Below are 72,089 nucleotides of genomic sequence, written 5' to 3' on the forward strand. Positions count from 1 at the left end.
CCCTGACCAGGACTAGAACCCGGTGTGCCGGCACCGCAAGGCGGAGGATTAGCCTGTTGAGCCACGGCGCTGGCATGATTGATAGTACTTCTATACATTTTTTATTTGATAGGTAAAGAGAGAGAAAAGAGTAATCCTATCCACTATTTCACTGCCCAAATGCCCCAATAGGTAAGACTGAATCAGGCCCAAGCCAGAAGCCAGGAACTCAACCCATGTGTCCCAAGTGGGTGGCAGACACCCACACATTGAAGTTATCAACCGCTGCTTCACAAGGTGAGCACTAGTGGAAATATGGTATCAGAAAGTAGTACCGAAATTGAATCCAAACTCCAATATGGGATCTGTGCCTCCAGGCGCCCCAATTGCTAGACCAAATACCTACATCTTTTTTTTTATTGTTTTAATTATATTCCATCATTCAAGCATTAAATAATTTTTATTTATATTTCAAGTTTCTGGTTATTGGGAGAGGTATTTAAATGAGAGTTAAAGATGTCCATATCAAACATTAGAATACTTGGGTTTGACTCCTGGTAACCATGGAAGGCAGCGATGATGGTTCAATTGGGTTTCTATCACCCTTGTGGGAGACCAGAATAAAGTTCCCAGCTCCAGTTCAGCTTGGCCCAGTATTGGCTAGTACTGGCATTTGTGGAGTAAATAAGTGGATGGTATTATGATATCTTAGTTTTCTGGGATGACAATCAAATGTTCTTTGATTTATGATGATGTTTCATCATAATGAACCCATTTTTTAAATGCAAACACAACTTAGCCATATTTTATTTGACTACATGTTATTTAAACAGCTTGCACATTTCAAATCATTTTAAATTGATCCCTTTAAATTAATCCCATTAAATTTCTCTCTCCAAAGATACGGGACAAATTAGGCAGCAATATCCAGTCATCAAACAGCAGTCCAATATTTTGAGATACACGTGATGTTTTATACTCAGCTCATACCTGACATCAATATAACTTATGGTGATGTTTTTACAAACCTGGAGGCCCTGCAACATCATAGCACTCATTTCAGTGGTGTCATGGAGCACTGAAAGCAACTCTGTTGCACTATTCATACAGTCTAATCTGTGATCCTGGGAAAGTGATGAACTCATGATTTTGAGACACCACAATAAATATACATGCCCAGTCTTATACATGCCAGCCAATATCATAACACAGGGCAAGGTAAGTTAAAATGTGACAAACCTCTTTACACAGATTTGTTGAGTAAGTGTGGAATGTAATTTGAATAAGAAATAGAAATTATTAAAACCAATTTTTATCAGTCACTTTTTCTTTTTTACTGCTTCAAATTCAAAAGCTACAGTCTGGTTTCTGATCTGTGAACTTCTCTAAAGTAGTTTCATCCCAATGAAAGGGAATTATAATCAGCCCACACATCAAAAATGGTAGTATTCTCATTAGCCTCTTCAATACTAGCATATACAGCTTCATGGTAGCATGTATTAAACTGTCCAGCAGTACCAATGCGAAACCAGTGTCAGTGGATAGTACAGTCAGCCTTAAAAAGAGACAGCACACCATTAAAAGAAAGTTGCAACAATTTTGCTCAGTTCTTTCTAAGTGAACACCCTCTATCCAATTATAATTGAATTGTATTTAAACTTATATAAGACAAATGAATTCCTTATATCAAAAATAATGTTTGATGCTGCCTCAAATTGGAGACTTAATTTTGGTGCTGAGTTATCATGCTAAAGCTGAAAATTTTAGTCTACTTAGCAATTTTTACATACCCATTAGAGATGTAAGGTATACATTAATGTATTCTATATAAACCAGTGGAACAATATGATAATCATTTGACTTTTTAGCACACTTAAAGTCATGTTAACCAATGCCAAAATATTTCAGTTTTTTTTCAGAAACTCTGGAGGGAAAAGATCAGTAGTGAAACACCTGATAAAAGGGCTGGTGCCATGGCTCAACAGGCTAATCCTCCACCTTGCAGCACCAGCACACCGGATTCTAGTCCCAGTTGGGGCTCCGGATTCTGTCCCGCTTGCCCCTCTTCCAGGCCAGCTCTCTGCTATGGCCCTGGAGTGCAGTGGAGGATGGCCCAAGTGCTTGGGCCCTGCACCACATGGGAGACCAGGAGAAGCACCTGGTTTCTGCCTTCAGATTGGTGCAGTGCACTGGCCACAGTGCACCAGCCGCGGTGGCCATTGGAGGGTGAACCAACGCCAAAGAAGACCTTTCTCTCTCTCTCTCTCACTGTCCACTCTGCCTGTCAATTAAAAAAAAAACCTGAGAAAAGACTGAAATGGTTGAACAGATAATATGCACGTATCTGCTTGACAACTGCCCCCACTAGTGAGTCAAGCCAATGTATGTTCATTAACAATCATTACCTATGAACCAGCAAGTCAAATACAGAGGGCTGGAATACAATTGGAAGACTAAGTATATTGCTTTAGTTTCCTTCATTTCAAAAATAACAACAAAAATATCCTAGGATTTGTATTCTTCTAAACACTGGAGACCAAATGAAGTTTGACCAAAAGCAAACCCAAAATGGCCAGCTGAAAAGCTGAGCACTGGGTGGTCACCATATTTCTCATAACCAATATGCTGCCCATTAAACTTTCAAGAACAACATAAAATGGAAAGAAAAAAGTTTTCTTTAAGGAACTTTAAATGATCCTGCCAGCAGGAAGTTTTTATTTTCAAATAGAAACTGTGTATCTTTATTTGTAAAATTATTTGACCGTGTTCACCTTTTCAAAATACTATACTAGCAAAGAGAAGCTTTCCTTAAAAAAAAAAAAAAGCAATAAATTTTCCTGAAAAGGGGCTTTTATCAACTGTTAATGGAGGTAGGGTTTTTTAAAAAATACAGTAATTGTAGCCATAAAATGAAATTCAAACCAAGTCCTAAAGCAGAAGTAAAGCATATTCAAATGAAAACAATAACATAAATTCCTACAAAACATTTTTCACAGAGAATCTTTTTTCTTATGGGTACCTAGGTTTTCGAGTAAAATAAGTTATCCAATCACAGGTTTACTGACCCAACTGAAGACAACTGATTTTTTTTTGATAGGCAGAGTGGATAGTGAGAGAGACAGAGAGACAGAGAGAAAGGTCTTCCTTTTTCCATTGGTTCACCCTCCAATGGCAGCTGCGGCCGGCACATCATGCTGATCCGAAGCCAGGAGCCAGGTGCTTTGCCTGGTCTCCCATGCAGGTGCAGGGCCCAAGGACTTGGGCCATCCTCCACTGCACTCCAGGGCCATAGCAGAGAGCTGGCCTGGAAGAGGGGCAACCAGGATAGAATCTGGTGCCCTGACCGGGACTAGAACTCTGTGTGCCTGTTTTGCAGGTGGAGTATTAGCCTGTTAAGCCACAGCGCCAGCCGACAACTGATCTTAAAACTTGCTACACTGAACTGATTAGCCAACACATGTAATTAAACATGGTGGCTGTTAAGAAAACTGATACAACTCATTCCAAAAAAAAAAATTTTCATTTTCGCCTTTTGTTTTTCTGGAGCAATAAAGCAAAGCTCCTAGAAGAATCTGCTCATTTAAGTGAAAAGAAAATAAAAGCAGCTTAAAGTTAATACAATGCATCCTGAAATTTATTCCCAAGATCAAGAACCAAAGTGAAGCATTTTAAGAAATAGAAGCACCGTGAATCCAAATCAAGTGGGAAAAAAAGTCCAGCTACATCATAAAAGCTGTTCTTCACAGATTAGCAATGATTTTGATTAAATAAAATCAAGCCAATTTACATTAATTTTCTATTGTGTTCCAAAAATTCCCTCACTCTCAAAAAAAAAAAATGCATCCAAAACCCAGTAATTCCCAACTCCATCAACTTTTGTCATCCCCTTGGGGCATTCCTCAAAGGTTTTCCAAGTAGTTCAACTTCTTAGTGTAATGAAAGAAGGGGCATCTAAGGTAAACCACTCTGTCACTCAACTGGAAAAAGTATCCAAATTATAAAAATTTAGAATGTAAATAAAAACAAAAATTTTCTTGTAAAGGCCTGAAGGAAAAGGACAGGATGCATTCAAAAGCTAAGGTGAGGCCAGCACTGTGGCTCAATAGGCTAACCCTCCACCTTGCAGCACCGGCACACAGGGTTCTAGTCCTGGTTGCAGCACCAGATTCTGTCCTGGTTGCCCCTCTTCCAGGCCAGCTCTCTGCTGTGGCGAGGGAGTGCAGTGGAGGATGGCCCAAGTGCTTGGGCCCTGTACCCCATGGGAGACCAGGAGAAGCACCTGGCTCCTGCCTTCGGATCGGCGCAGTGCACTGGCCACAGTGCACCAGCCGCAGCGGCCATTGGAGGGTGAACCATCGGCAAAGGAAGACCTTTCTCTCTGTCTCTCTCTCACTGTCCACTCTGCCTGTTAAAAAAGAAAAAGAAAAAAAAAGCTAAAATGAAGACAAACATTTTTTATCTACACCGGCACTGGCAGACACAACTTAATTTTTAACTTCACTCATAAGACATACCCCATTCTACATTTTCTCATTCACTAATCAATGAGGTACCAATATTCAAGACTGGGAAATTTAATATTGAAAAATAATTATAAAACCTAAAATTGAAGCTGTTCTCTCACCCCCTTCAGAAATCTATGGTAGGTTTTGTGTGAAATGTTAATATACTTAGAGACTTTTACAATCTATAGTGGCTTTTTCAAGAACAAAAACCATGTTCCATTTACTGGTTCTGTAATATAGTGATCACTATGTAAATAACAGTTGTCAGCAGACTTTGCAAATGAACAAACAAATCTTGGCTATCAACTGACACATCTTCGTGGTACCAAAAGACTCCTGAAGTTTAAAACAAGCTCTTTTGATACAGAACAAATGCTCCAGGCCAAAGTGCAACAAATATTGTGCAACACTCAACGAGACACTGACAGAGAAGAGCTCCATGGAAATTATGAAATCCACATGCAAAGCAGTTCTGTACAAAGGGCATTGCATGCAAAGGTCTACTCTGCATGGTTAGCCCTTCCTCCTTGATGTCAGTTTCTCAATGCAACCACAGTTTAAGTCGCAGTGCATCAACTCCATTTAATAGTATCCGAACAGCCTCTTATCTGGAACAAAACCGATTTTCATAAAGTTTCAAAGCAGACTTATTTGTTATTTCTGTTTCCAAAACAACCTCATCAGTCTCCTTCAACCATGGCATAAATAGCTTTCTTAACCAAGTTAGTACCCATGCCATTCCTCCTGTATTTAGAATCCACAGATAACATGGCTATATAACCTCTGTGGAACATCTTTTTGTGCAGATCCAACTTGCAAACGATGACACTTACACACTCCTCGCCTACCATGGCCAAAAAGCACAGCGGTGGCCAGTTGTGGATAAAATATCTGTAAGTATAAATGGAGTAGGGTTCGACAGATCTTTGGTGCTCAGTCGCATCACATCGGGCATCTGGAGCTTGGATTCCTATCGGACCTATCCTATTCTATCGTCGGATCCTCCCCTGACTCAACCTCCCTGCCCGAGGGACTTTGTAAACTGCAGCCCGAGGTCAGGGATGAAGATTGCCGCACCTGCTCCTTCTGTTCCTCCTCCTCCTCCTCGCCCTTGGCCAGTCCATTGCCGGCTGCTGCGGGATCGCTCGCTGCCGCTGCTGCCTCCTTGGCCCGGCTGGGGGGCACAGTTCTTGCATTCCCGGAGTGGGAGCGAGGGGGTCTCTCGCTTGAGGGTACCCAGCTCCTTTTGTTGCAGTCTCTCTGGAGGTCCTGCCTGGGTGTCCTGTGCACCCTGGACCTTGCTCTTGAGCGAGGTGGCCACCCTGAGGGGTCACAGTTGGGGCTGATCAATCCATGGAGCTGCTACTGCACAGGCTGCTGAGGGGTGGAGGCACAGATGCCCCTTTGCCACCTGCCGGGCTACTGCCACTGCTTTTGTGCTCCTTCTTGGCTTCTACCTCCTAGCTACAGCAGGCAAACTTGGCCCCCGACAGGAAGTGGCAGTAAGGCTGGGCTGGAGGTGGGAGGAGGCTGCTAAACCCAGACGGGACCTCCGCCCTCCCCGCACTGGTCCCGCTGCTGCCACCTCCCTCACCACCAAGGCTCTCACTCATGAACCCATTTTCAATTGAAAATGCTGTTAGTCCGGGCCTGCGCCATGGCTCACTTGGTTAATCCTCCACCTGCAGTGCTGGCATCCCATATGGGTGCTGGGTTCTAGTACCGGTTGCCCCTCTTCCAGTCCAGCTCTCTGCTGTGGCCCAGGAGCACAGTGGAGGAGGGCCCAAGTCCTTGGGTCCTGCACCCGCATGGGAGACCAGGAGAAGCACCTGGCTCCTGGATTCAGATTGGCACAGCGCTGGCCATGACCGCCATTTGGGGGATGAACCAACGGAAGAAAGACCTTTCTCTCTGTCTCTCTCACTGTCTAACTCTGTAAAATAAATAGAAAAAAAGAAAGAAAATGCTGTTAGTCAAAAATTCTTTGAATAGAGGCCTAAGAGCACAAGAGAAGTCAGTCACAAGAATGGTGTCTGTGTTCAGAGGCCTGACAGAGAACAGGAACTGATGGGAGCTGATCTGATACACTGCCATGTATCAGTGAAGGAAGGGTGCATGTGTGTGTGTGTGTGTGTGTTACACTGTCATCTATGAGTGAAGGAAGGGTATGTGTGTGTGTGTTACACTGCCATCTAGCAGTGAAGAAGGGTGTGTATGTGTGTGTGTGTGTATGAGAGAGAGAGAGAGAGAGAGAGAGAGAGAGGGAGAGATACCAATGAAGGAACAGAGAGGCCAGGTGTTTCCTGACTCAGCCTACAACCTCCTGGACATGAATATGCACGGGAAACCAACCTCAGGGTCTGGCTGGAAGCGGAAGGCAGAGGAAGATGTTCCACTACAAGGCAATACTCATGTGTCAGACACCATTAGCAGTTCTGAGAGTTTGGAAGAAGAGAAAACAGAAGCCCAAATCCACAAAGCCTTCCCAGGATCAGGGTCTACTAACTCTAGGAGTGGATTTACCATCAAGAAGTAGAGAACAGGCTGACAAAGACCAAGAACGCTGGCCAGGCTCTGAATTCTGTGCCATGCCCTGTCTCTGAGAAGTGAATATTCCACTCCTCTCTGGGATATAAGCCAAGAAGTCAGAAGTCTCAGATACTGAGAAAGAGAACAGTGTCCTAGCCCAGGTTCCATGTCACACCTGGGCTGGTGCCAGTGGGCCAGGCTAGCAGTTCTAGCTAAAGCTCCTCCAGCTCAAGAAGAGATGGAAATGGGGGCAGAGCCCTCATTCAAGCCTTTCCAGGCCAAAGCCTCACTAGCCCCTAGCCAGGAGTCTCAGTGAAAAGGGAAGATTAAGTCCCTGAGAAGGTGGGGAACAACCCAGGCCTTAGGAGGTACTCTGATACCACCCAGAAGTGCCAAGAAACTAGAAGAAGAATCAGAGAGCAGTGAGGAGTCTGACAGTATGAAAAAGAGCCTCGCAGAATAGCAGGCAAGGTAAAGACCTCAAGAACATTTTTCTAGTTTAGAACTCCTCCATCCCCTGCCAGGGGGAAATGTTCCCTCCAAGCACCCCTGGAAATACAGGGCCTCCTGCTCCCCTGATAAAGGCAGGAAGGCCAGAGGAGCACTCCGAGAGTAGCACAGATTGTCATCTGAGAGTAACCCTGCTGCAAGCAAAGCCCCAGAGAACATTTCCCAGGAACTGGGATTGGTGAAGTTGAAGGGTGAAGGTCAAATCAAAGCAACCCACAAGAAACTGCAATTTAACAAGAAATAAAAGAACTAGAAAAGAAGCAAAAAAAAAAAAAAAACACCATCTCATCCTCATCCTAAGACACAAATCACCACTCCAGAACAAGGAAGCAACAGGCAGGTAATGTGAGGGTCTGGATCACGGGGTACAGGAGCTTCTTAATCAAGTGGTGACTATCCCCATGCCTCTGACCTTCACCCACCATGTCAACTCCCCCTCATAGCAGAGGCTGGACAGACCCAAGGGTTCCATGCTGTTAAAGTGAGTGAGCCTGCAGGGAGGCTGGTCCAATAAAGAAGTGGGCCTAACCTCCATGTTGTCAACCCATTTTATTTCAATACAAGATATTTCATATTTTACACACACACACACACACACTGAAATAACCTCTTTCTATTCAAGCCAACATACTCAGAAGTCTCAACCTTAAACTAACAGCTCTGAAGACATGTAGGGGCCCAATATTTAGCTCATCCCATGGCACTTGGTCTCTATGTGGCTTTATCTTTTCTTGTTTATTTTTCTAGATGGGTTCTTTAAAAACAGTAAAAAAACAACTAAAGGAAAAGTCAGTGAGTGCATTGTCTTACTGAACATTATAGCTTCACACAGCACACTGTAAAGAATCAGTTGTTTCCCTCTGTGTGTGTGTGGCTCATGGGGAGCTGTGACTTGCTGCTATTGTCAGAATTGCACATATTAATATCCTAATAAAAGATCAAATGAAAAACTGCAATAACTTCTACTGAATATATATCACGTTTGCCTTATCATAAAGTAGAAAAATCTATAATTGAACCCTCATAAGGTGAGAACCATCTACAGTTTTTCACCTCTCCCCAATTTTTTCACTCCTCCAAATCAAATACATGGAAGCAACTTTCCATTTACCTTGAAAATATTCTCCCTCTTCTTGTAAAGTCTTTGGTTCTTTTCATAGCCCTCATTTGCACCAATGTTGCCAACTTCCTGTTCTACTAGATAATTCCTAATCACTTTATCTAACTTTACTCTTCTTTATGTTTTCCCTTATTAAGGCAAATCAAAACCACCTTTCAGCTCATTATAAAATCCTAGAAGTCATATTTAAGTATGAATATTCTGTAACATAAAATCACTCACTAACCTTATGATTGAGGTTTTTGTTAATATATTGTGAATACAGTGAGGATCTCAGTTTCTCCATTGTTCCTCCCTGGTTCAAGATACCATTAGGTCTCTCTGGAAGAACTTCCACTATCTCTTAACTGGTATTACCATTTACACTTACCCTCTGCTGTCTGTCTCAACAATGTATGTGATCTTTTAAAAATCAGACATAAAAAATGCTTAAAACCTACCAACAGCCCTAATTTCACTTCTCAAATTTTTTTTATTTAATTGAAAAAAATTAAGTTTAATTAAAATATAATCTGTATATACACACTTTCATTATGTGTATCATGTATATATACACTTTTATTAAATTTTGTGGAGAATGGAATTAAAAGGTATATTTCTTTTTAGAGCTACTATTTGGGAACAAATAATACGTGGATTGGCAGAAAGTATGATTTATTAACTTTGTATTTCAAGTATGAATCTTACATAATGATTAAAGAAATGTGCAAATTAATAAATTTTATTCCCCACACTACTTCTCTTTACTTCCTACTGAAAAGTCCTTCATTAATCAAAAGCAAGAAGACAGGGCTTAATAACAATATAGCTGGAAAAAAATCCCAGTGGGTAAGTGTCACAGTGATGCTGAGAGTTTGTATGAAAGCACTTTTGAGAGCATCTATAACAGCTTCTGAATAACCGTATTATGATGTCATCAGCTTTAATAATATCAACAGGGATAATGAAAGTTTAGATAATATAAAGAAACATGTATTGAACAGCTATTACATACTGCAGTTTACACACTTCAATTTTTTTTAATGACAAGCATTTTGTGATTTATGTGAAAAACAAACAGGCTCAGAGAAGATAAACACTTGACTCTTAGTAAAAAAGCAAGAAATAGGCAAGGCTGAAGTTTGAATCTAGGGTTATTGATACCTAAACCATGATTTTCCCTAGAATGTCTCATTTTTTGGACATCATCTAAGAAGGTAATCATTCAACAAAGAATTGTTACAAAATTGTTTTAAATGCTTTCCTGATCACTGAGATACATGTACCCTTTGTTATGGATTAGGAAGAAATATTATCTAAGGGCTTAGAATGATGTGTAGGAAGGTGGTAATGACCTTAACATATGTAATTTAGTGAAGCATAGATACTCAGACTATATAATAGGTTATAGTCTAATATCTATTAATAAGGTGGTGAATTTATAGAGTCTAACATACATTGAGAACATTCAAGATTCCTTTGATTAAAGAAGATTATTTATTTCAAAGGCAGAATTACAGAGAAAGAGGTACATTGGTCTTCACATCTAAGTTTGTGCCAGTACTATGCTGTTTTAATAATGACTACCCTGTAGTGTGTCTTTGAAATCTGATATTTTGGTGCCTCTGGCTTTGTTTTTGTTGTATAAGTTTGTTTAGATATTTGGGATCATTTTTGTTTCCACATGAATTTTGGAATCATTAGTATAGATCTGAGAAGAATGTTCTTGGTATTTTTTTTTTGACAGGCAGAGTGGATAGTAAGAGACAGAGAGCAAGGTCTTCCTTTTTGCCGTTGGTTCACCCTCCAATGGCCACTGTGGCTGGCGCATCTCCCTGATCCAAAGCCAGGAGCCAGGTACTTCTCCTGATCTCCCATGTGGGTGCAGGGCCCAAGGACTTGGGCCATCCACAACTGCCTTCCCGGGCCATAGCAGAGAGCTGGCCTGGAAGAAGGGCAACCTGGATAGAATCTGGCACCCCGATTGGGACTAGAACCCGATGTGCCGGTGCCTCAAGGTGGAGGATTAGCCTGTTAAGCCACGGTGCCAACCTGTTCTTGGTATTTTGATTGGGATCATGTTGAATCTGTAAATTGATTTTGGTATTATGGACATTTTGATAATATTGATTCTTCCAATGCATGAAAATGGAAGATTTTTCAATTTTTTAATATCTTCTTCTTTAAGATCTTTCCCTAATGCTTTATTATTTTTGTCATGGAGAATTTGACATTCTTGGTTAAATTGATTTGAAAGTATTAATTTTTGTAACTATTGTGAATGGATTTATCTTAAACTTTCTTCATGAGTCATGTCATTTTCTGTGTATACAAAGGGTATTGATTTTCATGTGCTAACTTTCTATCTTGCCACTTTATCAAACACTTTTATGAACTCCATTAGTCTTTCAGTGGAGTTTTTTTTTTTGGGGGGGGATCTCCTATGTATAGAATTATGTTATCTGCATATAGGGATAGTTTAACTTCTTCCTTTCCAATTTGTACCTCTTTGATTTCTTTTTCTTGCCTAATAGTTCTGACAGTAACTTCCAGGACTATATTAAGTAACAATGGTGAGAGTGGCCATCTTTATATGGTTCTGGATCTTAGGGGGAATGCTTATAGCATTTCGCCATTCAGTAGGATGCTGTTTGTCGGTTTTTCATAAATTGCCTTGATTTTGTTGAAGAATGTTCCTTATATATACAATTTTTTAAAGTTTTAATCAGGAATGGATTTTGTATTTATCAAATGCTTTCTCTTCATCCATTGAGATAACCATATGGTTTTTGTTTTATAGTTTGTTAATGTGATGTATCACATGTATTTATTTGGGAATGTTGAAACAGTCCTATATATGAGGTAAACCCCAATAGGTCTGGGTGAATGAGCTTTATGGTTTGTTGTTCAGTTAGCTAATATTTTATTGGGGATTTTTGCATCTAAGTTCAGTGGGGGTATTGGTCTATAGGTTTATTTCTCTGTCGTTTCTTTTGCTGGTTTAAGAATTAAGATTATGCTGGCTTCATAGGAGTTTGGGAGGTTTGCCTCTCTTTCAGTTGCTCTGAATAGCTTGAAAAGAATGGAATCTTCTTAATTAATTCTTCTTTAAATGTCTTGTAGAATTGAGTAGTGAAACCATCCAGTCCTGGGATTTTCTTTATTGGAATAATTTAATTACATATTCAGTTTCTGTCTTGGTTATTGATCTCTTAGATTTTCTGTCTTTATCCTCAATTTTCTTAGATTGTATGTGTACAGATATCTATACATTTCTTCATGGTTTCCCAATTTATTGGCATATAGCTCTTTGTAGTATTTCCTGATAATTCTTTTTATTTCTATGGTATCTATTGTTACATTTTCTTTTTCATTTCTGATTTTATTGATGTGGATATTTTCCTTCATTATTCTTAGTTGGGCCAATGGTATATCAATTCTATGTATTTTTTTCAAAAAATCAGCTCCTCATTTCACTGATATTTTGTATTTTTGTTTCAATTTTGTGTATTTCTTCTCTAATACTAAGTATTTTTCCTTTCTACTAATTTGGGGTTTGGTTCATTTTTTTTCCAACGTCTTTGAGATGCATTGACAGCTCATTTATTTGGTGTCTTTCAATTTCTTATATAGGTACCCATTGCTATAAATGTCCCTCTCAGCACTTCCTTTATGGTATCTTGTAAGTTTTTATATGATGTATTGTACTGTTTGTTTCTTTCTAGAAATATTTTGATTCCTTCTATGACCTATTGTTCATTCAGAAGCATGTTGTTCAGTCTCCATTTGTCTGCATATGTCCTAGAGATTCTTGAATTGTTGATTTCCAGGTTTATTCCACTGTGGCCAGGGAAGATGCATGGTAGGATTTCAATGTTTTTTTTTTTAATTTGGTGAGACTTGCAGCACTGTGTAGCCTATGGTCTATGCTAGAGAAAGTTCCATGCACTGGTGAGAAGAATGTGTGTTCTGCTACTGTGATATGAAAAGCTCTGTAGATATCTTTTAGGTCCATTTGGTCTACAATATTGATAAATTTTGTTGTATCCTTGCTGACTTTTTGTCTGGTGATTTGTCCATTTCTAAAAGTGGAGCGTTGATGCCCCTCATTACTATTGAATTGGAATCTAAATCCCTATTTAGATCCCTTAACATTTCATTTAAATATCCTGATGCCCTGTAATTGGGTGCATATTCACTTACTATTATGACATCTCCCTGTTTAATTGATCTATTAATTATTACACATGCCCTTCTCTGTCTCTTTTTACAGGTTTTGTGTTAAACTCTATTTTGTCCGATATTAGGAGAGCTACACCAGCTCTTTTTTGGTTTCCATTAGTATAGAATAACTTTTTCCATCCTTTCTGTTTCAGTCCACAAGTATCTTTGTTGGTAAGATGTGTTTCTTGTATGCAGCAAATAGATGGGTCTTGTTTTTTAATCCATCCAGCCAGTCCGTATCTTTTAACTGGAGAGTTGATGCCATTTACATTCAAGATGACTATTGATAAGTAACAACTGAGCCCTGCCATTTTTCCATAAATATTCCTATTGATTATTTTGGATTTCCTTTGTACTTTTACTAGATTTTATGTCTTCACTTTCTTATCATATTGATGACCCTGTTTCTGTATTTCTGTGTGCAGCACATTCTTAAGCATCCTTTATAAAGCTGGACAAGTGATGTCATTTTTTTTTCAATTTCTGTTTAATAGACAAGGTCTTTATTTCACCTTCATTCATAAATGAGATCTTTTCAAGGTACAGTATTCCAGGTTTCAGGTTTTTTTTTTCCTTAAAGCTTAGAATCTCTTATTGTGTAGGGTTTCTGATAAAAAGTCAGTTATAAGTATAATTGGAGATCCCCTGAAAGTAATCTGTCATTTATCTCATACACATTTTAGAATCTTTTCTTTGTTTTACTGTGGAGAGTTTAACCACAATATGTCATGGTGAAGATATTTTCTAGTCGTGTCGGAAGTTTTATGTGCTTCCTCTATTTGGACATCCAATTCTTTTTCCAAATTGTGGAAATTTTCTGTAAACATTACACTAAATATGCCTTATAGTAATTCTCTGTTTCCACACATTCAGGAACTCCTAAGAACTATATGTTGGGTTGTTTAATAGTATCACATAAATCTCCAACACTGTTCTTAAGTTTTCTAATTTCTTCTTCTTTTGGCATGACATTTTCTATTTGTCCTTCTCCTTCTTCTTCTTTTAAGATTTGTGTTCTAGCTTGATATTCTTTCTTCTGCCTTACAAGTCTGTTATTAAGTGTTTCCACTGGATTTTTATTTGATCTATTGAATTTTTCATTTCTAACATTTCATTTTGATTATTATTTTAAAATCCCAAATTCATGGGAAAATTTTTCTTTCATTTAATGTATGGCTTTCTTTAATTCATGGATTTGCTTCTCATTGCTTTTGAGTAATCCTATGATTAATTTTTGAATCCCTTTTCCAGTATCTCATAAAGATCTTCACTTTTACATTTTAGTATATATGTTGCAGATATTCTATAAATTTAATGTAAACATTAAAGTTTCAAAAATTATTTTCATTGAGGAAGAAAATAAAAACAGTGTGACCTCAAAAAATATTGATGTGTTGTTTTGTTCTTTTTGTTGGGAGTGTCATGCTGTGTTCCTTATTCTTGTTTCTTGAATTGAATTTTTGCATATATTTTTAGGCATTTGTGGCTATACTTGGTTTTTTCCTCTGATGGGTTTTATCTTTGAAGAATGCTTTGTGGCTTAGTGGAATGCTTGCACTTTCAGTGAATGCCCAGAGGTCTGTGCTGAGTGTGACCAGAGAGCTGTAGTCAATGCCCTAGCATGGTGCGAATATCCAGGGTAAGTTCCATCTTCGGTGAGGTAGATTTCCTCTTGTTAATAGAAGGGAGTGAATGGTCACCTGTTTTGGTGTGATCACAGCCTCATCTGCTCTCCTCCAAGTTAATCAATGCTCAGGTGTTAGCCCCCAGTGGGCACAACACTCATCTGCACCCATGTATGAACCACAGAAATGATCTGCACAGCCCTCACTCCAAGCACAGGTTCCTCTGCAGTGACCTGCCCCAGGTCACCACATAGATCTGAATGTGTGGAGCCACACACAGTGATTTCTCAGAGGCCCAGATACATGCTGTACCCTCTCATGGAGCCAGAGTGTCTTCACAGCCTCAGCACACAAGGATCCTGTAGTTGCGGGGTGCAGCAAGTCCGCTCCACCCCCCGACCTGTCCAGTCCACAGAGAGGCAAACTTTTCCCTGAGTCCACTGTCTGCTGGAGCTCAGCCTAAGTAGCTTGAGCCCCAGAGCCTGTGGTATGTTAGGAGGCTGGGAGTGCCTCACTCACAGTCTCAAGTGGGTGCCCAGCTCCTTATCAATTCTTGCAGGCAGACTCAAAGAAGGTGAGGACCTTGGATTTTTTCTTCTGCTAGAATCTCTGGATCTCATGTGTACAGAAGAGCCACTGGCCAACTGTTGCCATCTCCCTGTCACAGCCATGAGTCAGGGCACTGAATTTCTTTTTGAGATAGTAAAAATGTTCTAAACATGGCATTCATTATGGTTGCACTTTTTTAAAATCCCCAGAACTTTACAATTTCAATGGATGAAAAATATGGCAAGTTAATTATACTAATTTATAATACACATTTTAGGAAATTTATGATTCTTAATAATTTTGCAATGTGTATATTTAATTATTTCATTTCTTGTGTGTGACGCTAACACACTAATATTTCAAATTCCAGGCTACATAAAATGTGACTTCCTTTCTGTATAACATTATATAGATAGATATGGATAGATGGATATGGCTGTAAATGCATGGAAATATCTGCATCATGTAAACAATTAATAATAATGATGGTTAATGCAGGGGGCAGGTCTTCAGTAGATTGTTGGTGAAGGTGATGTTAATCTCATCTGTGTTTCTAAAGAATATATTTAAGGAATAGAGAGCTCAACAAGTCAGACACCTGAGGTGCATAACGATGTATCTTCAATAGTAATTAGTAATCCCTTAATCCTAAGGGGATCCTTAATTAGTGAATTCTATCTCTTGTCATTGTGCTCTTTATTTTTTGCTATAGGGCTATGTCATCCATTCTTCTGCATTCAGTACAAATTAATTGTTAGAACTCCTCTTACTGATGAGGTACCCAAAATTAAGAACTCCAGTCATTACATGGAAGGTGTGATTATAATACAGGAGAGGAAGTGAGTTGCAAAATGATCAGTCAACAACTGAGTGTGGCCTTTCCACTTTCTCTGTTCAATGCAGATCGCTATGGAATCCACGTCTCAAATTGTAGAATGTCCTGCTGACAAGTGATCACTATTACAGGAACAATAATTCTTTTTTTTTTTTTTTGACAGGCAGAGTGGACAGTGAGAGAGAGAGACAGAGAGAAAGGTCTTCCTTTTGCCGTTGGTTCACCCTCCAATGGCCGCCGCGGTAGCACGCTGCGGCCGGCGCACCGCGCTGTTCCGATGGCAGGAGCCAGGTGCTTCTCCTGGTCTCCCATGGGGTGCAGAGCCCAAACACTTGGGCTATCCTCCACTGCACTCCCTGGCCACAGCAGAGAGCTGGCCTGGAAGAGGGGCAACCAGGACAGGATCGGTGCCCCGACCGGGACTAGAACCCGGTGTGCCGGCGCCGCAAGGCGGAGGATTAGCCTGTTGAGCCACGGCACCGGCAGGAACAATAATTCTTGTGAGCAGATATTAGGACCTACTACTTCATGATGGCATTCTCTGTTTTTGATCTCTGCAATCCATTTTCTATTTAAATTGGTGTGACCCTAACACCTAAGCATTTAGGGCACACAAAATTTGCTTCTTTGGTCTGTGGTTGAGGTACTTAAGGTGGAAATCTCAAAGCTTATGTCTCTTAATTTACAGAATAAAGTAACTGATAGGCAGTTGCAGCATCTAAGATGATACTGTTGGACCTCTCAGTTGCAGAGATGCCCACTTGCTCGGGAGGACGCCCAAAGACCCAGACTCCAGACCAGTTGATGCAAAAAGCATGAGGTTTTTATTGAACGTTTGCGCAAACGGGCCCCCACTTCAGGCAGTGAGGAGCCCTAAGTGGCAGTTTCACACAGGTTATATAGTCAACGAATTAGCATATTCCTAATGCGCATGCATAGGATTGGTCAGTTCAGAGGGACCATTAGCATATGGGAGAATGCTGGTGAAGAATGCTGGTGGAGAGTGCTGGTGGAAAATGCAGAGGTGGCACGGGATTGGCTGGTTCGGAGGGACAATTAGCATACCGGAGAATGCTGAGGGAGAGTCCTGAGGTGTTACAGGATTGGGCAGTCACAGTGACATCATAAGTGCGTGCCTAGAGACTCTCCTAAGGGGAGGGGCAGCTCTGCTCTGGGCGCACCCAGAGGTTTCCCAGAGGGGAGGGGCAGTTCTGCTCTGGGCGTGCCTAGAGATTCTCTGAAGGGGATTGACTTTTCCTTCCCAGAGAACGTCCTGCCTGCTAGACTCTGGGGAACATCTAACCTCTTAAGAAGCCCCTGATATTTGCCCAGGCCTAGTTTCTTGTCCCTCCCCCCATAAGGGTCCTTCAATACAAGAATTTGAATAGTACATTTCATACCCTATCCATCCAGAAAATGAGTAATGACTGTGAACCAAGAATCATCATCCCCATTACATTCCCACTGAAGTTCTCTTCAACTGTATCACAGCATCCATGCCCATTCTCAATAGGTCAGGAGAAGAAGTAGCAGCAGGAGCTCCATGAAATTCTAATATTCACCTCTTTGCCTTGTTTGTGGCAAAATCCAGCAGGTAGATAACAAGCTTCTGATCAAGTTCTTAAAAAATATTAAAGTTTCTCTCTCTCACTGTCTAACTCTGCCTGTAAAAAAAAAAAGAACAAACAGAGCATTAACCTACTGTGCCATGGTGCCAACTGGCCCCTACTTTTTTATCCTTAGTATATTGTATTAGAGTGTTCCTTTGGTTCCCCATTCATCCCACTCCAATTCTGAGCACATTTTGCCCTTTGTGTTCTGACACTCCTGTTTCTTCCCAGCCTTTAGATCACAAATATAACTATATGTTGAATGTTTCTTTGTGGTTATACAAAAGCTCAATACATCTAAAATGCAGTCATAGTCTGCATTCTGCTCTTATATTCATATAGGTAATACGAATCTCTCAACTAGCCTTGACTCCTATCACAAAAGTGGGATTTTTTTGTCCTGGCATCTTTGATCAGTCTGAGGTCTATTCAGATTAGACAGCTACTTCTGTCTTTTTGTTTTCACATTATTATTCTAATGCATGCATGCAGTGTATATAAAGGAAGAGCTGTTGTTCAGTTACTAATACTGTAGGGTTTTCCATATGAGAAATATCTTTCTTGGCAAAAAACAGAAAAGGCATTTTAGTACCTTAATAAGATTTTAGTCCCCTCCTCCTACCAGCTGTGCTAAAAGCCAGTAGATGTGGTAACAGTGGAAGAAAGCATTCAGGAGTTAGAGGGTACATAGGACCAGAGTCAACAAAAATATGCAAAAAGAAAGAGACAGGGGACTCAGATTTTAATACTTTTTATCTAGGGTGGGCATTTTGCATAGTTAAGATGGTTTTGGGGTTACCTGCTTCCCAGATTGGGGAGTGTAGGTTTGAATCCTATATTAATTTATGATTCCATCTTTATATTAATACAGACCATGGAAGGCAACAGATGATGACTGAAGTGCTTGACATTCTTCTATCTACATGGAAGTCCCAGTTGACTTCCAGGCATCAGACTTTAGCCCAGCCGTGGCTATTGTGGGCATTTGTGGAGTGAATAGACAGATAGCAGGTCTCTGTATATCTGTGTGTCCCTCTCTCCCTGCCTTAGAAGCAAAAGTACATTAATTAGCCAAAGATTTTTGCTGAAATTTGAGATGTTAACTTTGTTCTTTCATAATTTTGATAAATATATTGCATCAAATGTTAATATTTGCCTTTTTATGAAATTGCTTCAAAATAATTAAAACTCCTCAGATGGAAGACTTTTAAATAGGTTTAAAAATTCTGTTTCTCAGTTGTTATGTCAGTGTATGTAGAGTTTTACTAAGTGAGACACATTCCTGTTTAGGTTCCCAGAAAGCAGATGTTGCTGAATTGGGGGGCAAAATTATTTTAGAGACCAGGTCCTATAACTAGATGGGAGAGGAAGTAGCATAGGGCAAAGGAAGAAGTTGGAAAGGTTATAGAGGCCCTACAAAGCTTTACCCCATCAGTAATTAAATCTGAAACAGTGTGCTTTTTTTCTCCAATTTTGAACCTGTATACAACTTAGCACCACTCCATCACCCATCCCATCTCCTACTCCCTTTCCCATCCCATTCTTCATTGAGATTCATTTTTAATTAACTTTATATACATAAGGTCACCTCTATATTAAGTAAAGATTTATTTATTTTAAAGTCGGAGTTACACAAAGAGAGAAGGAAAGGCAGAGAGACAGAAAGGTCTTCCATCTGCTGTTGCTGTGGATTCATTTCTGAAAGGAGGAGCGTGGTGGGGGCAAGAGGTGTGGGGTCACCACACAGACCTTGGGAGTTGGGTTAAAGTGGGCCTGAGGCAAGCAGTCTGCAGACTCATTTATTTCAGTTGTTACAGCTGCTTATATAGCCAAGGCAGCCAATCTGGTCATGAGGCAGTCTATGCCCTAACCAATCACAGCCTGTTGCCAGGCAGTTTCCAAAACCATCCAATCACAGCCTGTTGCCAGTCAGGCTCTGTTGCCAGGCAGTTTCTGCCATCATCTAATCATGGCCTGTTGCCAGTCAGGCTCTTGCCAGGCAGTTTCTGCAATCATCCAACCACAGCCTGTTGCCAGGCTGTTTCTGTTGTCAGTGGCCATCTTGGCATGACCCTCTCACCTCAGTGGCCATCTTGGCATGACCTTTTCACCTTCTCATTCCACCACATTTCCCCCTTTTTGTTTATTTTTGAGCAATGGGAGATATGATTCTTGGCCATACCATTATTGACCCTGTTTCCATGTGGTTTCCATACATGGCTGTGGCTGTCTTAGGTTGTCCCCCAGGGGATCTTACCCATCATTGACTAACCAGTGCTCAAAATGAGAGACCACAGGAGTGTTTGCTCAGATAGGGGCAGGAATGAGGAACAATGGTTATCAGGAATGGCATGACCACATGCAGGCTGTGGGCCGTTCGAGTGGCTAACCAGAGCTAGTGGGGTAAAAAACAGTAACAGATGTGGCTATGGGCAATTTCTCAGGGTAGGATGATAGGGCAGGTGAGTCTGCTAACAAGGCAGACTCTCAGTCTTGTTCAGCTGGTTCTGGTTGGCTGTCAGTTGCAGGTTTGATGTTTCTGGCTGGTACTCAAATAGGCTGTCCCACATTCTCTGGAAAGATACAAGCATATCCTCAACCCTTGGTTAGCAGGGGGTGTGGTCCTTTCCATTCTCCTGTCAGGGGGTCTTTCCACCTAACCATAGTGGCTGCAGTCTGGGATGGAAAGGATCCCCAGTGTTTATAAGCTGGGCTTATCACTTGGGAATCAAAAGTGAGAAAATTGATAGTGAAAAGGACCTCAGTCAAAGCAAGCTGTGGGTCTGGGGGCATATTATTGTTTTTCTGTCTTTGTAAGAAATCTTTAATTGTCCTATGATTTCTTTCAATGATTGCCTATCCCTATGGGTTGTATAGTATACCTGTGGCAGACTGTATGTTCCAGGATTTCAGGAAGGAATTAAATTCCTGTGATGTATGCACTGGCTTGTTGTCAGTCTTTATGGTCCAGGGGACACCAAGGACCAGCATGGCTGATTTAACCACCTTTATCACATTATTAGCCTTTTCTCCAGATTAGGCTGTTGCAAATACAGCCTTTGAATAAGTTTCTACCACAACATGGGCAAAATTAAGTTTAACAAATGAGTTAATGTGCATGATGCCCACTTGCCAGAGCTTATTAGGAGCAAGGCCTCATATGTTCACCCCTGCTTGTTGCAGTCGGCCTAACAGAGCGAGGGGTGCACAATTCTTGCGAGAGTGCCTAGATGTTTGCATTGGTTCATTGTTAGCTCTAGGAAAAGCAGTTTTATGTTTCTTGCTGACATATAAAATTTTTGGTGTAGAATGTGGGCTTGTTCCAGGTGTCCAATGGAAGTGTTTTTTACATCTGGGACACAGTGTTTTGGGCTTGCCCCATGTGTCAGCATTTGGGCAGTTTCACTGTAGGTGTCCTATTTCCTGACATCCCCAACAAACTGAAGGGTCATTAGACTTCTTTGTGTGAAGTTTGTTAATGGCCATAGTTAGGGCCTGTATGGGTGTATCAACAGGGTTTACCTCCACTCCCCAATTGGCCACAATGGACAGAGCTGTGTCATTCCAAAGCCAGGAGCCAGAAGCTTCTTCCAGAGCCCTCCCACATGGATACAGGGGTCCAAGGACTTGGGGCATTTTCTACTGGTTTCCCAGGCAATAGAAGATAGCTGGATTGGAAGTGGAGCATCCAGGACTCAAACTGGTGCCCATATGGGATGCCAGCACTGCAAGCAGTAGCCTTACCCACTATGCCACAGCATCAGCACCCACACTGGCTCTTTTGTTTGTGTCACTGGTCCAACCACACCACAGCACAGCCACTTGGGTTCCTTAGAGATGGCCTCTGTTTCCACTTTACCCCCACAAATTTGCTTCTTGCCCAACTGAGAGCATCTATAGACACCAGGATGGAGGCCCCTGAGCTCTCACCTTGCCCATCTGTGTAGACAGATGACACTAAAGTGAGAGTGTGACCCAAGGCTGACATTGCAATATCTGCCTCTTGTTTTTCCAGCCTTAATCTTTTCTTATATTCTAGTACTAGCAGATTGTGCATAAAGTAGATACCATAGTTAGTACTGTGAGGAGACAAAATAATGAGGATAGTTTTTACAAAAGGTAATGAAATACCACATAATGTCTGTGTTTTAACTATTGAGATGAGGGCATCCTTTGGAAACTGAATGTAACAAAACAGCTTTGGAAATTGTATGCTTTGGTAACTTGCTGTGAATTTTTATACAATCACTATTTTGTGAGTTATATAAAATGTAAAAATAGAGAAATAAGTAATAGAAATATTTGTATTATATTATTCTGTGATAAGCAACTATTTAGGAAAAAAACTAATAAAAGTGATAGCTTGCTCTCTCTTACTTTGGCTTCCACATAACTGAATCTTAACTTTATAAGAAGGTCTGGCATTGTGCCACAGCAGGTTAAGCATCTGTTTGTGGTAGCAGTATTCTTCACTGGAATGCCTCTCCAAGTTCTGAATGTTCTGCTTCCAATATAGTGCCTTAATAATGTGTCTGAGAAAGCAGTGGGAGGTAACCCAATTACTTGGCCTCTGCCAACCATGTAGGAGACCAAGATGTAATGTCTGGCTCCTGGCTTCAGCCTGGCCCAGACATGGATGTTGTAGCTATTTGGGCAGTGAGCAAGTAGAAGTAAAATCTCTCCACCTCTCCCTATCTCTATTGTTCTGCCTTTCAAATCAATCTGAAAATGTGATAGACTTCCAAAATTTGAAATTATATCAAAATGAGTTACTAAAATGCATTTTTGTCATATGAAATATCAGGATATATTCTCAGTGGGCCAAAAACATGAATGTAGAAATACAATTAGGTAATTTTACTTTCAATACCTAGTTAAAATCTCTTGGCACTAAAAAACACAGCAAAAGCATTGAGGAGTGTTTGAAAGCTTGTGAGAAGATGTCAGGCAATAAAACATTGAGATCACCAAGAAAAGAAAATTTGACAAGCAGTCACTATAGTTGTATGTGTTCTTGCTGAGAAAAATTACCTTTCAACAATACAATGAGCTGGATTACAGTCAATACCTGCTGCTATTGAGATGCAGTAGTCACCATATCTGAGGACAGCAAGAACTTTCCAAAGAAGAAACTGGAATAAATGTAACTGAACAGATGAAGACTTGAGAGCTGGATATGTAAAGTCCCCACAAGCCCTTGAGGGTGAGATAGACTGAGCATCGATGGAGTGAAACTACATGAGGTTCACCAGAGAGTAGCTGATCCTGGGGTGGGAGTGTAAAAATATATTTTCAGATTATTTGGTTTGGAGGTTATCTAAGTTCTAACCCAAGTAAGACCTTGTTAATATATTATTAACATCATAGTCATGTAAGTGAAATAATCAAAGGCTGTACTTTATAATTATGAATCACACACTGAGGTAATCCTTATTTTATTTTATTTTTAAAGGATTTTAAAAATCAATTAATTTACTTGAAAGCCAGAGTTACATACAAAAGAAGAAGAGGCGTAGAGAGAGAAGTCTCCCATCTGCTGGTTTACTCCCAGCTGGCTGAAATGGCTGGAGCTATGCCAATCTGAAGGCAGGAGCCAGGAGCTTCTTCTGGGTCTCCCATGCGGGTGCAGTGGCCCAAGGACTTTGGCCATCTTCTAATGCTTTGCCAGGCCATAGCAGGGAGCTGGATTGGAAGTGGAGAAACTGGAACTCAAAGCAGTACCCATATGGGATGCTGGCACTGCAGGCTGCAGTTACTGGCTATGCCACAGTGATGACCCCCCTAATGCTAATTTTAGACCATCATATCAAAAAGTATGTTAAATAGCCCTGGTTTGATGTTAAGGGGAATAAAATATTGGAGTTCCATACCTTCAAATTTAATAATGCTTAATGGAAAACCTTACATTTATTCAGCCTACTTTAGAAAAGCTGAAAACCAAGACTAAACAAGTTCAAGGTGACAAGCCAATAACTAGGCTATTAGAACAAATACAAATACAGGAGTCAAATAAAGCTGTTTCCCTGTGTAATAATACAAGAGCACTTACCAATCTTCACACTGGAAGCATATAAAATGCTGGGTTAGTGACTTTTAACTTGCAATTACAGGCTGGTGCCAGGGCTCACTAGGCTAATTCTTTGCCTACAGCACCGGTACTCTGAGTTCTAGTTCCAGTTGGGGCGCTGGTTGTCCTGGTTGCTCCTCTTTCAGTCCAGCTCTCTGCTGTGGCCTGGAAAGACAGTGGAGGATGGCCCAGGTGCTTGGGCCCCTGTACCCGCATGGGAGACCAGGAGGAAGGACCTGGCTCCTGGCTTCGGATCATCACAGTGTGCTGGCTACAGCAGCCATTTGAGGAGTGAACCAACAGAGGGAAGACCTTTCTCTCTGTCTCTCTCTCTCTCACTGTCTTAAATCTGCCAGTCAAATTAAAAACAAAAACACAAAACAGAAATGCCAGATTATCTTTAAAGGAGCTCCAGATTGATAGCAGGTTTCTCATCAAAAATCCTACAGAAAAGGATAGAAAGGAGAGACATAGTCCAAATCCTTAAAGAAAAACAAAACCATAGGGCTAGAATTCTGTACTTAGCTCAGCTCTTATTTATAAATGAAGGTTAATAAAGACATTCCAAAACAAACAAAATTTTAAAAACATCTTATTCCATGATAATGGAAATAAAAAATAGGCAGGAGCACCTATCCTAATAACAGACAAAATATACTTTTTTTCAGAATTAAATTTTATTTCACATAAATAGAAACTGTGGAAAACATTTACATTTCCCACATCACAGCACATTTCAACAGAATATTTCTTGCCATAAATAAGATCTTGCTGATTTATATAACTGAAACAGAAGATTTTGTTCTTTAAGGCAAAGCAAAATGACTCAGTAAAAGGTTTTCAAACCAGACCTAAACATATGGCTTCATTATTAATATCCTCTATAGTCTATTACTAAATTATTTTCATTACCAATTAGCACTCATTTATAAAGATACATTCTTTTTTTTTTGCCAGGCAGAGTGGATAGTGAGAGAGAGAGACAGAGAGAAAGGTCTTCCTTTTTGCCGTTGGTTCACCCTCCAATGGCTGCTGTGGTGGGCGCATCTCGCTGATCCGAAGCCAGGAGCCAGGTGCTTCTTCTGGTCTCCCATGTGGGTACAGGGCCCAAGCACCTGGGTCATCCTCCACTGCCTTCCCGGGCCATAGCAGAGAGCTGGCCTGGAAGAGGGGCAACTGGGATAGATCCAGCACCCCAACCAGGATTAGAACCCAATGTGCTGGTGCCAAAAGGCAGAGGATTAGCCTGTTAAGCCACAGCACCAGCCTAAAGATACATTCTTAACATCATTTGCTCAGTTGGAATACAGCAGAAAAATTAACATGCCTCAGAAATGTTAAGCATCCGTTTTTGCTACATATTAAACTGTGGTAACTATACCACAGAACATGGTTCTAGTTAATGTTTATTATCCATAAACTTGTTTTCAAACATTTTTGTCAATAATCTGGAGTTTTGACTATATAAAATTGAGTGATTGCTGTTTCTATGTCTGCACAGAAAACTAATCATTAAAATCATTTAACAAAATGAAAACCTAAGTTTACTAGTACATAAAAACATTTTTTGAATGGACTGATCATTTCCTACAGTAGCTGGTTTGAAACAAATGTACAGAAAACAAACTATGCTACCAGGAGGTGAAATCATCTCAGAAATTATTTTTTGGAATTGGTATCAACTACTTCAGAATATACTAGAATAGGACCTAATTATTCTTTGAATTATATATAGAAAAATAAAAGCACAGAATGACTTATTACCTGGATTGAAGAATCTAATCACTTAACAGGTCTAAGTTTAGACTAATGTAAGGTTATTTGAAATATTATACAGAAAGCTTTAAGTAATGGTTATTTTCTCTTAAAGTGCAAATAGATTTTCAATACCATATGTCTATGATTCATAATGTCAAATTACAGCATTGTTGACAGTAGATTCTATGGCAGGAAAGCAGTATTTGGTCTGCTATGAAGGATGATTAGGAAAAAATATTGTTTATTTTCTTGACATCAGGGAAAAGTCTGGCCCCCAAAATAAAAAGGTCATTACTTCAAGAGAGCAATATTACTCCTTACTGACACATAAAAGCATATCTCTATTATTAGGAATAATGTAATACCTTCTCCCTTTTAGGTATTACAATCATTACACATGAGTGCATATATAAAGATACCAGAGAGTGCATGATGACTAAGCAACTTTTGAACAAATTTATAGACTAAGTCACACTATGCTAAAATTTCTTATATCTTAACTGCTCATTCACACCTACATAAATTTTCCTTAAGCATACGGTTAAATTTCAAATAATGTAATAAAAAATCTGACTGAAATACATTATTTTGCTAAATTCCAGTTAAGAAAAAGAAGCTAGCTGCTTCACCTATATTAATAAAAGTATATTTTGGATCATACTTTACAAATACATGTGTAGAAACTGAAATATGAATTTCCTATGAGGAGACATTATTTAGTCATTGTCATAGGTGTGTAATTGTGAAACATTTTAACAGTGCAAATAGAATTTTCAAGGCTGAGCACAGGAAAAGCATTACACTGTACAACAATGATACTGGTGTACTTCTACACAAGGCTTCTTAATGACTCAAATCAATTAGAGGTAGGATTTTATCAATGAATTGCCTGACATTCATCATTTCCTGCTGACAGGAACTGTGCCTCATGCCTTCATAGGTCTTAAAGGTTACACTGGCCAGATTTAGCAATGTGTTTAGTTTTTCCATAGTAAGAAAACAAAACATTAGTGGACCTAAGGGTTGCAATCTCCATGGCACTGGAGAATAGAAATATCCCTGTTAGCACACCTTGTAAATGAAGTCCGAAGTGGAAGCCAGCAACTGAGTGTAGTGACACCCTCCAGTTTCTGCTATGTGGTAACAACAGTATATAAAAATGAAGTTGTTCCCTGAGAAAATCCTTCCAAAATAATTCTGTTAGAGAGGATGCCACTTGTCACTGCTTGATCTATCAAAGCCTTTACATTTTCTGCTGCCTGTTTAATTCCAGATTTATCCTCCTGTGAGTCTGATCGAAGTCCAATATTATCAAACCAAGAAGGCATATCCATGTTTATATGTTATGTAACATGCATAACAGCTGTATGCAAGCTGATACATTTGGTATGTGAACTTGTGACACCTGCAAAGGCTTCTGCCCATCCATTCCCAGTATCTCCCAATCCATGAAGGAAAATTACCACAGTGGCACCATTCTGGGAAAAAGGCACAATGGCTAACAGTGGAGCAGACATGGTGTTACCGCACAAACACACACTAAGCTAGCAGCATGTTGGAAGTGGAAGGGAGGAAGAGTGTCTGCCCTCAGCCCAAGGGTCTGCCAGCAGTGAGTCTCTGGAGCCCTACATGGCATGTGTTCAGTTGTGTGGGCACTAAGCCAAAGATAATAGACTTTAAAACAGAAACTGTTGGGGCCAGTGCTGTGGCATAGCTGGTAAGGCCATTGCCTGCAGTGCCAGCATCCCATGAAGGTGCTGGTTCATGTCCTGACTGTTCCACTTCTGATCCAGCTCTCTGCTATGGCCTGGGAAAGTAGTAGAAGATGGCCCATGTCCTTGAGCTCCTGCACCCATATGGGAGACCCAGAAGATGTTCTTGCTCCTGGTTTCAGATTGGCACAGCTCCAGCCATTGCTGCCAATCAGGAGTGAACCAGCAGATGGAAGACCTCTTTCTCTGCCTCTCCTTCTCTCTTGGTGTAACTCTGACTTTCAAATAAATAAATAAATCTTTAAAAAGGATAAAGAAACTCAAAAGAGACAAATTTGGTCATTATGTAATAATGCAAAAAGTCGATGAAATGAAGAAATAGTGTTTTGAAAAATAAATAAAATTGATACATCTCTGGTTTACCTAAACAAACAAGGGAGAAGACCAAAATTAACAAAATCAGAGATGAAAAAAGTGATGTTGGGACCAGTCTGTGGCACAGCAGATAAAGACACTGCCTGAAGTGCCGGCATCCCATAGGGGTACTGGTTTAAGACCCAGATGCTCCACTTATGATCCAGATTTTCACTGTGTCCTGGGAAAGCAGTAGAAGGTGGCCCAAGTCCTTGGGCCCCTCCACCTGCATGAGAGACTCATAACACTTTCCTGGCTCCTGGATTCAGATCAACAAAACTCCAGCCATTACAGCCAACTGGAGAGTGAACCAGCAATGGAAGGCTTCTCTTTATCTCTGCTTCTCCTTCTTTCTCTGTGTAATTCTTACTTTCAAGTAAATTAAAAAATCTTTAAAAAAAGAAAAAAAAAACAAATGTTACAACAGGGACCACAGAAATAAAAAGAATCATCAGGAATTACTGCAAACAGCTATATGCCAACAGATTGGAAAAATCTACAAGAAATGCATAGATTTCTAGAAGCATAAAATCTATCAAAATTGAGTTATGAAGACACAGAAACTTAAACAGGCCAATAAGCAAGATGGAGACTGAATCAGTAATAAAGAGCCTCCCAACAAAGAAAAGCCCAGGACCAGATGGCTTCACTGTAGAATTCCACAAGACTTTTAAAGGAGATCTAATTCTAATTCTAATTCTAAATCTACTTCTAATTCTAATTCTAATTCTGAAACTTCTACAACAATTGAAAGGGAAGGAATCCTCCCAAATTTCTACTATGAAGCCAACATCACCTTAAGTCAAAAACAAGAAAAAGATAAGCCAATATTCCTGATAAACACAGATACAAAAATCTTCTATAAAAGGTAAGCTAATCAAATCCAAAAACACATCAGAATCATCACTCACCTGGACCAAGTGGGATTTATCTCTGGTATGCAGGAATGTTTAAACATATGCAAATAAATAAATGCAGTACATCACATTAAGCTGAAGAATAAACCCATGATTATTTCAATACATGCAAAGAAAACATTTGATAAAATATAACATCATTATAAAATTCTTAAGCAAATTGGATATAGAGGAATATTCATTCCTCAACACAATCAAGGAATTATAGACAAACCTATAGCCAGCATTGTACTGAATGAGAAAAAGGCAGAAGCATTTCCACTGGGGTACAGAACCAGAGAAGGATGCCCACTTTCACAAGTGCTATTCAATATAGTCCTGAATCTTTAACCAGAGCCACTAGGCAAAAAGAAGAAAGAAATCAATGATATATGATGTGTAAAGGAGAAAATCAAATTATCCTTGTTTGTAGATGTCATGATCTTATATATAAAGGAACCAAAAGACTTCACTGAAGAATATTGGAACTCATAAGAGAGTTAAGTTGGTAAAGTTGCAGGTTATAAGAACAACACAAAAAAATCAGTAGCCTTCTTATACCTAGACAATGCCATGGCTAAGAACAACTTGTAACTTCAGTACAACTTTCAATAATTAAAAAACTTTAAATACCTTGGAGTAAATTTAATCAAAGGTTTGAAAGATCTCTACAGCCAAAATTACAAAACATTAAAGAAATGAAGAAGGCACAATAATACATTAAAAATCATCTATGTTTGTGATTTGGAAGAATTAAGATACTCAAAGTGTCCATATTACTCAAAACAATTTACAGATTTCAATGCAGTCCTAATCAAAATACCAATAATATTCTCAGATCTGGAAAAAAATATGCTAAAATTCACATGGAATCACAAGGCACCTGGAGCAGCTAATGCAATCTTAAACAAAAAAACAAAGCCAGAGGCATCCCAATACCAGATTTTGAGACATAAAACAGGGCAGTTACAATCAAATAGCTCGGTGTTGACAAAATAAATTGACATGCAGTCCAATGGAACAGAATAGAAACCCTAGAAATTAATCCATGCATTTACACCAAACTTTGACAAAGGAGCTAAAATCAATCCCTGGAGAAAGGACAGTCTCTTCAACAAATGGTGCTGGAAAAATTGGATCTCCACATGCAGTAGTATAATACACTTACCTTACATCTTACACAAAAAGTCAATTCAAAGTGGATCAAAGATCTACATCTATGACCTGATACCATAAAATTACTAGAGGAAAATAATGTGGAAATTATGCACAACATTAACATATGCAAAGGACTCTTGGAAAAGACCCCATAAGCACAGGCAATCAAAGCCCATGTAGAAAAATGGGATTACATCAAGCTACGAAGCCTTTGCACTATAAAATAAAAGCTTAACACAGTGAAGAAGCAACTGACAGAATGAGATGAAATATTTGTGAACTATGAAATTGATAAACAGTTAATATTCAGAATCTATATAGAGCTCAAAATCTCAACAACAACAAAACAATACAGTTAAGAAATGGGTAAAGGACATGAACAGGCATTTTTCAAAGTATGAAATATAACAAATGAAAAAATGCTCAGAAATAGTAGCCATCAGGGAAATTTAAATAAAAACCATATTAGGTATTTCCTCACCCAGTTACAATGGTAACCATCCAAAAATCAGTAAAATAATAAATGCTGGTTAGGATGCATCGAAAACACTACCTTAATACACTGTTGATGGTAATGTAAATGAGCATAATCATTATGGAAGATAATAGAGAGATTATTCAGAAATCTGAAAATAGATCTACCATATGGTCCAGTCATGCATCCTTTGGGAATTTACCCAAATGAAATTAAATCACCCTATGAAAGAACCCTCATGTTCATTGCAGATTAGTTCTCAGATAGCTGACACATGGAATCACACAGATATCCATCAATTGATGACTCAATGAAGAAAATGTTGGGGCTAGAGCTATGCTGTAGCAGGTTCAACTTGCATCTGCAGGGCTGGTATCCATATTGGCACCTGTTCTAGTCCTTGATGTTCCACTTCTGATGCAGCTCCTTGTTAATGCACATGGAAAAATAATGGAAAATGTCCTGTGTTCTTGGGGTCCAGCACCCATGTGGGAGACTTGGAAGAAGCCCCTGGCTCCAGTCTGGCCCAGCCATGTCTGCTGTGGCCATTTGAGGAGTGAACCAGCAGAAAGAATCTCTCTCTCTCTCTCTCTCTCTCTCTCTCTCTCTCTCTCTCTCTCTCTCTCTCTCTCTCTCTCCATTCCCCTATAAAATTCAGACTTTCAAATAAATAAATAAATCTTCAAAAAAGATTTTTAGTGTATATACATGATTGAATACTATTCAGCCATAAAAATTAATGAAATTCTGTGTTTTGGAAATAATTGGATTCAGCTGGATACAATTATGCTAATGAAATCATCCAGTATCCCAAAGACAAATATTATGTTTTCTCTGATATATGGTAGAATTATAAAGCACAAAAGATGTGTGGGAATGAAATGGGCATCTTGTGATTTGGTGTTTTTAGCCCTTGTTTATACTTCTGTGAAACTGTGATCTTACACTATTTGACTATGACCTTGTCTAAGTATGATTGGAGTTGGCAAAGTCAAAAGGCTTCCATAGCCTTGGCAACTCATAACAAGAGCCTCGGGTTATTATTGATACCATAAACAAGGATGTCAATTTGTTAAGTCCGCAACAGGAGTCACTGTGCACCTACTCCTCATGTAGGATCTCTGTCCTTAATATGTTGTACACTGTGAATTGATGCTATAACTAGTACTCAAACAATACTTTACACTTTGTGTTTCTGTGTGGTTGCAAACTGTTGAAATCTTTACTTAGTATATACTAAATTGATCTGTATATAAAGATAATTGAAAATGAATCTTGATGTGAATGGAATGGGAGAGGGAGTGGGAGATGGGAGGGTTGCAGGTGGGAGGGAAGTTATAGGGCAAAAAACCACTGTAATCCTTAAGCTATACATTGGAAATTTATATTTATTAAATAAAAGTTAAAAAAATTAAAGTCTTCGCCTATGCTAAAGTCTTGCAAAGTTTATCTGAAATTTTCCTAGAATAATTTGATGGTATTGGGTCATAGATTAAGGTATTTGAATCATTTTGACTGGATTTTTGTTTAAGATGAGGGTGGAGAGACTGTCCTTGATCCAGGGATTGATTTCAGCTCTTTTGTGAAAAATATGTTGGTTGTAGATACATGGATTAATATGGAGTTTCTATGTGGTTTCATTGGTCTACTCATTTTTTTTTTTTTGCCAATACCAGGTTGTTTCGATTATAACTCCCAGTAGTGTGTCTCAAAATCTGATTTCATGGTGTCTCCAGATTTGGTTTTATGTATAAGATTGCTGTGGCTATTCAGGGTCTGTAGTGTTTCCATATAACTTTAACATTGTTTTTTCTAGGTCAGATGAGAATGTCCTTGTTATTTTGATTGGGATCTCACTGATTCTGTAAATTGCTTTTGGTAGAATGTACACTTTGATGATACTGATTTTTCCAATCCATGAACATGGAAGATGCTTCAGTTTTTTGTGTCTTCTTCTATTTTTTCATTATTTAAAAAAAATTATCAGTCATAGAATTCTCTCTGTGAATGGGACTGATCTTAAGACTTCTTTCTCAGCCATGGCATTGTTTTGTATACAAAAGCTATTGATTTTTTGTGTGCTAATTGTATATACTGCCACTTTCCCAAACTTTTTAATGAGTTCCAATAATCTCTTAGTGGAGTCTTTTGGTTCTATTATGTTTAGAATCATATGATCTGCAAATAGGGATAATTTGACTTCCTCCCTTCCAATTTGTAATCCCTTTGATTTATTTTTCTTCCTAATGGCATTGGCTAAAACTTCCAGGACTATTTTGAATAGCAATCATGAGAGTGAGCATCCTTGTCTGGTTCTGTATCTTAGGGGGAATACTTCCAGCTTTTCCCCATTCAGTAGGATGCTGGCTGTGGTTTGTCATAAATTGCCTTAATTGTCTTGAGGAATGTTCCTTCTATCTACAATTCGTTGAAGGTTTTCATCATGAAGTGATGTTGTATTTTATCAAGTGCTTTCTCTGCCACTGTTGAGATAATCTTTTTTTTTTTGGTTCAGTTTGTTAATGTGATCAATCACATTTTTTGATTTATGAATGTTGAACCATCCTTGCATGTTAGCCTTTAGTTCCACTTGGTCCAGGTCCATTTTTCTGATATGTTATTGGATTTGATTGGTTAGTATTTTTTGAGGATTTTTGTGTCTATGTTCATCAGGAATATAGGTCTGTAGTTCTCTGTTATGTCTTTTTCTGGTTTAGGAAATAAGGTGATTCTGGCTTCATAGAAGGAGTTTGGGAGGATTCCCTCCCTTTTGAATGTTTTGAATAGCTTAAGAATTGGAAGTAGTTCTTTAAATGTCTAGCAGAATTCAGCAGTGAAGCCAACTGGCCCTGGAATTTCTTTATTGTGAGGGTCTATAGTATGGACTCAATCTCAATCTGGGTTATTAGTCTGTTCTATTTTCTATTTTTTAACTTTTATTTAATGAATATAAATTTCCAAAGTACATCTTAAGGATTACAATGGCTTCCCCTGCGGCATAGCTTCCCTCCCACCCACAACCCTCCCTTTTCCCACTCCCTCTCCCCTTCCATTCACATCAAGATTCATTTTCAATTCTCTTTATATACAGAAGATCAGTTTAGCATATATTAAGTAAAGACTTCAACAGTTTGCACCCACATAGATACACAAAGTGAAAAATACTGTTTGAGTACTAGTTTTAGCATTAAACCACAATGTACAGCACATTAAGGACAGAGATCCTACATGAGGAATAAGTGCAGAGTGACTCCTGTTGTTGACTTAAGAAATTGACAAGAGCCTGGAGTGATTACTGATGCCATAAACAAGAGTGTCAATTTGTTCAGTCAATTTGTCAATTTGTTAAGTCTGTTAGATTTTCTATTTCCTCATGACTCAATTTTGGTAGATTGTATGTGTACAGAAATCTATCCAATTCTGCTAGATTTTCCAATTTGCTGGCATACCACTTGCCACAATAATTCCTGATTATTCTTTTTGTTTCTATGGTGTTTGTTGTTACAGCTCCTTTTTCATTTCTGATTTCATTGATTTGTTTCTTCTCCCTCTTTGTTTTGGTTATTTGGGCCAATGGTGTATCAATTTTGTTTATTTTTTCAAAAAACCTATTCTTCATTTCCCATCCACAGAGAGAGTAGAGATGTTCCCAGAGCCTGTGGGTGATCCTCCTTGGCATTTTTAGCATTAGAACCTGTACTATATTGAGAGACTAGGGGAATCTCACAATCCTATGTGGGTGTTCAGCCCCCAGCCAGAATCAAAGTCTGTGAGGAATATGGATTTTTCCCTCTGGTAACCTCCTGGGCTCACAGGTACATACAAGTACTGCTGCATCCACTTCTGTTGTCAAAATGGCACCTTCCCCCCCACGGGTGCCCTTGTTGGGGGATAGGGATAAAGAAATGCCCTTTGTCTTCACTATGTTAGAAGGGTACCCTGCTCCTATTAGAATCCCAGGATGGACTCAAAGACAGTGTGGTCTGCCAGGCTCTCCCTCTGGCAATATCATGAGAGGCACAAGCTGCTGCATGCAGCCTGCTCTCACCTCACTCTCCAAAGCTGGCAATGTCCTGTTGCTCATGGCTGTGGGATCCTATATTGTGTCTGTGCTCATTGTGTAACTTCTGCACTATGACATAGTGTCACTCTTGCATTGGCAGAATTTCCACTGCAGTTTTGTCTCCAACTTCCACTGGGGACACAATCCCTCAACTTTTTTCTGCTATTTTCTCCTAGTGTAAAGCAGCACATCTTTTCTTAATTCAGTCAGCTTAGAATCCACCAAATTATGAGAACTGTACTTTTGCAATATCCCACGATATTGTGCCTACAACTTCCAGCATTCTGTGGGCATTTTAAATGGTAATATATAAAAGCATTTTCAATAAGATTAATTTTTCATTGATTATATAAGGATAAACAAAGAGAATAAATGTTTCCATACTTTATAGTTTTAGCCTCTATTTAAGTCCCTCCATCTCCAAAATGGACATGGCTTTTCTCTGATAAGTTGTAAGAGATACCACACAACTAGGAATTAAATATATAATATATAGCAAGGAGCTACTTAAGTGAAGAACACTACTCTCTGCTACCGGCAATGGGAGGAATATGGCAGGTTAAATCCTGAAACAGAAACCTAATCATGAAATTATGTGAGGTATTTCTTAAATGATAAATCAGAAAATTTCAGAAGCTTGAATAATAAACAACATTTATATGAATTCCTATATCTGAAATTAGTTGCCATTGTGTCTTTAGTAATCAAATACATGAACTCCGTGGCTAACAGCAACTGCTGTTAGATTTTTGCAGTGTTTTGAGATGTATGGTGATCTACATTTAAGATTTAGGAAAGTTTGTTGGTGCCGTGGCTCAATAGGCTAATCCTCTGCCTGTGGCACTGGCACCCTGGAGTTCTAGTCCTGGTCAGGGTGCCAAATTCTATCCTGGTCACTCCTCTTCATGTCCAGCTCTCTGCTGTGGCCCAGAAAGGCAGTGGAGGATGGCCCAAGTGCTTGGGTCCTGCACCCGCATGGGAGACCAGGAGAAGCACCTGGCTCCTGGCTTCGGATCAGTGTGGTGCACTGGCCGCAGCATTCGGGCTGCAGTAGCCATTGGAGGGTGAACCAATGGCAAAGGAAGACCTTTCTCTCTGTCTCTCTCTCTCTCACTGTCCACTCTGCCTGTGCAAAAAAATGTTTTTCTAATATAATTCCTGTTACATAAAAATATCTGACTATGCATAGGAAACATCTGCAAAGTATGCTGTCAGCTTAACAATAGATTCTGGTCATGATGTAGTAACATACTGTGTTCCCATAATTGTATCATATTTTTCCAAGACTCATTATTTATGTATATTTAAATAATATTATTTTTAAAGTACAAGCTAGTAATTTCAACATTTTCTTTGTTTTCTAACTGAGGTTGATCCTTCTCTGACCTATACCTACATTTCAGACATTTATATACTGCATTAATAATTTATAAAAGCATTTCTGGTAATAAAGTTATCACATTTCTACTTTAATAATAAATGCAAATATTTTATTTATTTTGTCACTCTTATTGACAAATGCAAACTGTGAAACAGTACCCTGTGTGGTTAGAATGTTTTCCAATGTCAGCTGTGCATTGGGAGAGCACTAACACTTGGCTGCCATGAGATATTTCACTGATTCAGCTGGGCAGATGGAAGTCATTCAGGGCACAACATACTTACATATTGTTTATGTTGAGGTTTTAAAGGTTAAAGAGCTAGAGGCAGAGGTGGCTGAGGGGCTCCCAGAACTGTAACCACACTGCTTGTCCCTTCTCTTCCTCTCTCCCATCACCTCTTGTCTTGAAAATATTTTTTTTTTACTCCAAAGAAGTGGCGAGGGCAGTAGCCATCAGAGCTTCACTCCCTCTCAGCTCTCTCACCTGGGAGGGAGCCCAGGCAAGTCCTGGCTGCCATGGTGCAACCCCAGGCATCCCTTTTACACCTGGGCCACCCCCATGATATGCAAAATAGCCACCACTGAGTCCATCATATCCATGTTCTGCCACACCAAGAGGCTCATGATCAAGTGATAGCTGCAGACCTTCAGTCAGAGCCTCCGGGAGACATGGGCAGAGCATTACACACTCCACTGGCTCCCAGAGAAGCTGTGCAAGGGATCAGGTTATCATCATATTCCTGTGGACATCAACCAGAAACTGGACCCTCTGATTGCACTGAGCAGTCAGGAGCTAGTCAGGCTTCTCTCTGAACACTAACTTGCACTCTGGGTTGACCCCTATGAAGTGTCCCACAGAGTCAGACAGGATGGCTCCACCAGAGTGCTGTAGGATGTCCCACCAGCAGGAGGCAGCACTCAGAACAGCACCAAGGTGCAAATGTAGACAGCAGCTCAAAGGAGGATTCTCTTAAGTAGGAACAAAACCCTTCCAAAAATTACAATATAATGATTATCAGGCCAAGATATAGGTTATGGAAAGAAATCTTATGGACAAATTTGGATGGTCAAATTTGATTTTTGCTTTGGGTGAGCTCTTCTTGATGATACATTATGGAACTTAAACCATGTCACAGCTGTGAAGATCTTGCGCAAGATAGAATGGTAAAATAGTTTTTAAGTATCAAAAGCCATGGTTTGTACAGCCCCTTTCAATGACTTAGTAGCCCTTGAGACCAAGTAAATGATCATTTTATTTCCTAGGGAGTGAAGTCCTATGTTTCAGTTTCTCCCAGGCATTATACCTAAAGTTTTATATCAGTTCCTTTCTTGAAAATCAGTATTTCAATGAATCTTTCTCTGCAGTATATCTTGCAGATAAGTTTTCACTATTAATGCTTGAAAATCATCATCAATTTTTGGTAGCTCAATAGGAAAGATAAATGTCTTTAAAATGGTAGTACTGGAAATTTTATGACAAGACTTTTATCTAGCACTTAAATATCTATAAATGTACATATAGTAAGCATGACCTGGGAAAATGGTCAGCTCTTGTATGCTGCTTTTTTTTTGGCCTTGAAAGTAGCAAGTGACCAGAATCTTCCATGGCAGCAGGCTTTAAAAAAAAAAAAAAGTAGACTCGAGAAAATATCATGCACCAGCCAGCTATCTGTATATTTGTTAGTTCATAGTTTTCTAAGTCTGAGTAAACAACTTAATTTTAGAAAGTGGAGGTCTGGCTTGTAACTCTCCTTGGACTTAATTATGTAAAAGTCTTTTCCACAAATAACCATCTATTTCCTTAACTTTGTTAGTCATGTTTTATTGGGTAAATTAGGAACTAGTGTAAATTTGTACAGATTGTGGCAAAGTTGTACAGATTTCTAGATTTTGGATTTTGGTTCAGGAATTTTTCTTCTCTCTATAGTAAATAGTTTCTTATGGTGGCACTGAAAATAAATGCTTTAGAAAATATCAGGAAATATATGACTCTGTGTGTTTTGAATGTCATTTTCTAAAATGCATTGGTAGATGATAAATATGCTGTAATTTATTAAAGTCAGATATTCTAAGATTCAATTCTGCTAGGATTTTATTTAAATAATTTTATTTAACAAGTTTACTTAAATATTCTTAGAGGCCAACATTATCATATAATGAATTAAGTCACTGCTTGTGATGCCAGTATCCCACATCAGAACATTGGTTCAAGTCCCAGTGGCTTTACTTCTGATCCACTTTGGCTAATATTTCTGGGAAGTGTTATGGGTCCTGGAGGGGAGGGTGGTTACCTGAGCAAGCTCCATGTGTGCTTTTCCTCAGCTTAATATAGAGATAAAAACCTGGGAAACAATTTGCAAATAAGATGCAAAAGCTTTATTTTGTTTGCAAAGCAACAGTAAAGCATCTAGTCCAACAGGAGACCAGATGGAATGCCAGATCAGGACAATGGCTTTCAGGAAGCACCCAGGGTTTTTATGGCATTACTGCATTTTAATTGGGTCAATCTAGGGGGACGCCCATTGGGCAGGGGCTTCACATACTCTATGTTGATTGAACTGGGGCCACCCATGGAGATAGTAGGGGTCTCCTGAAGTCAGCCAGATTCTCTTTAGGGGCTCAGGTCCCTCCTGTACTAGCTCTGGGTAGAGGATTGAAGTTGTGGTTAGAAGTACAGGCTCACACATACTGAACAGGAGGTTATTATAGGGGAGTTGCCATCAGGTGAAAACAAGCTTTCCAGCTTGCAGCCTGCTTGCACAACATTTGCAACCTGATTGTGCCAGAAATTCTTCCTTTGTCTGAGAGGCCCACAGGCACTTGCCCCCCTCCCCATGTATCCTCAGGAAGGCAGCAAATTATGGCCCAAGTACTTGGCCCCTAGCCACCCTCATTGAAGACTCAGATAGAGTTTCTGGATACTAGGTTCAGCCTGGTTCAGTCTCAGATGTTGGGAGCATTTGGGAAATAAACTAGATGGAAAATCTGTCTCTCTACCTTTCAGAAAAATATATATGCTTAAAAAATGAATATTTGACTTTTAATATATTTCAGTGGGAATTTTATATAGAATATTCTTTTTTAAGATTTTTTTTAAAGATTTTAATAATTTATTTGAGAGGTAGAGTTACAGACAGTGACAGGGAGAGACAGAGAAAGGTTTTCCTTCCATTGGTTCACTCTCCATACAGCTGCAACAGCTGGAGCTGCACTGATCCAAAACCAAGAACCAGGTGTTTCTTCCTGTTCTCCCATGTGGGTGCAGGGGCCCAAGCACCTGGGCCATCTTCTACTGCTTTCCCAGGCCACAGAAGAGAACTGGATTGAAAGAGGAGCAGCTGGGACTAGAACTGGTACCCATATGGAATGCCAGCAAAACAGGCAGAGGATTAACCTATTGAGCCATGGCATCAGCCACCTAGAATATTCTGAGCCCTTATTTCATTTGCTATACTCTCAACATTCTTTGAGTTAGCCATTGAATGTGAAATGAGCTATTGTATAATGGTAGTACTGGAGACTGGACAGCAGAATACTCTGGAACTTATAATTGTCTGTGATAAATAGACAACAAGGACTAACACCTTGTTAGTGACTACTGCTGTCCCTTTCCCTGTCCTGGATGACATCAAGGGTGACCACAGGTTTCTGTGATGGGTTGACATACTGTGATCCCAGTCATCAGAATAGCTGGTGTGTTAACATTACTTCTCATGAGCAACTAAGAGCAGGTGATAAAATTAACAAGAACTTTTTGGGGATGTGAGAAAAATAGGAGCACACACACATATGCACAACCTCAGATAGGCACATCTGTACATACAACAGAAAAGCAGCCCAAAGCTGCTGCATAGGCCTGCATCAAGTTAGGGATACTTGTGTGGCTTCCATCATACTAGAACTAAAAACACTCCAGGTCTTAGAAACCCAAATAAATTGATGATAGACCTCTTAGAGTTGGAAGGGTTTTACTGTCAGCACATTTATAAGGCCTTCTCTGATTACTATTTTCTGTTTCTCACAATTTTTTTCCCAAGACATTTGCCTGTAGAGATAATTCCATTTAGGAAATGTCCTCTTCCTTTAACTGTGTTTTGTCCATGGCCCTGCAAAGGCACTCATAATATAGATGAAAATTGATTCATTTCCTAAACTCTGTTTTAATTAAAGCTACCACTGAATAGTATCTTCAAGATTTGGACATGTTATATGATGTGTAAAAACTGAAAATTAAAATTACAATTAAAAACACACATGTTTCTCATGAAAATCAGAAAACTGTTAAAAGCATAAAAGCTATAATGCATTCCTCAGTCATGTAATCCTTCTATATCCACTTTGGAACACTGAATTATCTATTTTCATTCTATATCATCACCAATAATAAATAACATGCTAGTATTTACTAGAGAGGTACACTTTGACATATTTTTAAGTCTTGATAACACAATGAACATAAATATTTAATGTAAAACTGTATGATTTTCTAAAAAGCTTAGTAGTATTTTTAAATAATTTCTATTAATGACTTTTTCAAGATACTTAGAATAGCGTGCATATATGTGCATGTAGGTTCTCATGTATATGTATCTTCCTTAAAGTTAAGCAAATTATATTTCAGAGTAAAATGGATTTATACCACTGCAATTCATGTTTTGTGGTATGTTGACAAAATAAGATATCAATGTTTATTTCACATTAAATTATTAAAATATATGGTAAGAACACTGAGAATTTATTTCTAGGAGAATATAATATAATATAATATAATATAATATAATATAATATAATATAATATAATACAATATAATATAATTTTCTAGAGTTCTCATGCTGTTCACCAGCTTTCTAAACTGATTAACCTTACAGAATTCAAACTTTATACCCAGACCAGGCATTTGGTGGAGCAGGTAAAATGCCACATGAGATGTCACAGCCCTAATTGGAGGGTCTGGGTTTGAGCCCTGGCTCTGCACTAAATTCTGGAGTCATGCTAATACATGTTTGAAGGCAGCAGGTGATGGTTGAAGTTGTAGGTCTGTCACCCACAGGGGAAATCTGGATTGAGTCCCTGGCTCCTGTTTTGACTTTGCCTAGCCCTGGGTATTTTGGGAATTTGGATAATAAACTAAAAGAAAGGAGAATTTTCTGTCACTGCCTTTCAAATCAATAATGATTAAAAACAATTTCTACCCTTTGACCTACATCATTCCATCCTACCCCAGTAACCAATGTTATGCAATGTTTCTATGTACAGCATTTGGATCCTAAAGATTCTACATATAATCGAGACCATGAAGCAATTTAAATATTTTTTCTATATCTGGTTTATATTCCAGATTCATCTGTGCTGTAGCAAATGGCTAAATTTCCTTTTGTAAAGGCTAAATAATTTTCTCTCAATAGCATTCCATTATATAATATTTGATTCTCCATTTCTTTATTTATAATATTTATTCATCCATCAAAGGTTACTTAGTTTGTTTTCATTTCTTGGTTACTGTAAAAATGCTGTAATAAACATGGGAGCACAGATATCTCTACCAGGTGATGACTGACTGATTTCTTTGCATATACACCCAGAAGAGTAATTGATGAGTCCTATGGTTATTCTATTTTCACTTTTTGAGGAACTTTCATATTGTTTTCATACTGGCTGTACCCATGTACATTTCCACCAATTGTATAGATGGGTTCCTGTTTATCCACATCCCTGACTAGACTTGTCATCTCCTATCCTTTTGACAAAAGACATTGTAAAAGAAGGTGAAATATTATTGCATATTTGATTTGCATTTACCTGGTATGTTAGTGATATTGAGCATCTTTCTATATATCTGCTGTATTGCAAGAAAATGGTTCTCAGGCTGGTGCCATGGCTCAATAGGCTAATCCTCCACCTGCGGTGCCAGCACACCAGTTTCCAGTCCAGGTTGGGGTGCCGGATTCTGTCCCAGTTGCTCCTCTTCCAGTCCAGCTCTCTGCTGTGGCCCAGGAAGGCAGTGGAGGATGACCCAGGTGCTTGGGCCCTGCACCCGCATGGGAGACCAGGAGAAGCACCTGGCTCCTTTCTTTGGATCAGTGCTGTGTGCTAGCCACAGCAGCCTTTTGAGGGTGAACCAACAGAAAATGAAGACCTTTTTCTCCATCTCTCTCTCTCACTGACTAACTCTGCCTGTCAAAAAAAAAAAAAGAAAAAAAAAGAAAATGGTTCTCTACTTATATATGTACTTTGTTATAACTTTATTTTCTATAACAAAAGATGTCAGAAGGTAATTATAATAGCATTATATCTTAAAATCCTTGCATAATTTCTTTTCCAGAAACTGTGGTTTGTAGCTCAGAAAAGAATAAAATATTTTTAAATGAAGATTTTAATTTGCTTCCTACATATTTACAGATATTCCAAGGTTTGTTCTGTTATTTGTCTCTAGTTTCACTTGTAATCACCAGGTGATATACTTTATATTATTTAATCCTTTCAAATATTGAATACTTTTCTTCTAAAAAATTATGACTTAAGTCATTTCCAGACAACATTCCATGTACACTTGATAAAAAATATTTAATTCTCCAAGGAAATAATGGCTATGCCATACATTCTGAGTATTTCTCCCATGTAAGGCCTTGATGTGATTAACAAGTGACTTGTTAGTCTTGCAGACAATTAAGTCGTGCATTAATGATTTGAGGTTTAGACCATGGTAGGTGAGTTCTTATGCTATAAGGTTATATCATATGTAACTTTAAAATATATGACATTTCCTGTGTACTTCTCAGTCATTTTTATTTTGATTTCATCATACTAGACCTATTATTTTCTTATAAAAGTTATTTATTGTATAAATTAATGTAAAGTAGCCAAATCCAGCTATATAGAAGCTTCAGAAACAGACCTGATAGTAACCAGGCATGATCCAATTGTAGTGGTTATTTGTATCCTGTGATTATCAGAACTTCATTCAGGAGCTGGTTATGAAAACATTCAAGTTGGTCTGACAGTAGTTTGTTAGGGATATTTGTTTGTGTGTTTATTCAGCATATTTACATAAAAATGATTTTGCCTTCAGCCAAAACTGAGTCATCCTGACAGCTACCTTTTGTAGAGTGTATTTCTTAAGAAAATGGGAACACATTTTAGATTTGTTCAGCTTTTTACTAATGATGCCTAAAACCATAGTTGTTTTTGCCTAACCCAAGTTGTTAGCTTAGGCTATGACACAGGAAGCAGAATGAAATAGCTGCATATGGCTGTCCTATTTACATGTCAGTCTGAAATTGCCTTATAGTGTTACAGTGTTCTGGGCTTAAAAGAGAAGGCACAGGTTCATATGAATTAGACAGTTGGGGATACAGTTGGGAGAACTCTTTGTGTTGTGGTCTACTGAAAGTTCTCTGTAGGAAGGGCATCCTCTGGGACTTGCCCATTTTCTGTTCTTCTTGAATGTCAGTGCAGCGCACTGCTGCTGTCTAATTCTCTTGACTGTGGACTCCTTTTCTAACAGCTGCATTTTCTCTCTGTATACTCTTTGCATTCGCAGCATCCTGTCTCTGACCTGGCACACTAGCTTTTCAGTGCTCTGTCTCTGATTCCTAGGCTAGTTACTCAAGGTATGAATTTTCCATAGAATATGCACTGACATGACATTGCCATTCTTGTATGGAAAGGAAATTTTTGATGAAATAAAGAATTTAAATATCAAAAAGATCCACACAAGAATGAAGATTTTCCCATGACATTAAGATTTTAAAGAGAAATCAAAATGAAATATTAAAAATGAGGAATTCAATAGATCAAATAAAAATTCAGTGGAAAGCCAAAACAACGGACTTTGTGAGACAGAAGAAAGAATATCTGAGCTAGAAGACAAACATTTGGAAATTTTTCAGTCAGATCTAAAAAAAGGAGAAGAAATTTAAAATCTTAAAAAAAGTATTGGATACTTTTGGAAACTATAAAACAACCCAACATATGGGTCTTATGAGTTCCTGAAGGTGTGGAAACAGAGAATGGATTAGAAGGCCTATATAGTGAAATAATTACATAAAACTCCAATTTGGAAAAAGAAAAAAACATCCAGTACAAAAAGCACATAGTTATTCTAATAGACATGACCAGAAAAGATCTTTTCACCATGACATATTGTAGTCAAATTTCCACTGTAAAACATAAAGAAAAGACTCTAAAATGTGCACAAGAAAAATACCAGATTACTTTTAGAGGATCTCCAATCAGACTCACATCTGACTTCTCATCATAAATGCTACAGAACAGAAGAGAATGGAGTGACATAGTCCAAGTCTTAAGAGAAAAAGCAACTGTCAACCCAGAATACCATGCCCTGCAAAGCTCTCATTTATGAATGAAGGTGAAATAAACACTTCCATAACAAATAGAAATTGAAAGAATTTATTACCACTTGTCCAGCTTTACAAAAGATGCTTAAGGATGTCTACACACAGAATCATGGAGATAGTCACTGTTATGAAAGAATGTGTAGGCAGAAAATCTCCCAGTAAAAGAACAATAGAGGGACCAGCACTGATCCTATATGGGTACCAGTACAAATCTTGGATAATCCACTTCCTATTCATCTCTCTGCTATGGCCTTGGAAAGCAGAAGATGGCCCAAGTCCTTTGGCCTCTGCAACTGTATGGAGAGCTGCTAAAAGCTCCTGGCTCCTGGCTTCAGATTGGTGCAGCCACAATTGTGGCCATCTGAGGAGTCAGTGGATGGAAGACCTCTCTCTCTCTGCCTCTGCCTCTCAGTAACTGTGCTTTTCAAATAAATCTTTAAAAAGTGCAATAGAAATCCAAAATAAACAATAGTAATATTTATGGAAAAATTGCAGGGCCAAGTTGTTACATGTCAATAGCAACCTTTAATGTAAATGTCTTCAATTCCCCAGTTAAAAGATACAGACTGGCTGAATTGATTAAAAAGCAAGAGCTTTCTATTTTCTGCTTACAATGAACACACCTCACCAATAATATACACACAGAGACTGAAAAGTTATTCCATGCTAATAGAAAACAAAAAAGAGCGGGTCAAGCCATCCTAATATCAGACAAAATAGACTTTAACATAAAAATTGTTAAAAGAGACAAAGAAGGGCATTATGTAATGATTAACAGAACAATTCAACAGGAAGATGTCACTATATTAAATGTATGAACCCAATTACATCACACCTGGCAATTTAAAACAAATATTAATTGATCAAAAGTGAAGCACAGACTCCAATACAATAGTAATGAGAGACATCAACACCCCATTTTAATCAATGGGCAGATCAACTAGACAAAATCAAGAAATAACTGAGCTAATCAACACTGTGGACCAAATAGACATAACAGATGTCTACAGAACTTTTCATCCTTCTGTAGCAGAACACACATTCTTCTCATCAGTGCATGGGGCATTCTCTAGCATTGACCATATGCTAGGCCATGAAGCAAGTCTCAGCAATTTAAAAAAATTTCAAATTATACCATGCATCTTCTCTGACCACAATGGATTGAAGCTGCAAATTAACAACTCAAGAATCTCTACAACATATGCAAACACATGGAGACTGAACAACATGTTCCTGAATGAACAGTGGGTCATACTGAACAACATGTTCCTGAATGAACAGTGGGTAATACAAAAAATCAATGGGAAATAAAAAAAAAAAATTCTGGAAAAAATGAGCAGAAAACATCATATCAAGATATATGGGATACAGAGGGTGGAGCCAAGATGGCGGATAGTGAGGATGTGCACCGATAGTCCGGAAAATAAAGTTTCGTAGAAGTGGAATTGCTGTACACTCAGGAAAAGATTCAGGAAAAAAACTGCAGCGGAAACGCTTCCGGATCTAGTGGATGTGACACAGAGGACTTACAAGGAGACCACCACGTGGAAACCCAACCACTGGAGCCGAGCTGCAGAATCTCCCCAGCATGGGAATGAATGGGAGGTAAGACAAAAGCCTCAGAAAAGCAAGACATTAGTGGGGAAAGGCAGAGGCCCCTCCCTCCACTTGAGCAAAACAAAGAGCAGGCACCATTTTACATATGTAAAGCGGCAATGAATACACAAACTCAGTAACTTTGGGGAAGGTGAAACTTGAGAATACATTGAGGGCTGCATAAACTCTTTGTGTGGTCCCAGGGGTAGATCAAATGAATACTCACAGAGGCCAGATTTCAACTACCCTCAATTCCACTCAGCCATTCGGAATTACTTCCCCACTGAGTCAAAAAAAAAAAAAAAGAGAGAGAGAGAGAGGGAGATCTAGCAAGGAGCAAGGTGAGTCACTTTTTGCACAGCTTTAAACCTGAAGAATCAAGCAGAGCTCTCTGGCCACACCCATCACAGTCTCTAAGGATCCATCAAAGCAGACTGCCCACGTAGAGGCATAGTATAACGAGAAAAAATCACCACAGCAAAAAAAACAAAAACAAAAACAAAAACAAAAACAAAAACCAAAAATTATCTCCAACATGCCAAACAACAAACGTAGAAGCCAAGGTAACAAGAGCAAGGAAGACACTATGATGCCCGCAAAGGAACAAGACACCCCAATCCAAGATTATCAAGATGAAGAGATAGAGAAAATGCAAGAAGCGGATCTCAAAAACTGATAAGAACATTAAGAAGTTCTCAAAAACAAATACTTGAATTACAGAAATCCTTAATGGGCAAGATAGAAAATCTCTCTCGTGAAGATGAAATATTCAGGAGAAATCAAAATGAAATGAAACAACTAGTAGAACATGAAACTGTGATAGTGACAAGAAACCATAATGAAATGAAGAACTCAATAGATCAAATGGCAAACACATTAGAGAGCCTTAAAAACAGAATGGGTGAAGCAGAAGAGAGAATAGCAGAATTAGAAGACGAAGAACAGGAAAGGAAACAGGCAAACCAAAGAAAAGAAGAAGAAATCAGAAATCTAAAAAATACTGTCAGGAATCTACAGGATACTATTAAAAAAAAACAACATTCGGGTTCTGGGAGTTCCTGAAGGCATGGAGAGGGAGAAAGGATTAGAAGGCCTTTTTAGTGAGATACTAGCAGAAAATTTCCCAGGTTTGGAGAAGGACAGAGACATCCTAGTACAGGATGCTCATAGAACCCCTAATAAACATGACCAAAAGAGATCCACACCACAACACATCGTAATCAAACTCACCACAGTGAAACATAAAGAAAAATCCTAAAATGTGCAAGAGAGAAACGCCAGATTACTCTCAGAGGATCTCCAATTAGACTCACAGCTGACTTCTCTTCAGAAACCCTACAAGCTAGGAGAGAATGGCAAGATATAGCCCAGGTACTAAGAGAGAAAAACTGCCAGCCCAGAATATTATATCCTGCAAAGCTCTCATTTGTGAATGAAGGTGAAATAAAGACCTTTCACAGCAAACAGAAACTGAAAGAATTTGTTGCCACTCATCCTGCCCTGCAAAAGATGCTTAAAGATGTCTTACATACAGAAACACAAAAACACAGTCACCAATATGAAAGAAGGTAAAGGAAGGAAACCTCACAGCAAAAGATCACAGGAATCTCAAACCAGATATTAGAAAATATCTTTTGCAAATGAGAGGGCAAAGTTACTGCTTCTCAATAGTCACATTGAATGTTAATGGCTTGAATTGTCCAGTGAAAAGACACCGATTGGCTGATTGGGTTAAGGAACAAAAACCATCTTTTTGCTGCTTACAAGAAACTCATCTTTCCAACAATGATGCATACAGACTGAAAGTGAAAGGCTTGAAAAAGATATACCATGCCATTAGAAATGAAAAAGAGAGCAGGCATAGCCATCTTAATATCGGACAAAAGAAACTGTTAGGAGAGACAAAGAGGGGCACTATTTAATGATTAAGGGATCCATTCAACAGGAAGATATAATGATTATCAATGTATATGCACCTAATTACAGGGCACCAGCTTATTTAAAAGACTTGTTAAGGGACTTAAAGGGAGACTTAGACCCCAATACAATAGTACTGGGGGACTTCAATACTCCACTCTCAGAGATAGACAGATCATCAGGACAGAAGATCAACAAGGAGACGGTAAATTTAAATGACACTATAGCCCAAATGGATCTAACAGATATCTACAGAACATTTCACCCTAGATCTAAGGACTTACATTCTTCTCAGCAGTACATGGAACCTTCTCTAGGATTGACTACATACTAGGCCATAATGCAAGTCTCAGCAAATTCAAGAGAATTAGAATCATACCATGCAGCTTCTCAGACCACAAAGGAATTAAATTGGAAAGTAGCAACTCAGGAATCCCTAGAGCACGTGCAAACACATGGAGACTGAACAAAATGCTCCTGAATGAACAATGGGTCATAGAAGAAATTAAAAGAGAAATCAAAAATTTTCTGGAAGTAAATGAGGATAAAAGCAGAACATACCAAAACCTCTGGGATACAACAAAAGCAGTGTTAAGAGCAAAGTTTATATCACTAGGTGCCTACATCAAGAAATTGGAAAGGCACCAAATAGATGAGCTTCCAAGTCATCTCAAGGATCTAGAAAATCTGCAGCAAACCAAAGCCAAACCCAGTAGGAGAAGAGAAATAATTAAAATCAAAGAAGAAATCAACAGGATTGAATAAAAAAAAAACATTACAAAAAATCAGCCAAATTAGGAGCTGGCTTTTTGAAACAATAAACAAAATGGACACCGCATTAGCCCAACTAACTAAAAAAAGAAGAGAAAAGACACAAATCAATAGGACCAGAGATGAAAAGGGAAGCGTAACAACAAACACCAGAGAAATAAAAAGAATCTTCCGAAATTACTACAAGGACTTGCATGCCAGCAAACAGGGAAATCTATCAGAAATGGACAGATTCCTGGACACATGCAACCTACCTAAATTGAGCCAGGAAGACATAGAAAACCTAAACAGACCCATAACTGACACAGAAATTGAAACAGTAATAAAGGTCCTCCCAACAAAGAAAAGCCCAGGGCCAGATGGATTCACTGCTGAGTTCTACCAGACATTTAGAAGAAGAACTAACTCCAATTCTTCTCAAACTATTCAAAAAAATCAAAAATGAGGGAATCCTCCCAAATTCTTTCTATGAAGCCACCATCACCTTAATTCCTAAGCCAGAAAAAGATGCAACATTGAAAGAGAATTACAGACCAATATCCCTGATGAACATAGATGCAAAAATACTCAATAAAATTCTGGCCAATAGAATGCAACAACACATCAGAAAGATCATCCACCCAGACCAAGTGGGATTTATCCCTGGTATGCAGGGATGGTTCAACATTTGCAAAACAATCAACGTAATACACTACATTAACAAACTGCAGAAGAAAAACCATATGATTCTCTCAATAGACGCAGAGAAAGCATTTGATAAAATACAACACCCTTTCATGATGAAAACTCTAAGCAAACTGTGTATGGAGGGAACATTCCTCAATACAATCAAAGCAATATATGAAAAACCCACGGCCAACATCCTATTGAATGGGGAAAAGTTGGAAGCATTTCCACTGAGATCTGGTACCAGACAGGGATGACCAATCTCACCACTGCTATTCAATATAGTTCTGGAAGTTTTAGCCAGAGCTATTAGGCAAGAAAAAGAAATTAAAGGGATACAAATCGGGAAGGAAGAACTCAAAGTATCCCTCTTGGCAGATGATATGATTCTTTATTTAGGGCGCCCAAAGAACTCTACTAAGAGACTACTGGAACTCATCGAAGAGTTTGACAAAGTAGCAGGATATAAAATCAATGCACAAAAATCAACAGCCTTTGTATACACAGGCAATGCCACAGATGAGGAAGAACTTCTAAGATCAATCCCATTCACAATAGCTACAAAAACAATCAAATACCTTGGAATAAACTTAACCAAGGATGTCAAAGATGTCTACGATGAAAATTGCAAAACCTTAAGAAAGAAATAGAAGAGGATACCAAAAAATGGAGGAATATTCCATGCTCATGGATTGGAAGAATCAATATCATCAAAATGTCTATTCTCCCAAAAGCAATTTATACATTCAATGCAATACCAATCAAGATACCAAAGACCTTCTTCTCAGATCTGGAAAAAATGATGCTGAAATTCATTTGGAGACACAGAAGACCTCGAATAGCCAAAGCAATCTTGTACAACAAAAACAAAGCCGGAGGCATCACAATACCAGATTTCAGGATATACTACAGGGCAGTAGTTATCAAAACAGCATGGTACTGGTACAGAAACAGATGGATAGACCAATGGAACAGAATAGAAACACCAGAAATCAATCCAATATCTACAGCCAACTTATATTTGATCAAAGATCCAAAACTAATCCCTGGAGTAAGGACAGTCTATTCAATAAACGGTGCTGGGAAAATTGGATTTCCACGTGCAGAAGCTTGAAGCCAGACCCCTACCTTTCACCTTACACAAAAATTCACTCCACATGGATTAAAGACTTAAATCTATGACCCGAAACCATCAAATTATTAGAGAGCATTGGAGAAACCCTGCAAGATATAGGTACAGGCAAAGACTTCTTGGAAAAGACCCCAGGAGCACAGGCAGTCAAAGCCAAAATTACCATTTGGGATTGCATCAAATTGAGAAGTTTCTGTACTTCGAAAGAAACAGTCAGGAAAGTGAAAAGGCAACCAACAGAGTAGAAAAAAATATTTGCAAACTATACTACAGATAAAGGGTTGATAACCAGAATCTACAAAGAAATCAAGAAAATCCACAACAACATAACAAACCACCCACTTAAGAGATGGGCCAAGGACCTCAAGAGACATTTTTCAAAAGAGGAAATCCAAATGGCCAACAGACACATGAAAAAATGTTCAAGATCACTGGCAATCAGAGAAATGCAAATCAAAACCACAATGAGGTTCCATCTCACCCCAGTGAGAATGGCTCACATTCAGAAATCTACCAACAACAGATGCTGGAGAGAATGTGGGGAAAAAGGGAGACTAACCCACTGTTGGTGGGAATGCAAACTGGTTAAGCCTTTATGGAAGTCAGTCTGGAGATTCCTCAGAAACCTGAACATAACCCTACCATACAACCCAGCCATCCCACTCCTTGGAATTTACCCAAAGGAAATTAATTTGGCTAATAAAAAAGCCATCTGCACCTTAATGTTTATTGCAGCTCAATTCACAGTAGCTAAGACCTGGAACCAACCCAAATGTCCATTAACAGTAGACTGGATAAAGAAATTATGGGACATATACTCCACAGAATACTATACAGCAGTAAGAAACAACAAAGCCCAGTCATTTGCAACAAGATGGAGCAATCTGGAAAACATCATGCTGAGTGAATTAAGCCAGTCCCAAAGAGACAAATATCATTTGTGTTCCCTGATCAGCAACAACTGAGCACCAAAGGGGAAACCTGTTAATTGAAATGGACACTATAAGAAACAATGTCCTGACTCTAGATGAACAATGTAATACTTTATCCTTTTTAGTATTTGTTGTTGTTGTTGTTGTTGTTGTTCTCGTACTAGTGGTTGAACTCTGTAATTAACACACGATTTTACTTAGGTATTTAAATTTTAACTGAAAAGTGATTCCTGTTAAATTTAAGAGTGGAAAAAGAGAGGGAGGAGATGTACAATTTGGGACATGCTCAATCAGACTTGCTGCAAATGGTGGAGTTAGAAACGTGCCAGGGGATTCCAACACAATCCCATCAAGGTGGCATGTACCAAAGCCATCTCACTAGTCCAAGTGATCAATTTCAGCTCAAAATTGATGGCTCTGATAGGGCTAAGAGTCAGAGGGATCACACAAACAAGACAAGTGTCTGCTAATACTAACTGATAGAATAAAAAAGGGAGAGAAGGATCCAACATGGGAAGTGGGATACACAGCAGACTCATAGAATGGCAGACGTCCTAAACAACACTCTGGCCTCAGAATCAGCCCTTAAGGCATTCAGATCTGGCTGAAGAGCCCATGAGAGTATTGTAGGCATGGAAAGCCAAGACACCATGGAAAAAAAAAAAGACCTAAATGAAAGATCTCTGTGAGTGAGATCCCAGTGGAAAGAACGGGGCCATCAAAGAATGAGGTACCTTTCTCTGAAGGGAGGAGAGAACTTCCACTTTGACTATGACCCTATCAGAATAAGATCAAAGTCAGTGAACTCTAAAGGCTTCCATAGCCCTGGCAACTCATGACTAGAGCCTAGGGAGATTACTGATGCCATGAACAGGAGTGTCAAATTGTTAAGTCAGCAACAGGAGTCACTGTGTACTTACACCCTATGTGGGATCTGTCCTTAATGTGTTGTCTAATGTGCAGTGATGCTATAACTAGTACTGAAACAGTATTTTTACACTTTGTGTTTCTGCGTGGGTACAAACTGATGAGGTCTTTACTAATTATATACTGAATCAATCTTCTCTATATAAAGATAATTGGAAATGAAAAAAAAACCTGGTGGTAAATTGGAAATGGCATAGAAAATTAATTTAAAAAAATTATGTAGGATCTCTGTCTTTAATGTGCTGTACACTCTTATTTAATGCTATAACTAGTACTCCAATGGTAGTTTTTTTACTTTGTATTGCTATGTGGGGCAAACTGTTGAAATCTTTACCTAATATATACTAAACTGATCTTCTGTATATAAAGAGAATTGAAAATGAATCTTGATGTGAATGGAAGGGGAGAGGGAGCAGGAAAGGGGAGGGTTGTGGATGGGAGGGAAGTTTTGGGAGGGGGAAGCCATTGTAACCCATAAGCTGTACTTTGGAAATTTATATTCATTAAATAAAAGTTTAATAAATGAAAAAAAGACATATGGGATACAGTAAAAGCAGTGTTCAGAGGGAATTTTATAATAATTGGTGTCTATCTTAAAAAATTGGAAAGGCACTAAATAAATTTGCTAACAATACATCTCTAGGACCTAGAAAAATGGTAGCAAACCAATACAAAATTAGGAGAGGAAATAAATAATTACAAATACAGAATAAACAATATGGAAGCTAAAAAATGCAAAAGATCAGTGAAATGTTGAGCTGGATTTTTGAATAAATAAAAAAAATTGATATATCATTGGCCCAATTAACAATAAAAAGAGAAAAGTCTAAAATCACTAAAATCAGACATGAAATAGGAAAATAAACTGCCTACAAGAAAATCACTTCACCTTGAAGCACATGCACAAACTGAAAGTGAAAGGGATGGAAAAGTCCATGTGAATTCAAATGAAAGTTGGTTAGTCATATTACATCAGATGAAAAAAATTCATAATTAAAGGTAATAAAAATATAAAGAAAGTTATTTCATAATAATGTAAACATCAATCCAGCAAGAAGAGATAATACTTGAAACTATATAGCTTCCTTGAGGCAGACATTGTGTTACAGTTGGTTAAGCTTCCAATTGGGAGGCCTGCATCCCATGATAGAGTGCTGGTTCTGGTCTCCACTACTGAGATTTTGACTTGCACATCAAAGGAAACAATAATTCAATAAAGAGATAATCAAAATAGTAGAGAAAATATTTGCAGGCTATTTGTAAGCTCTTCATCTGACAAAGGAATAAAATCCAGAATACTGAAGGAACTCATGGAATTTAAAAAAAATTAAGAAATGAGAAAAGGCTATGAATAGTCATGTCTCAAAATAATGAATATATGACAATGTATAAAATTCTGTATCATTATCCATCAGCAAAATTCAAATCAAAGGTAAAATGAGATATCTTACATCAGCTAAAATGAACAATACCAAGACAAAACAAAAAGTCTTTTGAAGATGTGAACAAAAATGAATCCTTATACATTGTTGGATTGAATGCAAGTTTGTACAGACATTAGGAGAATGGTATGAAGGTTCCTCAAGGAAACTAAAAACAAATCTACTATGTGACCCAGTTATCCTACTTGTGTGTGCATATAATCCAGAGGTAATGAATGCAGGATTTGGAGAAAATACCTGCACTCCCATATTCACTGTAGCACTATTAGAATCACTAATAGTGATTCTATTAGTAGCACTATTTAGAATCAATCTAGGGGTCCATCAATGGATAAATAGATAATGTGCTATACACACACAATTGAGGGGTATTCAGCCATAAATAAGAATGAAATCCTAATATGTATAGGAAATGCATAGAACTGGAGGTCATGTGAAATAAGTCGGACACAGAAGGCAAATACCAGGCCGGCGCCGTGGCTCACTAGGCTAATCCTCCACCTTGCGGCGCCGGCACTCCAGGTTCTAGTCCCGGTCGGGGCACTGATCCTGTCCCGGTTGCCCCTCTTCCCGGCCAGCTCTCTGCTGTGGCCAGGGAGTGCAGTGGAGGATGGCCCAAGTCCCTGGGCCCTGCAGCCCATGGGAGACCAGGAGAAGCACCTGGCTCCTGCCATCGGATCAGCATGGTGCGCCGGCCGCAGCGCGCTACCGCGGTGGCCATTGGAGGGTGAACCAACGGCAAAAGGAAGACCTTTCTCTCTGTCTCTCTCTCACTGTCCACTCTGCATGTCCAAAAAAAAAAAAAAAGAAGGCAAATACCACACATTCTCCCACATATACGGATGCTTAAAAATGATGATCTGAACTTTTTATAGTGATTACTATAAGTTGCGGAAAGTACGGTGAAATGGTGAAGAGGAAGGTTGAATAACGGGAACTTACTACATAGAAGTAGGAAACGTCAGTGTTCCACAGCACAGCAGAGCAAATATAGCTTCAAATAATGTGTTATATGCTCTCTGAGAAGTATAACAGAAGAGCTCGTAGGCTTTAAACATAAAGAGCAATAAATAAATGAAAATGCCAATTATTTGTATACATGTGTTGAGATAATGCATTGCATATCTTAAACATGTACATGTATTGCATGCTAACAAAAATGCCCCATGGAAAAGTACATTACAAAAACTGCAAAGATTTTAAAAAAAATTGTACTAAATAAACTATAAATGTATCCTTTTTATTTGAAAGACAGAGGTAGAAGGAGTAGGGAAGGAAGAAGGAAAGGAAGGGAGAGAGAAAGAGAGCTTCTATTTGCTGGTTCATGCTCCAAATGCCTGCAACAGCTGAGACTGGATTTGGTAGTAACCAAAATCTAGTAACTGTATCTGGGTCTCCCATGTTAGTGGCAGGGCACCAAGTACTTGAATTGTCACCTGTTGCCTCCCAGGATATGCAATAACAGGAAGGGGATTGGAAGCAAAGGCAGGACTCAACCCTAGGCACTCCAATATGAGATCTGGGAGTCATAGCAATGTCCTAATTGCTGTGGCACACTGTCCATCCCTAACCTTATATTTTAATTCCATTTCCTTAAAATTTTTGAAATAATCTCATATACCTTAGGAACAGAATAGAGAACCTAAAGGTAAATTGAAACTTCCCCAGCCAACTGACCTTCAACAAAAGTGCTAAGAATATGCATTGCAGAAAGTACAATCTTTTAAATAAATGGTGCTTGGAATATTGAATATCCACACGCAGAAGAATGAAACTCGAACTTATTTCTTGCTGTGTACAAAATATTAACTCATGGTGTTCACTTATCCTAGCAGTTTATATACAACATGGAATACTACAAAGTAGTAAAAAATGAAATTCTGTCATTTGCAACAAAATGGATGCAACTGTAGATCATTATACTTAAGGAAATATGCCAGTACCCAAAAGACAATCATCATATATTTTGCCCTGATTTGTTGTAATGAATAGAATACCTAAGAAATAATCTAAAGTATTGATATTGATGCTTTGAGTTGCAATGATTTTTTAACAGTGCCTGTATTATTTGTTGAGGAACAGGTTTTTTTTTAATACTATTTGTTGAACTTTTTACTTAGGGTAAGGTTAATCTTGTATGCATAAAGTTAATTGAAGATAGATCTTTGAAAAAATAAGAATGGGAATAGGTGAGGGAGAAGGAAATGCAGGAGGGAAGGAGGATGGGGTGGGAAGAATCATTATGTTCCTAAATTTGTGTATATGAATTACATGAAGTTTGTATATATTAAATAAAATGCTTCTAGGTTTTTTAAAAAAATATCAGTTGGATACCCAGGTCTGACTCCTGACTCATATTTCTTGTTAATGCAGATGATGAGAGGGAGTGGTGATAAGTACTGAGTTCCTTCCACCCAGGTGGGAGAGATAGATTGAATTCCCCACTACTGGCTTCTGTCTAGCCCAGTCTCATCGTTTGTGTCTTTATCTGTCTCTCTGTTCTAAAATAATTTTAAAATCAATTCAAAATGGATTAAAGACCTAAATCTAAGACCTCAAACTACTAGGAGAAAAGATAGGAAAATACTTCAAGACACTGTAATGAGCAAGCAATTTTGGGATAAGACACCTGTGCCTAGTTAAAAAAAAAAGCTAATGCTCAAATGGAATTTAATGAAATTAAGAAGTTTCTGCACAGCAAGTAAAATAATCAGTGCAGCAAAGAGACAGCCTATGAAATTGGAGAAAATGTTTGTGAACCACACATATAAGTAAGAGCTAATAATCAGAATATGTAAGAAAATTTAAAAACTCAACAGCAAATAAATAATACAATTTTAAGATAAGCAATAGATCTAAACACATTTGTCAAAGGTAGACAAAAATGGTCAGCAAGTACAGGAAAAAATGCTCAGCATCACTAATCAGCACAAAAATGAAATTCAAAACCACAGTTGGACACAAAGTTATCTCAGAATGTCTATTACCAAAAATATGATACAGATCTTATCCAAGATGGCTGAATAGGGTACAACCACAGTAACTTCAACTGCTCTGGGATATGAAAAGAATAAAGGAAGGACTAGGTTTCCAGGGTCTGACTCATGGGAAATTTTCAGTGAGGAAGTGAAAACAACAAAGATGAAGACTCCATGAGACAAGAGATGAGATGACAGAGACACTGCTGCAGCCAGCCATGTGGCACAACTGTCTGCTGTGTGAGCCCCCATGTTACCACATCGAAGTAGGAAGAAATTGCTGTGTTCTGGCCACTCTGTTTTATCTGACAAGGAATTCCACAGTCACTGACTCACTTTTTCTTATCCCGGAGAGCTTACTGGTTTCTGAGTATCTCCTGGTCCTGGAGCAGAGGAACCAGCTTGATTCCTTCCCCTCCCTCACTCACACAGAGCACAACACTCTGCAGTGGAAAGTAGTGCGCAAGTCTCTATTCTACCACAGAGTTGGGGCAATATGTGGGGCAAAGGACACATCTACATCCTTCAATGGTGGGTCTTTTTGGGCATTGGCCCCAGAGCTAATTCATGGACTCTACATGAGCTAGGGGGATTCAACTTAGCCTCTGGGGACTATCACCTAAAGCAGCCTGCAAAAAAAAAATCCACTACCACTCTGGAAGATTTGGGTAATGATCCCATTACATATTGAAAAAACAGTACTGTAACAGTTCATTCAAAATTTCTTAATGCGACTGGAATCCACCTGGTGGACACCGGGAAGAACCTACCTGTATTCCACCTCTCTGGACTCATACCCTCCAGAGTAAAATCTCCTGTATACATTATAGTCATGCTGTAGGACTGGAACAGGGTTCAATTCACACACCTTAGTCCTAGGACTAGGGTTGTTTGTATTACAAGCCACAGAACCAGTTAGACTCTCCCAGCAGGACCAGAGGAAGCATCCATCCATATCACGGTCTTAGAGCCATATAAATTAGTGCAACAAGCCCTGGCATCACTTGTTGTTGCCAATAGGACAAGGAAGCAGCAACTCTTGTCTCCCTTAGCACCAAGAATGAGGCCCTGCCTGTCACATTCACCAGGGAGACTGACACTGGACTGTGGGCCAAAGATAAACCCTTATTCATCTTAAAGCCATGATTCTATCTCTACAAACTGCAGCAGACTATTACAGGGTGTCACTTATAGACACAGCTGACGTTGATGAAGACAAAAGAAATCACTCAGAGACAAAACCACTGTGCTCCTCTAGAACCAAAGCCAAAGCCACAAGGAAAATGCCAGGCAAACCATAAGCTCTTTGATAAAATCTACTTCATAAAGAAGAAGGGATTATTTTACCTGACTGGCAGACACCAATCTAGGGACCCAGAGACATGGAGAAGAAAGGTAGCATGATGCCTCCAAAAGAAGAAATAATCCTCTAGGAGATCCCAAACTAAAGGAAATCTATGAAATGACAGATATAGAATTCAAAATAATGATTGTAAGAAACTCAATGAGATGGAAGAGCATACAGATATATTAAGGAAATGAGAAAATCAATGAGTGACAAGCATGGAAATATTACTAAGGAGATAGAACTCTTTAAGAAGAACCAAATGTGGGGTCATCACTAGGGTTCAGCAGGTAAAGCCTCTGTCTTTTGTGATGGGATCCCATATGGGAATCAGTTTGAGTCCACTCTCAATTAAGACCTCTGCTACTGCACCTCAGAAATCAGTGGGGGATTGCTCAAATACTTGGGCCACAGCACCAATGATGGAGACCCAGAAGCTCCTGGCTCTTTGCTTCCATTTGGCTCACATTTGGCCATTGAGGCTGTTTGAGGAATGAATCAGTGGATGGAAGATACCTCTCTCTCCCTCTCCCCTCCTCCTCTCCCTTCCACTTCCACTCCTCTTTCTTATCCCCTCCCCATCCTCCTTCCTATTCCCCCTCCTCCTCCCTTGCCTTCTTTTTATCTGTAACTCTCTCTCTGTAACTCTGCCTCTCTTCCTTTCAAATAAATACAATAATGTATGTTGACAGACCATAAAGGAATAAGACCAGAAAGAAACAAGAATAGAACATTTGCAAATATTTGGAAACTAAACATTTTCTAGGATATCATATTGAGGGAAATAAGCTGAACCTAGAAAGACAAACACCACATGCTCTGCCTTATATGTGGGAGCTAAAATTAAAAAAAAAAAAGAAATTTTTGTGTGTTGTCAGTATTGCAGCAAATATAGTTTTTTAAAACTGTGTTCTATATCTTTGTCAAGCCAATGGTTAGGAATGTTATACTACTGTAGACTTAATGATCTGTGATTACTTTAAACTTTACTGTATATGGGTGAAATGGTTATTTTTCTGTTCAATTATTGCCTACAGCCATTGTCTATATTCCCATTAAGTTAGGGTCTTTTTGCTTTTTACTTGTTAAACTTCTTATTGGTGAAGTATTAAGCCTTTTTACTGTAAAGTGCATTTAAAATGTGTTATCTCAAAAACTAAAAAAGGGAGAAGAAAGAAGGTGGAAGGAAAGGAGAGAGGAAGGAAGGGAGGGAGAAAGGAATAGAATATCTTTTGTTATTAGAATTGTCTATGAATCATATTGAATGTCTTAAAAACTAACTAAAATTAAAATTAAACAATTAAAAAGATGATTAAACAGGGCTGGCATTGTGATATAGCAGGATAAGCCATGGCCTGTGACACCGGCATCCCATATGAGCATCATTTCAAGTCCCAACTGTTCCAATTTCCATCCAGATCCATGCCATTTATTGTGCCTTGGAAAGCAGCAGAACATGGCCCAAATGCTTGGGCTCCTGCCACCCATGTGGGAGATCTGGTTGGATTTCCAGGCCCTGGCTTCAGCCTGATTATTGTGGCCATCTGGGGAATGAACCAGAAGAGGGAAGATTTCTCTCTTTCTCTTTTAACTCTGCCTTTCATATAGATAAATCTTTTTAAAAAGAAAAGTACATATTTGAAAGAAATGCATGCAGCTTTAAAAAAAGAACGTGTAAAATTCAATAACAAAAGAAATTAATTTAAATAGTGACAGAATATACAGACACCTTGAACATACAAGTTTATATGTATGCACATATTAAAAATAAGCACATAAAGCATTCTGAATATTAGAGAACTATGAGAAAGTGAAATGCACTCTACATTAAGGAAAAGCATATTTGAACAGCAACAACACAGACACATCATGTATTAGGATGGTTTTACTTAAAAAATTAACATGAAAACACAATTTTTTTTTTGGTCTGAGAAAAGTTTATTTAATAAAAGTTTTACTTGCTACAAGGTTGACTCTGTGCCTTCTTACTCCCACCCCACCTGGTCCCCTCCGTAGACCCAGTGGGAGCCCCACGTGGAGCTCTTGCCCCCCAGCGCTCCCCTGGCCACTGGGGAGTGAGCCAGTGGATGGAACTCCCATCTCCCATCATCTCCATCATCTCCATCATCTCCATCATCTCCCAAAACCTCCCAAAACCTCCCATCACCTCCCTCTCCCCATCTCTCTGCTTTTCAAATAAATACATCTTTAAGCAAGCAGGGAGCTGGCGTCAGGATCCAGATGGGACTCGACTCGGGCATCTGGTGTGCGGTGCAGGCACCTCAGCCCTTAGGCCAAATGCCGGCCTTAGTCGGGGTTTGGGGCCGGGCTGTGGGTGGCATGCACAGGAGGCCCCCCTTACCCTGGGAGATCTGCGATCTGGGAGTCCGGGCCCTGGCTCGGGGCGCTCGCGATGCTGGGGGACCCCGCCCCCGCCTGGGGGCACCCTCTCAGCTCCCGCCTTACTCTGTGGCCAGGAGGACCTGAAGGAGGCTCCTGTGTGTGCGCAGCCACGCCCGGCGCCTGGACGCCCAGAGACTGAGACCTCAGTGCCCACCATGGGTAGGGTCTGGGCCGCGCCAGAGCCGGAGCCAGGAGCTCCCTCTGCGCTCCGCGTGGGTGGCGGTAGCCGAAGCCTGGAGCCGGAGAGCTGGAGAGCCGGAGGGGGCTGCAGGTGTCCCGAGCAGCAACCCGCGCCCTGGAGTCCTGAATATCGGCGCCATGGCTCCAGGGAGCTGAGCACAGGGCCAAGTGTCCAGGGAAGGAGGAGAGAGGCCGCAAGTGCAGGACAACCGCCCCCAGGAGACATGAGGCCCCCGCGACCCCCAGTAGCCAGGAGAGCGGGCGGGGCTAAGGCGCCCAGGGCCGGCCACCTCCGGGTCCAGTGCCCAGCGTGGTGTCCGCTGCAGTGGCTCCACCTGGGCCCGGGCTGAATCTGCAGAAAGGGGGGCAGCGAATTTGAACACTGAGTCCCTCCTGGCCCTGGGAACACCTCAAAACCCTGGAAAGGTCCCTTTCCGGAAACTGGGGCGTAGCGGGTGAAGCTACCGCCAGTTCGAGTCCCGGCTGCTGCACCTCCGATCCAGCTCTCAGCTGTGGCCTGGGAAAGCAGCGGAAGACTGCCCAAGTCTCCCGGGCCCCGCACCTGCGTGGGAGGCCTGGATGGAGCTCCTGGCTCCTGGCTTTGGATCAGCCCAGCTCTTGCCGCTGTAGCCAACCTGGGAGTGACCCAGCCGATGGAAGACCTCCGCCCCCCCCCCCTCTCTGTCTCTGCCTTTCAAATAAATTAAGAGGTGAATCTTAAAGGAGGGAAAGAATTCCCTCCCGGAGGCCTCCTTCCAGACGGCCAGCAGGGGGCAGCAGAGGCCACGCCTTGGTCCTGCACAGGCGCCTTCCTGGAATGCAGCAAACAAGCATTTATTAGGTCCCAAATGAGTGCCCCATGCCGCGCTGGGGAACAGGGAAAGGTGGGAGGCTCAGGGACCCCCAGCTTCTCTCTGGGACGCTGAGGCTACCCCCAAAGCTGGCAGGGTCAGCCCGCCTCCCTTCACCCTGGGCCTGGGCCGGCTGCATGCCCTGCAGACACACGTGAACTGCTGCGCACAGGGGTCTCCTTAGCAAGGTCTAGAATTACCTGAGGAGGGGACCGGTGCAGCCTCGGCCTGCAGCTACGTGGAGTAGGGGCGCGCCGGCACGCGCAGGGTGGTCGTGCCTGCGGGCTGGAGCATCAGCGAGCATTTATTAAGCACCTGCTCTGTGTAGGTGCTGGACATGCAGGGAACAAAATACACAGGAACCCCTGGCCACGCCCCCGTGCCTCGCCCAGCCCCATCCCACCACCCAGCCCCGCCTCATCTCCGCCCCCTGTTTCCCGAGCCTATCAGAGCGCGGAGGAGGTGGGGATGATCTACATATTCATGAGGCCGCCAGCCAATCCACAGCCGGAACTTGCGTTCCTCTTCAGAGCTTAGGCAAAAGTGATGTCAGGAGTGACATCTGAAGTTATCCTTAAAGGCGCAGTACCCTCCCCGACCCCTAGATGGTTTTGGCGCCCTGAGTGAAATTCTGGCAGGCTAGGGATGCTCACTGCCCAACAAAGTGTTCAACATTGGGGGTCGCGGGCGGTCCAGTCCACCGCCAGGTCCCGTGGTTCTGCGGCCACAATGGGTCCCGAGTGCGCCCCTTCTCCCCTCCCCTGGGCGCGCACCTGCCCGGCCCCACCTGTGCTCCCCGTGGCGGCTGGAAGAGGGCGCGCGCCAGCGTCTGAGTTCGGCCCTCTTCTCCAGAGAGCGGAGACAAACAACATTAACCAAAAACACCTCCCTGCTGGGGATACGAGGGAGGCAAGGGAGCCCTGCTGGCTTGGGTGCGTGGTGGCCGGGCCCGGAGGAGGCCCGCCCGGTAGAGTTCACGGCCATGTAAACAGGGCTGCGTGGAAGTCGCCCAGCGTCCATGTCCCCACGCGCAGGACGCAGGGTCCACGCTGGTCCTGCTGGGACGCGGAGCTCAGTGCAGGAACGGGGCCTCCACAGCCACGCAAGTCTGAGTGGGAGAGCGAGTGCATGGTCATGGCTCAGCCTGGCGGGCCGAGGCTCCATCAGGGCCATTGTACAGACGGGCAAGCTGAGGCTGGAGGAGGGGGAGGGTGGGTCTGGCTGGGGGCTTTGCTGGGTGCAGGGCTATGCTGACTTGAGAGGGACTTGCACCCTGCTAAGGCTGCGTGGAACATTCTGGAAGCATCCCAGCTGGCTGAGCCTGGGGATCTGTGCAAACTGGCTGTGTGGCCTCCGGGGCTGGGTTAGGGGCTGGCACACTGAGGAGGGGGCTCGGGCAGTCCCCGCAGCCCCGCCAGCATTTCCTTAAAGGGCCCGGATATCTGTTCCCAAGCTGAGGCTGAGCAGGGCCAGCTGTGGGGCTGTGGTCAATGGGGGCCGCTGTCCAGGGCATCCTGAGCCTGGGAGAGAGAGGCCGGCAACCAGGCCCTGGCCACACCTGCTCCAGCCCCACTCCCACCTGAGTGAGTGCCAAGGGAGCCAACCCCGCACAATGCCACTTGCGCTGCCCTTCCTGAGAAGCCCTAGGCTGGCCTCGGGGTGGGGAGGAGCACCTGCCCCCGCCCCGCTCCTTTCCCGCCCCAATAAATGCAATGAGGTCTTAGAGTTCAAGATAAACATGCAAATTCAGTAGTATTCTTATAAAATAGCAATGAATTACAGGCAACAAAATGAAAACTCTAATAGCAACTATAACCACTCAAATGAAGAAAAGGGGTCAGCATTATGGCATAGCAGGTTAAGTTGCTGTGAGTGATGGTGACATCCCATATGGTCAACGGTTTGGGTCCCAGCTGCTCTACTTCCAGTCTAGCTCCCTGCCTAATGTGACTTGGAAAGCAGCAGAAGATGGCCCAAATCCCTGGGTCCTTGCACCCACATGGGAGACCCAGATGAAGCTCTTGTCTCCTAGTGTCCTTCAACCCAGCCCAGCCCTGGTGGATGTGACCATTTGGAATAAGGAAGAGGGAGATAGGGAAGAAAGGGAGATAGAGATGTATCACTATGTTCTTAAGACTGTATATATGAAAAACATCAAATCTGTTCCTGTTACATATATAAATTCTAAAAAGTAAATAAACCAATGACTCCTAATTTTTAAATATCACATATTATATTTTGATTGTTTTTCTAGACAAAAATTGTTTTGGAACTAAGAGAAAGTTGTGACCTAGCTGAAATAACTTTCACATTTATCCTATTCAAAGAGGATTTGTTATTAAAAGGCAGAGTCTGTAGTTTACTCAGTCAATACAAATTCATGGAGCTTATAGAATATGCCTTCCCAGGCAATCAAGTCTCCTATTTGCTTCATCACTTTTTTTTTTTTCTCACAAGCACTTGTCATAATCTAGAACTACCTTGTTGCTTTATTTGGTAACTTGTTCATGACTTTGAACCCACAAGATTTTATGTTCCACATGAGCAGGTATTTCTTTTATTCCTCTGGGTGTCAGTAGGGCCTTGTTTGAGTAGGCACTCAATGAGTATATTTTGAATGTGAGGTTGGGCCAGAGATTAATGAACTGTTGTACCTTAAGAAGATGAGCTGGGTCTTAAAGAATGTATCAGATAAGGGAAGATTAAAAGGGGGAGCAATCCAGACAGAAGGTCATCATGAGTAAAATCCTGATGGTTTTGTTTATTCTAATTGGGAGGGCAGCAAATATGCTGAAGACATGATTTTATGTTAGATGTTTTGGGGGAAAAATAAAGTTGTCAGAGTAGGGACAGATTCCAAAGAACATCCAAAACTAGACAGGATTTTGGAGCTGTAAGTGTTTTTACTGATCCAGTCAACTCCCTTAGAGTGAAGTAACGGAGGTCTTAAGGGGTAATGGTCACTGGGTTAATCAGAAAGTTAACACTGTATGATCAGAATCTTATTCATTAACTTAAATTCAGAGCTCTCTCTAAGGTAATTTGGAAATATTTGAATAGAGAACAATATATGGTAAAATGGGGGTTTATGAAAAGAAATCTGGGGCTTGTGCTATGGTGTAGTGGGTAAAGCCACCACCTGTAGTGTTGGCACTCCATATGGGCACCAGTTTGAGTTCTAGTTGCTCCACTTCTGACCCAGCTCTTTGCTATGGTCTGGGAAAGCAGTAGCAGATGGCTCAAATGCTTGGGCCCCTGCACCTATGTGTGAGATCCAGAAGAAACTTCTGGCTCCTGGCTTCAGACAGGCTGAGCTCCAGCCATTGCAGCCAAATGGGGAGTGAACCAGATGGTGGAAGACCTCTCTCTCTCTCTCTTTCTCTCTCTCTCTCTCTCTCTCTCTCTCTCTCTCTCTCTCTCTCTCTGCCTCTCTTTGTGTAACTCTGACCTTCAAATAAATAAATAAATCTTTAAGAAAAAAGAAATCTGGCTCCACATTTAAGGTCAATTGGAAAAAAGAATCTAATTTGAGAGAACACACAAAGACTATGAAGTAGAATTGGCATGACACAAATGAAGCCTTGATGAGGTGTTGAATATGTGAAAAGGAAAAAACAAATTCACATTGGAGGGTAAACAAGCAGAACAAAATCAGTGCTACTCCTTCAATGGATCTTCTGGAGAAAATAGCTCTTGACCTGAGGATATTTTTGTTCAGTCCCACTTAGAATATTTACATGATTTGTTTTCAGTTAAATGTTTTTGTTTTGTTTTGTTTTGTTTTGCAGGCAGAGTTAGATAGTGAGAGAGACAGAGAAAGGTCTTCCTTTGCCATTGCTTCACCCCCTAAATGGCTGCTACAGCTGGCACTGTGCTGATCCAAAGCCAGGAGCCAGGTGCTTCTGGTCTCCCATGTGGATGCAGGGCCCAAGCACTTGGGCCATCCTCCACTGCCTTCCTGGGTCATAGCAGAGAGCTGGACTGGAAGAGGAGCAACTGGAGCAGAATCTGGTGCCCCAACTGGAACTAGAACCTGGGTGGTGGCATCACAGGTGGAAGATTAGCCAAGTGAGCCACAGTGCTGGCTCAGTTACATGGTTTTAAAAGATTTATTTTGCTATTTGAAAGGCAGAGTTACAGAGAGGCAGATTCAGAGAGACAGAGAACAATAGAGGACTTCTAGCCACTGGTTCACTGCCCAAAATGGCCACAATGGCCAGAGCTAGGCTGATCTGAAGCCAGGAGCTAGAAGTTTCTTCTGGATCTCACACATAGGTGCAAGGGCCCAAGCATTTGAGCCATCTGCTACTGCTTTCCCAGACCATAGCAAAGAGCTGGATCAGAAGTGGAGCAACTAGAACTCAAACTGGTGCCCCTATGGGATGCCAGCACTGCAGGTGGTGGCTTTTCTTGCTATGCCAAGCACTGGCCCCTTCAGTTACATTTTTAGAATATATTTTTGATTGGTTTATTTATTTGAAATGCAGAGATACAGAAAAAGGAGAAAGAGAGACAGAAAGGGAGAGGGAGAGAAAGGACTTCTATGTGCTGGTTCACTTCCCAAATGACCACATTGTCTAGGAGTGGGCCAACCCAAAGCCAGGAGCCAGGAGCTTCTTCCAGGTCTCCCATGTAGGTGTAGGGACCAAAGCAATTGAGCAATCCTCTGCTGTTTTCCCAGGGACACATGCAGGAAGTTAGATTGGAAGTGGAGTAGCTAGGACATGAACTTATGCTCATATGGGATGCTGGTGCTGCAGGTGGCTTAACCAGCTACCGCACAGTACTGACCTCAATGGCATGCAGTTTCAATTAAGACTTTTTTGGGATTGGCACTGTGGCATAGCATATAAAGCACCACCTGCAGTTCCAGCATCCCATATAGGCTCCAGTTCCAGTCCCAGCTGTTCCACTTCCAATTCATCTCTCTACTATGGATACCTGGAAGAAACTCCAGGCTCTTGGTTTCAGATTGAGCCCAGCTCCAGCTGTTGAGTGCACCAGCAGATGGAAGATCTCTCTTTCTCTCTCTAACTCTTTCTTTCAAATAAATAAATCTTTAAAAAAAAGAGTGTGTGCATCATTCAGCCAATCAATAAATTAATGAGATCATCAATGAGCAATGGGCCCTGACTATCTTCCAAGACTGGAACTTTACTAATTACTCTGAAAATAAAGTAGAATAAGTCAGAATGGTACAGTTGTTGATCATTTACTTGAGAAAGAAGACTAACATACCCTTGAGGATAGTTCATGGAGGTCAATCAATCTGAGCTTTGACAAATGAGTAAAATGGCCATTGTGGCCATTTGGGGAGTAAACCAGTAGGTGAATGACCTTTCTCTCTTTCTCTCCCTCTCACTGTCTGTAATTCTACCTCTCAAATAAATGGATAAAAACTTAAAAAAAAAGGAAAAAAATTTTTGGTCACCATGTAGTATATTATTTTCTTATGCTGTCAAAAAGCATCTAAGTCACAATATTTTGTTAAAACAAGTCTTTAAAAATACACTTGAAAAACAGAGAAAGAGATGGAGGGAAATTGGATCCATATTAGGAGATAGTTTATCTCAGGTCCCATAAAAAAGCCAGTATCAAACATTGCTGATAGGAGTAGGAGGGCAGAAAACAAGCCAAGCTATTAGAGAGAAATTGTAGTTTTAGGCAGAAGAGTTTATCATGATTTGAGAGCCAAAGAGTTCAAGTTTTCTGAGCATAAATGTAAAATGAGAAAAATGATGTTCAAATATATTTTCAGTAACAGGTCAGAAGCAGGACATAGGTGCTGAGGCCTTCTAAGATCCCGGTGAAGGATGACATTATCAAGGAAGCATGTGGCTGCAGTAAGAGAAGGGCAGGGTGCCTGGGACATCCTGAAGGTAGATCTGGTAAAGTCTGTCAAGTTGTGGAGGATGACCTTACCCTTGGTGATCGTATGGAAATCTGTTTTCAAGAAAATAAGGTTTGAGTCTCCATCTTTTCTCTCCCTCTCCTCCCGAATAGACAATCATGCCTTCTACTCTTTCAGACCACTGGCTCAGATAAGCCCATCACAGATATTTGCCAAAATATGGTTCCATGAAGCAGGTCTCAAAGAGACATTCTATCAAAAATGTCTGCCCATAAGAACATTATAGTACCATGAAAGATGCCATCCTCCTTTCCCTTTTCCTTTATTTAGAGGTTTCTCACCCAGAGTACTCCACCCTATATCTTTGCTAAATGCATGATTCTTTTAAAAAATATCTTGAAAAATGCCACTTCCCCTTGTTTCTTGCTTCATTCCATCTAATGATATTTGCAATGCTGTTTTGACTATTATTGACAGCCCACCTTACATCTCAATTTTGGTATACTTTCTTCATCAGCTATTTAGTTGGTACCTCCTGCAAGACAGGAAATGTGTCTTGAGTGTCTTAATGTTTATTACTTGGTGGCTTAGAACAGTATTCAGCACAGAGTAGGTGATGTGGAACTCAGTAGTGAGTTACATGGAACTATTGGGTGGCACAGTTTGGATCCAGGGACATGGCATTTTTTTCTTCTGAGCTGTCATCTATTAACTCATCTCCTTGCCTCTAATCTTTCCTTCATGCTACTGCATGAATTATTTTCACAAATTTTCATTGAGATTGGTTATCTGCAAATATTGTATGGTCTGGTCAGGATGGATTATGAGCCAAAAATCAGACGTTGGCTTAATGCCATTTCCTCAGATTACAGTGCATTTCTTACTCTAGGTGATTCCTCTTTTTATCTGTGAGGCCAAGAAGAGGCCATGGGGCTCTTAAAATCTTGTCCTTATTTCCCTGTGCATTAGTAGATATTGCTTGCTTCTACAAAGCCTGTCTATAAGATCATTAAACACTCATACATTCAACAATGATTTGCACTGCTTCCATTGTAGCAGGTACCATGCTCAGTGCTGTGATACAGCAGTGGGCAGAAAAAATACAAGTCATGGCAACCACAGTCTAGTGGGGACAGACATCAAATTATCAAATGATCCTGGAAGTTAATGGGAACATGTGACTCCAGAGAACATGGTGCTATGAGAACATCTGAAAGGGAATCCATCTCAATAGATCAAGGAGGCTGTCCCTAAGGGAGAGGCTACTTCAGTGATTTGTGAGTGGTGAGAAAGAACTAAAACTGCACTGCATGCAGAGGAGCTAGCATATCAAAGGCCCTAAAGGTCAGTGGGCAGACAGTGTCATGGCTGAGGAGTAACTTTTAAGATCAATCCCATTTATAATATTTACAAAAAAATAAAATACCTTGGAATAAATATAACCAAGGGAGTGAAAGACACTAACATGAAAAATACAAAACATCAAAGAAGTAGAAGAAATAAAATGGAAAAGTCTTCCATTTTCATGAATTAGAAGAATCAATATCAAACACCCATTCTACCATAAGCAATTCACAGATTCAATGCCATGCCATTCAAATTACAGTAACATTCTTCTCAGCTCTAGAAGAAATGATTCCACAATTAAAATGGAAACAAAGGAGACCTTGAATAGCTAAAGAGATCTTATACAACAAAAATAAAGCTTGATGCATCACAATACCTGATTTCAAGCCATGCTACAGATCAGTTATAATCAAAACAGCCTGATATTGGCACAAAAACAGACATGTAGACCAATGGAACAAAACAGAAACTCCAGATGTCAATCCACAAACCTACAACCAACTTATCTTTGACAAAGGAGCTACAATTAAAACCTGGAACAAAGATAGTCTCTTCAACAAATGTGCTGGAAAAACTGGATCTCCACATGCAGAAGTATGAAGCTAGACCCCTACCTTACACCTTATACAAAAATCCACTCAAAATGGGTCAAAGACCTGAATCTATGACCTAATATCATCAAATTCCTAGAGAATTGGGGAAACTCTGCTTGACATTGTCATAGGTAAAGATTCTTGGAAAGACCCCAGAAACACGGGCAATCAAAGTAAATATTGACAAATGAGGTTATGTTAATTGGAAAAGCTTTTGCACTCAAAAGAAACACTCAGCAAAGTGAAGGGGGCAACTGACAGAATGGGAGGACATATTTGCAAACTATGCAACTAATAAAGGGTTAATACCCAGAATCTATAAAATGCTCAAGAAATTCAATAACCAAAAATCCAGTTAAGAAATGAGCAAAAGACTTTTCAGGCATTTGTCAAGAGAGGAAATTCAAATGGCCAACAGATATTTGAAAACATGCTCAGGATCACTAACCATCAGGGAAATGAATATTAAAACCACAATGAGGCCAGCACCGTGGCTTAACAGGCTAATCCTCCACCTTGCGGCACCGGCACACTGGGTTCTAGTCCCGGTTGGGGCGCCGGATTCTATCCCGGTTGCCCCTCTTCTAGGCCAGCTCTCTGTTGTGGCCCAGGAAGCAGTGGAGGATGGCCCAAATGCTTGGGTCCTGCACCCCATGGGAGACCAGGAGAAGCACCTGGATCCTGGCTTCGGATCAGCACGATGTGCCAGCTACAGTGGCCATTGGAGGGTGAAACAACAGCAAAAAGAAAGACCTTTCTCTCTGTCTCTCTCTCTCACTATCCACTCTGCCTGTCAAAAAAAAATGATATTTCACCTCAATTTGCTCTCACACAGAAATCAAACAACAAATGCTGGGAAGGATGTGGTGAAAAAGGTGCCCTAATCCACAGCTGGTGGGAATGTAAACTGGTGCAACCACTATGGAAGACAATATGGAGATACCTCAGAAATCTGAATATAGACCTATCACATGATACACCATCCCACTTCTAGAATTTACCAAGACAAAAAGAAATCAGCCTATGAAAAACTTATCTGTACCACCATGTTCACTGCAGCACAATTCACAAGAGCTAAGATATGGAATCAATCAAGCCCTCCATCAACTGTTGACTGGATAAAGAAATCATGGCATGTAAACACTATGGATTACTAATCACCTGTAAAAAATGAAATCATGTCTTTCGCAACAAAATGGATGTAACTGGAAACCATTATACTTAGTCAAATAAGTCATTCATAAAAACACATATACTATGTTTTCCCTAATCTGAGGTAACTTATAGAGTACCTGAAATGTAATGCATTAGAGTGAAGTGAACATTTTGACATTCAATAATTGCTTATAGCCTGTCTCTTTCATTGAGGAACAATGTTTTTTCTTCATAATATTTGTTGAACTCCTTTACTTAGTGTAGGATTACCTGTATGATCATTAAGTAAACTGAAAGCAGCTCTTTGTAAAAATTAAGAGTGGGAATGGCAAAGGGAGAAGGAAGAAGAATTGGAGCATGGGTGGGAGGGAGGGTAGATTGGGAAGTATCATTATGTTCCAAAACCTATACATATGAAGTACATGAAAGTTATATAACTTACATAAAATTCTAACAAATTTTAAACAAAGACAAAGATGCCAGCAGACAAAATATTTAAGTACAAAGACAAATACTTATGTTTGTTGGTAATACAAAAAAAATGTCCACAGGGGAACCACAAATTCTCTCAGAACTAAGTGTCTTGTAAACATTATATGCAATGGAAAAGCAGACTCAAGCTCAGCCAAGAACACAGCCACTGTGCTGTTTAAGGCTAAAGTGTCTTCCTCACTCAGAGTCAATATGCTCAGAAATAAGGGGAGAAAAAGATGTCTAGGCTCTTGTGACTGTTGAGTCCATTCCTCCTCTTGTGAGCTGCTCATTTGTTGTGGGGACACAACCTTTCTAGACTCTTACAATACTTGCAGGAGATCCAATTCAAGGTTAACTCAGATTTTCTGGCCAGCAGATCCTCGAATCCTTCTGACCACAGCAGTGCTTCCTCTGGGGGAGGCCTGCAAGAGAAGTTCTGCAGTTAAGAGGGCACATAGCAGGTCCCTTTTCCTGCTCAGCTGTTCATGTTTGTGAGCACAGGATTCTCAATTTAATTACTGAAAGTTTGTTGTTTGCTTTTCTTGCTGGTTTTGGGCTTCCCAGGAGTGGAAGAATTTTTGCAGAAGTAACTCAATCATATATTCCAATCTTTTAAACTTAAAAAACAAATTCACTAAGCAGACATGTTTGAAAACACAACTAGAGCTGAATATATTTTTATCCAATAGAGCTGTCCAGTAGCTACAGGCAAACCAAATGAGACAAAAACAAGTAGCACTCTTTTTTTTTTTTGACAGGCAGAGTGGACAGTGAGAGAGAGACAGAGAGAAAGGTCTTCTGTTTTGCCGTTGGTTCACCCTCCAATGGCCGCCACGGTTGGTGCGCTGCAGCCAGCGCACCATGCCGATCCGATGGCAGGAGCCAGGTGCTTCTCCTGGTCTCCCATGGGGTGCAGGGCCCAAGGACTTGGGCCATCCTCCACTGCACTCCCTGGTAACAGCAGAGAGCTGGCCTGGAAGAGGGGCAACCGGGACAGAATCAGTGCCCTGACCGGGACTAGAACCCGGTGTGCCGGCACTGCAAGGCGGAGGATTAGCTTAGTGAGCCATGGTGCCGGCCTACAAGTAGCACTCTTATTGACCTAATATTTAAACTTAGCACCAAATTATGGAAGTTTCCTCATTTCCTCAGCCTGTAACTACTAATGTTAAGAGTAAAGGTAGAAACTACCTTAAAATCACAAAGATATCATATTTAAAAGATTTATTTGTTTATATGAAAGTCAGAAGTACCCAGAGGAAGGAGATGTAGAGAGAGACATCTTCCATCCGCTGGTTCACTCCCCAATTGGCTGCAATGACCAGAGCTGCACTGATCTGAAGCCAGGAGCTTCTTCCAGCTTTCCTACATGGGTACAGGAACCCAAGGACTTGGGCCATCTTCTACTGCTTTCCCAGGCCATAGCAGAGAGCTGGATCAGAAGAGGAGCAGCTGGGACTTGAACCTGGGCCCATATGGGATGCCAGCACTGCAGGCAGTGGCTTTACCTGTTACACCACAGCACTGGCCCCATCAAAAAGATATCTTAATATACTGCACAGTCCAAACAGCAGATGATGGGGCCTTGCACTATGAATTCAGCCACCCATCCCGTATTGGCAATGGTTTGAATCCAGGCTGCTCCACTTTCAATTCAGTTCCCTGCTAATGCACCTGGGAAAGCAGTGGTGGATGTCTCAATTCCTTGGACCCCTATGCCCTAGTCCAAGACCCAGAAGAAGCTCCTGGCTCCAGCCTCACCCAGCCCCTGCTTGTGGCCAT

At 40.2% G+C, this 72,089-nt stretch overlaps 2 pseudogenes; both read right to left on the bottom strand.

The window, feature by feature from the left end:
• Positions 1 to 5,025: 5,025 nt before the first annotated feature.
• LOC133754179 (N-alpha-acetyltransferase 30-like) lies at positions 5,026 to 6,578 on the bottom strand (annotated as a pseudogene).
• A 19,555-nt stretch (positions 6,579 to 26,133) lies between these two features.
• On the bottom strand, positions 26,134 to 60,013 carry LOC133754180 (acyl-protein thioesterase 1-like; annotated as a pseudogene).
• Between the last annotated feature and the right edge of the window lie 12,076 nt (positions 60,014 to 72,089).

This window comes from Lepus europaeus, chromosome Y (assembly GCF_033115175.1).
Source record: "Lepus europaeus isolate LE1 chromosome Y, mLepTim1.pri, whole genome shotgun sequence".
Classification (NCBI taxonomy): domain Eukaryota; kingdom Metazoa; phylum Chordata; class Mammalia; order Lagomorpha; family Leporidae; genus Lepus; species Lepus europaeus.